The sequence below is a fragment of the Carassius gibelio genome, chromosome A7 (genome assembly GCF_023724105.1).
Source record: "Carassius gibelio isolate Cgi1373 ecotype wild population from Czech Republic chromosome A7, carGib1.2-hapl.c, whole genome shotgun sequence".
Taxonomy (NCBI): Eukaryota; Metazoa; Chordata; class Actinopteri; order Cypriniformes; family Cyprinidae; genus Carassius; species Carassius gibelio.
In genome coordinates, this window is record NC_068377.1 from 1,386,938 (window position 1) to 1,447,885 (window position 60,948).

Below are 60,948 nucleotides of genomic sequence, written 5' to 3' on the forward strand. Positions count from 1 at the left end.
TCTGTGCCAAGTGAGAGACTTTTCAGTACTGCTGGGGACATTCGTTCCCACACTCGCAACCGGCTGACACCTGTTAATGCAGAGCGTCTTGTTTTTTTTTTTTTTTAAAGGAAATTTCATGTGAAAGGTTAGAGGTTTTACAATAATTTAATTATGATGCAGGACATGTGTGTGATCTTCCGTAATATTTTTCATAATATTTGGCTACTGTTCTAATCGAAGCCTAGCCTACTGTTATAAACGAAAAACTGCCTACTATCCATGTTTATTGAGTAAATGTTCAATAACACCATATTGTCACCAAACATATTCTGGTTTAAAAAAGAAAAGAATAACACTCTTCTTTGCATTGTTGCACATTTATTGAAAGGTTTTGGCTTGTACCTGGGTAAGCCTAGGTTTATGGTAATTGTCAAAATAATTTTTCCCACTTTTCTCATCCTGGTATAATGTTTGCTAATCATTTTTTTTTTTTTTTTTTTTTTTTTTTTTAAATAAAATGAAAAATACACTTCGGTGGACGTTGTTTACTTCATTAATGTGATTTACTGTGTTAATGGAATGAGGATGTGAGTAGGATTCGGTTTCGGATTCGGCTGAATCTTAAACAGTGGATACGGTATTCGGCCGAACCCAAAAAATCTGGATTCGGTGCATCCCAAATTTAAATTATTTATGACACTCTGGACGAGAAATTCCACAGTCACCTGAGCAGCCTCAAAGGAGAAACGAAACACATTCCACAACACACACACACACACAACACACACACACAAACAAACTTTTCTTTACGCTCTTTATGTAAGTCCTTAATAATATGTATTTTGAATAGGTTTGTGTGTTGCATGAAATGGTTAATCCTTGTTATGCAGGACTATAAGTTGCTGACTTGTAAATTGGAAATGTTTCTCCTAATTGTAATGTTCTCAAATTGAATCATGAGTTGTAACCCTACCCCCTGACCAGGTCGTAAAACTTTATGACCTAACAAACAGGACAGGAAAGCTAACTCTTAGAAAAGAGAATAGTACCCTTTTATTTTCTCAATGTGTTCTAAATGTATTGAGGATTGCCTTTTTGTGCAGTAGATGTTTCCCCATATAAATGGGAGTATCTGCAGTTTTATCATGTGTTAATCAGACTTTAAATGTGTGTAATTCTGCATATGAATGTAATGTCATGTTTCTATATATATATATATATATATGCCATTTATGGTATCTTTATAATCGTAAAAATTTGACTGTGTTAACGACAAATAAAAGATGCATCGTTTCAGAAATACAATCTTTCTTAAAAAAAATGTTCAACGCACGCTGGTCTGTCCAGTCACAAAGAGACAACATGCAATTATCATTCTCTATGGAGATTTAAATGCTGCTTAAAGTTTGTCTATTACCTTTTTTAGGTGATTTGATTCTTTCAAGGGTTACTCTCTGCGAGTTTATGACCTAACAAAACTGAGCACAACTGAGCTTATTCTGTGATCGCGCCTAATTCTCTCACCTCTCTCTCTCATCCTCTCTCACTCATTCTCTCTCTCTCTCTCTCTCTCTCTCTCTCTCTCTCTCTCTCTCTCTCCCTCCCTCATTTGGATTCCATTATGTCTTGTACATCCTATTTCATGATAGGATAATGTTTTCATGGCCAGATAATATTTTTCCTTGAATTATAAGAAGTGATAACGGTTTGAGACTAGTTCACTCAAAACTACATCAAACTGTTCTGGAGCTCCTCACTGAAGGAGACAAAAATGTGGAAGTCGAATGTCTTCAGCGTATCAACGGGAAGGTCAAGAATCACAGAGTATTTGCTGTTCAAGATGGAAAACAGATTAAACTCACTCCTCACAATCCTGCCAGTGTGTGCAAACCAGGCCAGGTGTCTTTCTACCTGGGCTTCACCATCAGAGGACCAGTCGCCTACAACATCAGATATAATAACAACTGTAAGTACAGCAATACTTTATAACTCAGAGTCATAAAACACAAGTTTCATAATTGCCAAGCATTTGTCAGTAGTTAAGTTTGATTGTGTTTAAAATTTAGAAGGTACAAATGTAAAGCTTCAGCTGTAGTTTATTGTCAGTGTAAGATTTCATTCTCTTTTCTCTGCAGAGATCATGGATTACTGAATGGTGTCATTCAGAGTATAAAATAAGCTAAATGACGATCCTCCAGTGACACTGGGAATGCTCAAAACTTTCCTCTTTCTTCTCAGCTAGATGTGTAAGCAAGACTGCACAAGAACAAGACAACCTTTACCAAATCATGTTTATATGATAATATTCAGTTTGGTTATATGTGAATTATACTGCATGATTTCACTCCTCGACTAGGAGACTGTGGGACCAAAACAAGCTATCAACTCAAATATACTGCAAATTAAATTTATTTTAAACAGTTTTAACCTTCTAATCATCTGTAATGCAGTGAAAATGAACAATGTTGGAAACTTTCATTTTTAGTAATGTATTTATTATCTGTAGTAGTGTTATTAGTTTTGTCTGAATACTAAAGAAAGTAATATTACAAAAACACTTTCCCTCTGCAAGCTTTATTACAGCATGCCCAAAATAAGTAATAACACGAGCTGTTCATAATGATTGTTCATAATCAACTTATTAACCTAGTGATAATGAGTATATTGAAACATAATACAATAAAGATGATAATTACCAATGAAACAAACACTGCCTGGTCTTGCCCATTCAGTTGTCCAACTTTCCTAAATTAACTTTGATTGCTGGATTAGCCTCATGTAATGAATCATATGATTTAAGAGTCCTTAAACACTACCATTTTGCTTTAAAGTTTATGTTCCTCTCTATGAAACCAGGCAGATACCAGGAATTATTTTATGATCATTTGGAGTATTTGACTGCCTGGATTTACATCTTAAAGCATGTTTGATCTAAATACATCTACACCTATAAATGAATGGAAGAATGAATGAATGAAGGTCATATCTTGATAGATTTGAACTCATTCAAGAGCTTAAGCTGGCATTTTGACTTTATGACCCATGTAAGACCACATTTTGTCAATGAGAGAAAACTAAAATCAAGAATATTATGAACAATGTATTTTGAGCTCTGAATGTGATGTTCGACTATGTAATATAAGACGGCCTTGCTCTCAGTTGTTGAAGCTCTAAGACTGGCAAGAGCAGAATCCAAATCTTCAGTACTTATCCTGCTTGATCTCTCCGTTGCTTTTGACACGGTTAACCACCAGATCCTCCTGTCAACCCTACTGGCAAAGGGCATCTCAGGAACCACACTTCAATGGTTTGAGTCTTACCTATCAGATAGGTCCTTCAAAGTATCTTGGAGAGGTGATGTGTCCAAGTCTCAACATCTAACTACTGGGGTGCCTCAGGGCTCAGTTCTTGGACCACTTCTCTTCTCTGTCTACATGGCATCATTAGGTTCTGTCATTCAGAAACATGGCTTTTTATATCACTGCTATGCTGATGACACTCAACTCTACCTCTCATTCCATCCTGATGATCTGACGGTAGCTATTCGCATCTCAGCTTGTCTAACAGACATTTCTTCCTGGATGATGGACCATCACCTTCAACTCAACCTTGCCAAGACAGAACTGCTTGTGATTCCAGCAAACCCATCGTTTCATCACAATTTCACCATCAAGTTAGGCACATCAACTATAACTCCTTCAAAAACAGCTAGAAGTCTTGGAGTTATGATTGATGATCAGCTGATTTTCTCAGACCACATTGCTAAAACTGTCCGATCCTGCAGATTTGCTTTATTCAACATCAAGAAGATCAAGCCCTTTCTTTCTGAACATGCTGCACAACTTCTTGTTCAAGCTCTTGTTCTGTCCGGGCTTGACTATTGTAATGCTCTCTCTGCAGGTCTTCCAGCCAGTTCTATCAAACCTTTACAATTAATCCAGAACGCGGCAGCAAAAGTGTGTGTGTGTGTGTGTGTGTGTGTGTGTATGTGTGTGTGTGTGTGAAAAGATCTCTAACACTAGCTTGCTCTATTCTTTTTTTGTATCCTATCTGTTTTCTAAAATTATTTAAAACCCCATGCTACGTGTACTGTGTTAACCTAACTGAGACTTGTTATAGCACTTATTTGCTCTTTTTGTTGTTTTTGATTGCTTCCACTGTCCTCATCTGTAATTCGCTTTGGATAAAAGCGTCTGATAAATGAATAAATGTAAATGTAATGTTAATGTAATATTTAACTTACTATACATATATAATAATGTAAGAATCCCCAATAATGGGGCAAATATATGGTTTTCAGATCAACCCCCGACTGGGCCAATATCTTTAGGAAATGGTGAAGAAGGCAACATAAATGTTGATTTTGGTCATCAGTCAAAGGCTACTAGATAGGCTACAGATATACACACAGTGGGTACGGAAAGTATTCAGACCCCCTTAAATTTTTCACTCTTTGTTATATTGCAGCCATTTGCTAAAATCAAGTTCAATTATTTTCCTCATTAATGTACACACAGCACCCCATGTTGACAGAAAAACACAGAATTGTTTAAATTTTTGCAGATTGATTAAAAAAGAAAAATTGAAATATCACATGGTCCTAAGTATTCAGACCCTTTTGTTGTGACACTCATATATTTAAATCAGGTGCTGTCCATTTCTTCAGATCATCCTTGAGATGGTTCTACACCTTCATTTGAGTCCGGCTGTGTTTGATTATACTGATTGGACTTGATTAGGAAAGCCACACAGCTGTCTATATAAGACCTTACAGCTCACAGTGCATGTCAGAGCAAATGAGAATCATGAGGTCAAAGGAACTGCCTGAAGAGCTCAGAGACAGAATTGTGGCAAGGCACAGATCTGGCCAAGGTTACATAAACATTTCTGCTGCACTTAAGGCTCCTAAGAGCACAGTGGCCTCCATAATCCTTAACGTTTGGGATGACCAGAAACCTTCCTAGAGCTGGTCATCCTGCCTAACTGAGCTATCGGGGGAGAAGAGCCTTGGTGAGAGAGGTGAAGAAGAACCCAAAGATCACTGTGGCTGAGCTCCAGAGATGCAGTCGGGAGGTGGGAGAAAGTTTTTGAGAGTCACCCATCACTGCAGCCCTCCACCAGTCAGGGATTTATGGCAGAGTGGCCCGACGGAAGCCTCTCCTCAGTGCACGACACATAAAAGCCCCCATGGAGTTTGTTAATAAACACCTGAAGGACTCTGGCTTGATGAGACCAAGATATTACTTTTTGGCCTTAATTCTAAGCGGTATGTGTGGAGAAAACCAGGCACTGCTCATCACCTGTCCAATACAGTCCCAACAGTGAAGCATGGTGGTGGCAGCATTATGATGTGCAGGGGCGGAGCCAGACGATGTAAACATTCGGGGTTTAGCCAAAACCTACACTGTTAGAAAAAGAGGTACAATACAGGTCCAAACTTTGCATATGTACCCTTTAAAGTACAAAAATGTATCTTTAAGGTACAATTGTGCACCTTTAAGGACCAATTATGCACCTTTCATTGTACATTGTGAGCTTTTTGAGGTGTAAGGTACATATTTGTCCCTTACATATTTGTACTTTAATGTTTAAATATAAAATGGCAGGAATTAGTGGATAATGAAATTGTCATCTCTCTATAGAAACACAAGTTAACCTATACTATCAATTTCAATAATTGTCAAACTAAATTAACCATAAAGTTTTGAGATATGGGCAAAATAAATCAGAATGTTTTTTTGTTTTTTTTTTTGTTTTGTGAAGTATCCCTTTGAATAATTTATAATCATGTTAATGAGGATTATGCAATCATTTATATTCACAAACAGTATTGAAGAATTTGATTTTCAAACCCTTTACCCTATTTATATTAGAATAAAACAGACAAATAATTGTTAACGCTTTAAGTTGTGTTCTATTGAAAGGATCTAGCTACAGGCTAACCAGAGTTTGACTCGGCGGAAGCATAAATATTGCAGCGCGGAAGGATACATGAGTGAATCGACAGTGATCCAACTGTCAGTCTCTGTCAGTGTCGATCAAAGGTGGGAGGATGGGGCTTCGACATTTGTCCACGGAGGATTTAATCGCGGAGTTATTTAATTTTCGGATAGTGGTCACTGAAGAGGAGAGAAGTAAATTCAAAGGTAAAGTATTTGAATTTTTAATCAGTGTTTGTGGTGTTTCTTCAAAGTTGGAAGTTAACTTTTACTGTTAATGTTAGCGCTAGCCAAGTTCACACTCTGTCAACATTAGCTAGCTAGACTCACATTGACGATTGTCATTATTAACGTTAGTTAAAACATTATTATATAATAATAGTGTAAATAAATATTATTATCATAGCAGTACTATCTTGGCTACAGTTCACCATCGAGCTAACGTTACCTTTTCGGCAGCAAAAACGATTCTCATCCAACTCTGCCGCTTAAAAGTTACCGTTAGGTAAGATTAGGATTTTAGGATTTTGCGTTGAGAGCGTTTGGAAGTTGTTACATTACTGTGAGGAAAAAAACAACCAAAACAAACCTTCAAAATGCAGGGAACAAGCACAAACACTTGCACAACTCCGTTGATGCTCTGTAAAAATAAACTCCATCCACTGGTCCCTTAATGCTGTTTCTCTTTTGGTAATCTGTGCAGGGTTGACTTGCCCTGGCAACCAAAAACACACTTCTTTTGTGACATTTGGCGACGCTCTCGCTCTGATCAGTGAAGTCTGTTGTGCTCTCAGTGCTCTGCTATACGGGAGCGCGCGCTCTTCCGGCAGAAGTGCCTCAGGACCCATATAAGGAAATTCCGCTCCATCTAACGTCACACAGAGCCATACTCGAAAAAAAACTCAGTTAATCTCTGTTTTTATCCCACTGTGCAGAGATTAGCTGTAAAACACACCTTGAGATAATTTAGCATTTGATACAAGCTGTGTGTTTCAATTTTACGAGAAAATGTAACCCCCCAAATTGACTGATATTGCTTTTGAATCTCTCTCCGGCCAGTGAGAACCTGACAGAACTGGAGAGGATCTACAAGGAGGAGTGTGTATAATTCTTCTTCTTCTTCTTCATCTATATCTTTAATTGTAATCAAATCCATTAGTTACAAACATTATATATTGTTTAGAAAAAATAAAAAAATAAAAAAAATAAAAAAAATATATATAGAGAGAGAGAGAGAGAGCAGGTTCTAACAGAAAGTGTTGGTTTTTAGATCTTAATTGAACTGAACTGCATTTTGGTGAGTTTGACTCTTAACCTTAGGGTTTGTGGGTTCGAGTCTTGGGCCAGCAATACCACGACTGAGGTGTCCTTAAATATTGATGGGGTGGCAATAAGGGGGCAGGAATTTTTGAGGGGTGGCAACATATGGCAGACGTATATATACTGAATTTAGTCAGTTAACACAATTTGATGATGAATAGTAGATGTACACACTACAAAAAGGCACAGGCTGCGATATTCAAACTTAATCTCATGCAATCAACGTCTTGCATTTGAAACAGTTCATATAAGGCATGAGTGACCATTACCCCATAAGCACCACCACACTCACTAATGCATACAGTGTGCATCAACATAACTGAGAGCATTATGAAAGAATAAGTGTTAGCAACAAGTCAATTTATTATAAGAAACACAAGACTTTAACAGCCAATGACATTTCCAGCTGGGGAGACTCAACTGATTTTATGTTGTTTAGTGTTAATCACCTTCTAACTCAACCAGTCAAGAGCTACATTTGACTTAGATGTTATATGAATATGGTCCCTGAAGCATAGGTTTTATTAGCCAACAATAAAAATAATAAAACATTAGTTATGTGCCTAAAACACATACAGTGCATTCAATGAATGAGAAGTTTGAGGTGTAAACTGATTGAACTGTATTTGATGTAAAAGTTTATTTTTTTGCTTGTGTTAACTTAAAAATATACGTAAACATTTTACCCTAATGTCGCTTTGAGTAAGAAAACAATTAAATTCGAGCTGTGTGTTATCGCACTATACTTGCAGATTGAAAACACAAAGATCCAGGGACCTTATTAAACCATTCACAGCGTGAGTTTTCCACACAACTCCCAAAAGCTCTTAGACCGAAAAGTTGTGTGGCTCTTAAAAGAGCCTTTGTGTGTGGAGCTGCAGCGGAGCTCTACTTGGAGCTGGTGTACTTGGTGACGGCCTTGGTGCCCTCGGACACGGCGTGTTTGGCCAGCTCCCCGGGCAGCAGCAGACGCACGGCGGTCTGGATCTCTCGGGAAGTGATGGTGGAGCGCTTGTTGTAGTGAGCGAGACGAGACGACTCACCGGCGATGCGCTCGAAGATGTCGTTGACGAAAGAGTTCATGATGCCCATCGCCTTCGAAGAGATCCCGGTGTCAGGATGAACCTGCTTCAGCACTTTGTACACGTAGATGGCGTAGCTCTCCTTCCTGGACTTTCTGCGCTTCTTTCCTCCTTTCGCGGCGCTCTTAGTGACGGCCTTCTTGGAGCCTTTCTTCGGCGCGGACTTCGCTGGTTCAGGCATGATGCTGCTGGAGATCAAAACCTCACGAGACAATGACGAGAGAGAGCGGGACTGAGGCATTTATTGACTGGTCTATGCTAATTACCAGAGAGACGGCCACCTCAAGGGCCAATCAAGGCGGTAGTTTTAGCCCCACCCACCGCTCCATCTTTGACCGACAGCCCCCTTAGTTTCAGTTCCCGCTCTTTTTGTTCGTTTTATTCTATTCAATGAAATGGGTCTAAAATATCACACAGATTCAACATCAAACAGTATAATGTTTAAAACCTATAATAAACCAAAATACTCAAACCAAAGAGAATTTGGAAAAAAAAACATTTACATTTAGTAATTCATCAGATGCTTTTATCCAAAGCGACCTACAAACAACCAAAGAGCAATGATATATAAGTGCTATAACAAGTCTGTTAGCTTAAACACAGTACAGATAACAAGGGCTTTTGAATAATAGAAAAATAAACAGAATAGAAAAAGAATAGAGCAAAGCTGGTGTAAGTTTTTTTTTTTTTTTTTTTGTAATTGTATAATAAAAGAAAATAGAAAACAAACAAATTAGAAAAGTAGTTATGTTTTTATTTTTTTTTTAAGAATAGAAAAGTGAGTGTTAAAGTTAGAGGGTCAAATAAAGATGGAAGAGATGGGTTTTAAACCGATTCTTTAAGATGGTTAAGCACTCAGATGAAATAGAGAAGAGCACACCTCAAGAGCAGCATAAACACCCTCGATACGTGTATTGTGTTTAAGCGAATACTTTTGGGTAACTTGTTTATCATTGTTCTCTAGTTCTACTTACAATTTACCCAAGCCTAGAAATTATAGCTTCTATATTAAACCGTTAACTTAAACACTGCTTTGTCTCTTTAAGTGAGAGTTTGTGTGGCTCTTAAAAGAGCCGTTGGGTTTTTGTGGTTGACGTTTTTTATCCTCCGAAGCCGTACAAAGTGCGTCCCTGTCGTTTGAGCGCGTACACAACGTCCATGGCGGTGACGGTCTTTCTCTTGGCGTGCTCGGTGTAGGTGACGGCGTCGCGGATCACGTTCTCCAGGAACACCTTCAACACACCGCGGGTCTCCTCGTAGATCAGACCGGAGATGCGCTTGACTCCGCCGCGGCGAGCCAGACGACGAATGGCGGGTTTGGTGATTCCCTGGATGTTATCGCGAAGCACTTTACGGTGACGCTTAGCGCCTCCTTTCCCGAGTCCTTTACCGCCTTTGCCTCTTCCAGACATGATGATGAAGTTTCTTGTTTTAGTCGAACGACGAAAACGAATAAGAGACGAGTGCTGCAGGGAGGACTTTTACATCTGCTTACAGGACCTGACTGAAACCAGCGCGCGTCACATGACGCCCCCCTCTTCACTAGTTAGAGCAGGAAACGATGGGGTTTAATCCAAACCCTGGTCTAACGATGTCTGCCCTGTGTTTCATATTAAAATCAGTGTTTTAAAGCATTTTTAAGATAATCTTCACCATGTTAAAATTGCAGACTCATTTGTACTTTGTGTAGGTTTCGTCCTCAGGAGATCTTTGGGCCAAACAGGTCTTGTTGAACAAACCATGGCTACAAACAACATCAGATGAAAATGTTGCTGTGGGGCAAGTCTGAAAACTCAATATCTCCTGATTCACATCTCCAGCCCAGTCGGTGGCGGTAATGCACCGTTAAGTTGGTTTGACAACCGCCATAAAAACAAAAGAAGAAGAAGTCTGAAAGCTGTTGAAGCAGCAGAAATACTTCTACAGAACAATGATCCAACAAAACACAAAAAAGTACTTATATGGCTTTGCGTCACCTGGTTGACAAGGTTACCCTTGGACTTGAAAATCAAACATTTATTTGTATTGTTTTTTAGACCTGTCAAAAGCTTTTGATACATTTAAGCATTACATTTTATTTGAAAGTTGCATGAATATGTATTTTTTTTATGATTTTACATATAAATGGTTGAAGAATTACATTTGTAATAGAGGGCAGTTTGTTTGTTTTAAGTGCAAATCAAGTCTACACTGTGGGGTTCCTCCGGGCTCCATACCTGTACCATTGCTATTTCTTATTTATGTAAATGAATTGTTGCATGTTTCACATATTTTTACTCCAGTGATGTTTGCTGACGACACAAACGTAGTTCTCTCTCACTCATATTTGAATTAATTGATTAAGAATGCAAATGTTGGTCTAACTGTTTATGCTAATTGGTGTAGTTTAAACAAATAAGCTTAATTTTTATTTATTTTTAGTGGTATAAAATTATACCCTAAGGACTTATCAAAATTACTATTGAGTCTACTGGGGTGAGTCAAACCTCAACAACAAAATTCTTGGTTGTTCTTGTTGATGAGACTTTTGAGTTGGCGGGAACAAGTCGATTGCGTAAGCAGACAATAAATAAATCTACAGAATAGGAAGTGTTAGGCATTATGTTACTTTTTACACTTTACTATAGTACAGTTTAATCTATCCGTGTCTTTCATATTGTAATATAGTTTGGACAAGTACTTTTCCTACTCTTGAAAAAAATCTTTATTCTTCAGCAGCGTTTTGTTAGGATTGCTTTGTGATCAAAATATACTTCATCTTGCTCTTTATTTCATAAACTTCAGGTTCTTACCATCTATAATGTTAATCATTTTCAAATATGTGTATTTATGTGTAATATATATTCAAGCTGGGCCTAATGGCCTAATGGTTAGAGTGTCAGACTCCCAATTGAAAGGTTGTGAGTTCGAGTCCCGGGCCGGCAGGAATTGTGGGTGGGGGTGTACAGTTCTCTCTCCACCTTCAATACCACGACTTAGGTGCCCTTGAGCAAGGCATCGACCCCCCAACTGCTCCCCGGGCGCCACAGCACAAATGGCTGCCCACTGCTCCGGGTGTGTGTTCACTGCTCTGTGTGTGCGCACTTCGGATGGGTTAAATGCAGAGCACAAATTCCGGGTATGGGTCACCATACTTGGCTGAATGTCACTTCACTTCAAGTTGGGGGTAACATAACCACTGCGGTTTAGAGTGTATTTTAAAGTAAATTCACAGGATCACGGTTATTATACCCATCTATTTTCAAGTTTTCATCTTCCTAACGATCTCACTTGTAGAGGTCCAGTCATGCTTTGGTTGTCTTGAGCTGCAGGAATGTGTCTTAAAGTCAACGGAGGGTTTCACATGAAAACAAATCGGTACGGCTAAACTCCCCCATATATAACAGAATTATCTTTACCTATACATTACACAATCACAAGCATAAGGTATTTACTTCTTATAATTTGTTTAGAGAACTACCCCTTACACAACAGGGTTAAAAATTGTTAACACAACCTGCCGTTTCGCCTGTGATTATTCTTAAAAGTAACGATGATCTAAAGCTTCAAACACGTAAAGTTTAATGCGAAGCAGAATATTCTTCAGATGTTAAGGTATTGTTATTTTCGATGCTTCATGTAAGGAGTTAAAATGGAAACGGTCTCATTCAGAGTGATGTAGGTGGCTCTTAAAAGAGCCTTTGGGGTGTTTGTCAGCGGCGGGTTTAAGCGCGCTCTCCGCGGATGCGGCGGGCCAGCTGGATGTCTTTGGGCATGATGGTGACTCTCTTGGCGTGGATGGCGCACAGGTTGGTGTCCTCGAACAGGCCGACCAGATAAGCCTCGCTGGACTCCTGCAGGGCCATGACAGCGGAGCTCTGGAAGCGCAGGTCCGTCTTGAAATCCTGAGCGATCTCTCGCACCAGACGCTGGAAAGGCAGTTTGCGGATCAGCAGCTCGGTGGACTTCTGATAGCGGCGGATCTCTCGGAGAGCCACGGTCCCGGGCCTGTAACGGTGGGGCTTCTTGACGCCGCCGGTGGCTGGGGCGCTCTTCCGAGCGGCTTTAGTAGCGAGCTGCTTCCTCGGGGCTTTACCACCGGTGGATTTACGAGCGGTCTGCTTGGTTCTTGCCATCGCTGAGATATACTTCTTTTTCTGAGTAAGTAGAAATGCTGCTCTATGTTACGCGCTTGCTTTTAAAGCCGTGTACAACCACAGCTTCTGGCGTCATAAAGGTGCTGAGGTCTGTGATTGGCTGATGTGTGACATCTGCGCTAGCCAATGAATGTACACCTCCTGTTTTCAAACAACCTTTTGTTTCCCGCTCAAAATGCATAGTTCTGGTTGGCTACTTCAGCATCACAAGCACACTTTACTTAGACTTCGTATTTACGTTGTATTTGCTGAATTTCCTTACTATTTGTACACAATCACAACCAAAAAAAGACACCATCCAAAGAAAAATATATTTTACAAATGCAATGTGCCACAGCTAGCGCCTATTTTTTTTATTTTTATTTCAATGTAGTTATTCATGAACATTTGACATTTAATGATGTGTGTTATTAAACGACGTGACTCTACGGATTAAATAAACTTGAAATGGGTGACTCTTAAAAGAGGCTTTGTGACATCCTCCAAAGAATAACATATTACTCCACAGTTGGCTGTACTTCATGTTTACTTATATTTATTCTATATGAATATTTAATGTGTATATGATAATGTAACCTATTAAGCGAGAACATGACACTACTGGTTAAATAAGAAAAAAGCTCTCTCCATCAGATAAAATGGGTGGCTCTTAAAAGAGCCTTTGTTTCAGAAACAGAGCGGACTCGGTTTACTTGGCTTTGGCGGGTTTCTCGGTCTTCTTGGGCAGCAGCACGGCCTGGATGTTGGGCAGCACGCCGCCCTGAGCGATGGTCACTCGACCCAGGAGTTTGTTGAGCTCCTCGTCATTGCGCACCGCCAGCTGCAGGTGACGGGGAATGATGCGGGTCTTCTTGTTGTCTCTCGCAGCGTTTCCAGCCAACTCCAGGATCTCAGCGGTCAGATACTCGAGCACAGCCGCCAGATAGACGGGAGCTCCGGCACCGACGCGCTCGGCATAGTTGCCTTTACGGAGAAGTCTGTGAACACGACCGACGGGGAACTGCAGCCCTGCTCTGGAGGAGCGAGTCTTGGCCTTCGCTCTCGCCTTACCGCCGGTTTTGCCTCTTCCACTCATTTTCGAAGATGTGATTCTCCACAGTAAAAATGTAGAAATAATGTCTACACGAGCCCCGCTCTGCTGTATTTAAAAGAGAATGCGAGTCGCTCATTGGTTTACAGTCTGTAAGATTTCAATCCAATCACTGAACTTCCCTCCAACACCAAACGCCAAAGCCACGCCTCCACAGCCGGCGCGCGGATTGTGCAGCGTTGTGTTGCCAATTTAGCAATTTCGTTGCTAAATTTAGCAACTTTCCAGACTACCCTAGAAAGTTTTTTTCCCCAAAAGCAGCTATCAACAAATTTAGCAATTTTTAAAACTTATTTTGCAACTTTAAGTAACGTTTTGAGAAGTGATTCAGACAATAAAATATCACATCCACTCATCCAAATTACACAAAAAGAGGAAACCAAAGATGAACGGTGAAATGCTATTATTCCTTGTAACCCGAAAACACAGGGCGTTATTTAAAATGAAGGTAAAATTAATATTTAAATACGGATTTTTTTTTTATATTAACATAGTAGATTGTATTTTGTAACATAGACAGATTTATTTTGAAGTGTAGCACACTATTTATACACTACTTAAAGCATAATTGTTGGGAAGGTGTATAACTACTAGATAACTAGCTATTAAAAAAATACCTTAATTGTAATCTTTCAAAAATGTTTATTGTTCAACAATAAACGAATTTTCAAATATTGTATTTATATTTTAATATTACTTTATGCATATTATTTTGCAAACAGATCTAAATTACCATATATAAAAAGTTATTGAAAATTAGTGGGCAGCTCTGGAAGCAACATGACCGACGACAGTCAGCTGTGTTATAAAATATTTAGAAAAAAATGTCAAGGCAAAAACCTCTAATAAATGCTTTTGTAACATAACTAAGTTAAGATCAATGATTCATTAAAGCTTTTAATATAATAACCATAAAAACTCTGGCTTTTCTAAATGCAGTCGAGGTGTAAAGATTTGTGAGTCAAGGAAACCTCACATACACTTCTCATAATTCACTTTCCACAAAGTGCAGACAGATAGTTTTGCTCTTTCTTTCGAGTTTGTGGGTGGCTCTGAAAAGAGCCGTTGGGGAATAAAACAGCAGGTTTTTACTTCTTCTTGGGAGCTGCCTTTTTAGGCTTGGCAGCTTTAGGCTTCGCTGTCTTGGGTTTGGCGGCCTTGGTCTTTTTGGGGCTCTTGGCTGCTTTCTTGGGCGCCGCGGGCTTCTTCGCCTTCTTGGGGCTCTTCGTGGCCTTCTTGGCGGCGGCAGCGGGTTTCTTGGCCTTCTTGGGGGATTTCTTAGCGGCGGGCTTCTTTGCCGCTGCGCTCTTGGGCTTCTTGGCAGCAGCGGGTTTCTTGGCCGCGGGCTTCTTGGCTTTAGGAGCCGCTTTCTTCGCCGGCTTCTTCTTGGTCTCGGTCTCCTTCTTGCTGATCTTGAAGGATCCAGAGGCGCCGGTTCCTTTGACCTGCAGCAGGATGCCTTTAGTCACCAGGCTCTTGATGGCGAGCTTGATGCGGGAGTTTTTCTTCTCCACGTCGTAGCCGCCGGCGGCGAGAGCTTTCTTCAGAGCAGCGAGAGACACGCCGCTCCTCTCCTTGGATGCGGACACGGTTTTAACGATCAGATCGCCGACAGATGGACCTGCTTTCTTGGCTTTAGCGGCGGACTTCTTCTTGGGCGCTTTGGCCGGCGGGGCGGCTGCAGCTGGGGCGGTTTCTGCCATCTCTAGTAATGGATTTGTAGTCTTCCGAACGCTTGGTTCAGTAATGATAGACTTTCGCGCTCCGCTCGCGCTCTTAAACAGGACATGAGAACCTTATAGACTCAACCTGATCGCTCTGCGACTGTGCGCCTCCAGAAGCGCCTCGCGCTTGTGTTTTCTTCTCTTACATTTTGGTCAAAACTGGATTGGTGAAGTGGTTTAAGGCAGTAAAAATATAGTGAACACCAAGCAGAGGTTCTTGGCTTTCTTTGGACACTAAAAGACTCGACAAGGAAATGTTTATTTTGTCTCCGTCAGAACGAATCAAACGCGAGCAGCAGTCACGTAGGAAAAGTCTCGTGTAAATTCGATGCCATGTTTAGGTGAAAAGGTTGATACAGACTGAAATCTTCATCTGTGTGTCCAGCAAACAGTCTGAAAGTCAGTTTAGGTCGATGCTCATCACTGAGGGACGTGTGCAGTGTTTCCTTCATTCCCTGTTTTGTCCTGATTGAAGCACAGTCTGTCCGCTCCTCCCGGAGTCTGTGTCTGGAGCTTGTCATCATCACATCATCTGTGGATTTGTTACATCATGTAGATAACGTCACTTATTGTGTTTTTGTTATATTTGGATTAACAATGCTCATTGTATTTTGATCAGAAATACTTATAATCCTGTGGTATTACTCATGTGTCACTTCAATCAACGAGGACTTCATCATAACAGACCTGGTCTCACTTCATCCTGATTGTTCTCTGTCCGGTTCAGAGTTCAAACCCCAAGTTTTTATTTTTAAGCCCCTAAACATCTGAACCCCTCTTATCTATCTGAGCTTCTATCTCCACATAACCCTTCACCAGCTCAATTTTCCATTGCTCTTTCAATGATGATTGATTTTTAGTTGATTTATGTTCTTGTACTGTTTTTCTTTCGATATCCTGCCAATAGTTTATTTTTTATTGTATCTGTGATTTTTATTTTATTTTTGCTTGTATTTATATTTGATCCGAAACTGTAAAGTACATTGGCCAGCTGCCGCTGTTTTAATGATGTAAGGTAAATTAAACTTTAAATTAAAACTCGAGTGATTGATCTTTCCAGAGTCACAGACTCACTTCATCAGTGTGTGTCTGCTTTAGATCTGCATTTGTTTTAATGTAACTTCAAAATGAATAAATCAAAAACAAAATTGAACATTTTAACAAAATATTGTTATACTACTACTACTACTACTACTACTACTACTACTAATAATAATAATTATTAAAACAGTTTATGCTGAAAAGATAATTAACTAATGCATTAATATATATATATATATATATATATATATATATATATATATATATATATATATATATATATATATATTGCATATATCGGACTAAATCTAAAATATCTTAAACTGTGTTCTGAAGATGAACGGAGGTCTTACGGGTTTGGACCAAATGAGGGTAAGTTATTAATGACATAATTTTGCTATCTGGTTGAACTAACCCTTTAAAGACCTACTATTATTTACAGTGTGACTTCATGCTCATTTCATCCCAACTTCTCTTACATTTATATATATATATATATATATATATATATATATATATATATATATATATATATATATATATATATATATATATATATATATATATATATATATATATATATAGTCTTTTTAGTCATTCCCACTGTTCTCAATAAATTATTATTACTGTAAACAAAATAAACACAAAAAAATAAATTTTGAATGGGAACTTGCTTGTGTCTGAAGTATGTGTTTAAATCAAGTGTCATTGGTCAGCATCAGTCCATGGTGTCAGTACCGGTGTGACCGTCAGTTTAAAAGCGTGCCTGAAGTACGCCATTAGCCTTGTTTCTTTCTTTGACGTCTTCCGATCCAGCAGACAGCACTCTGGTCTCTGGTCAGGTCTTTCTGTCTGGACATAACAACCCTGTTACCCCGAGTCTGGAGTGGAGAGATTAACCATATTTGGGCCCCATTAATTTGTTTTCTCGCACAAATTATGTGAATGTACAAGGAATATGTGCGCACGGATAAGATCCTGTTTGAATGGCAGGACATATGTAGCAGTTTGTCAGACCAGTGGCGCCTTACACAAGATGGCTCTGTTACAGGTATACAGGCTGATCTGCAAAAAAACTGGATCAGGGTCAGAGTCTGTCCCCTGTGTTTGCGCTGAGCTCCACCACACCACAGATGGCAGTGATGATGGCCATTGAGAGACATTGTGGATGAACCAGGCTGACATTGGGAAGAAAGGGAAAAGCAGGGCCGGGTTCGTCCAGGGCTGAGGACTGGGCCAGGTGCCAGGAGGTGATCGTTGCATCTTGCGCTCTTCCTCCTTTTAGGAGTAAGACACAGAAAAGATGCGAGGAGGAGTTAGGGAGACCAGAGAAGTGATTCAGAGGACGACACTTGAAAAGCAACATTAATTATAAATATGATCATTCAGTGTCATGTGATCACCTGTTTGTCAGAACGAGCCCCTGTAGATACTGCTGGCCTTTGCTTTGAGTGATGTGTGGTCTAACATGTCCTCCTAGGTGGGCAACACACAGACATCTCACGGGGAACATCCATATTTCTATGGCTTAAAATAACAAGCTTCATCTCCAAAGTATCCTAGATGACATCTTGACCACATGTAACTGAGGTTTAGTGTCCCTGCTGGCAGTGGATCTGTGCTGTTTCACAAGGTCACACAAGTGTCTGTAATGAGCCCAGTGATCTATTGCAATTACCTTCCTTCAGTGAGAAACAACCGTAAGCATGAATACTATCTCTGGAGAAGTGGAAGGACACATCTTTAAGAACAGGCAACACATCCTCAGTGAAATGAGGATTCATGAAATTAAATTAAACAGGCTTCACTGTAGTTGAGCAGTTTTCTATACAGCAGCTGCAGTTCATGTATAATACTTATACAATAATGAAACTCTTTTTTTGTATATATTTATATATAGTCACTGTCGGTGTGCTTAAATCTTCAAGTCAAAATAATGAAATAACAAAGGGACAGAAGTTTCAGTTTTAATGACAAAATAAAGGATTCAAAATGGTGTAATTTACCGTACAATCTACAAAGTAGTGGAAACGTGGAAATCAGGATCAGGCATTAAATAATATTTTCAGAATCATTCACATACAAAAAAAAAAAAAATGTTAGAAAGTAGCATTGGATTTCATTCAGCAAATATGTTGTCAGTTGGAGTTATCAATGTGACCTATCCAGTAAAAAAATAAAATATAAATTTTAGATCACTTTGGTAAAAACCACCTCACTGTACTGAAAGAGACAGTTGATGAATGAAAATGAAAGTCTGTCATAATTTCCTCATGTTATTGCAAACCTGTTTAACTGACTATATGTGCAAAAGATTTTTTGAATAATGTTGATCTTAAAGCAATAGTTCACCCAAAAATGATCATTCGGTCATCATTTACTCATCCTCACGTCATTTTAAACCTGTATGTCTTACTTTTTTTCCGTGAAACACAGAAGACGACATTTTGAAGAATGTCGGGAACAAAACAGTTCTGGTTCCCTTTGACTTTCAAAGTGTTTTTTGTCTAGAAAGTGGAAGTCAGTGGGAACCAAAACGGTTGGTATTCTGGACCATTTCTTCTTTTGTGTTCCACAGAAGAAAGCCAGTCATACAGGTCTGGAACGACACGAGGGGGAGTAATGATGGCAAAATGATCATTTTCTTTTAAGATCAGCTTTTATGAGAGAAAGTCTCCCTCTTGTGTATCAACTGCTCTCTCTCTCTCTGTCAAAGTACATTTAAAGGGTTATTTCACAGAAAAATCTAAATTATGTCATTAATAACTCACCCTTGTGTTGTTTCAAACCCGTAAGACGTCCGTTCATCTTCTGAACACAGTTTAAGACTCAGTCCCTCAATTGAAGCTGTGTGTACGGTCTACTGTCCATGTCCAGAAAGGTAAGAAAAACATCATCAAAGTAGTCCATGTGACATCAGAGGGTCCGTAGATTTTTTTTAAGCATCGAAAATACATTTTTGGTCCAAAAATAGCAAAAACTACGACTTTATTTAGCATTGTCTTCTCTTCCGTGTCTGTTGTGAGAGAGTTCAAAACAAAGCAGTTTGTGATATCCGGTTCACAAACGAATCATTCGATGTAACCGGATCTACTTGAACCAGTTCACCAAATCGTTCTTGAGTCAAGAACCGTTTCTGTCAGACGCGTCTGATTCAAGAACCGAGGAGCTGATGATACTGCGCATGTGTGATTCAGTGTGAAGCAGACCGACACACAGAGCGTCTGAACTGAACCGATTCTTTTGGTGATTGATTCTGAACTGATTCTGTGCTAATGTTATGAGCATGTTACGTTGTTCAGCGCGTCAACTCCATTATGTCGAGCACAAAAGAACTGGTGAACATTTTTCTTCAACCAGTTTATTGATTTGAACTTTCCGAAAGAACTACTGGTGATCCGAAAACCGATGCAACCGGTTCTTGACTCGTGAACGAGTCAATCGTTCGTTCGTTATCTGGCTCGGCTCTGTGTTCATCTTCAGTTCTCTCTTCACAGCAGTTCAGTCAGTGTACTGTTTGAGTGCATGCATTACTCGGGGCTATTGGTTTGTTTGAACTCAGAGGGAGTGTCAGCCACATTAAAAAAGTTAACAGCTGAAGTAATTTGTGGATTAATGCGTATTGGAGATGAGAACCGTTTAAAACGATTCAGTTGGTTCAACTGGTTCAAAAAGATCCGGTTACATCGAATGATTCGTTCGTGAACCGGATATCCAGACTGCTTTGTTTTGAACTCTCTCACAACAGACACGGAAGAGAAGACAATGATGAATAAAGTTGTAGTTTTTTGCTATTTTTTTTACCAAAATGTATTTTCGATTTTTTTAAATATTCTAACGGACCCTCTGATGTCATATGGACTACTTTGATGATGTTCTTCTTACCTTTCTGGACATGGACAGTATACCGTACACACAGCTCCAATGGAGGGACTGAGAGCTCTCGGACTAAATCTAAAATATCTTAAACTGTGTTCAGAAGATAAACGAAGATCTTACGGGTTTGGAACGACATGAGAGTGAGTCATTAATGACATAATTTTGATTTTTCGATGAACTAACCCTTTAATGAATCCTTTCCTGATATGTCCTTGAAATCCAAATGATCATGGATAAAAACACTACCATCAGATATTTCACAAAAGGAGAGCACATTAGTTTATCTAGCAAGCCTTTGATCCGTTACATCCCTTACATTCCTTGTAGCCCCTGAACACATCCCAAGGATCGTGGTCATGGACACAGACAGGAGGAGGCACGTCTGGTAAGATCTTCACTCCAGCACTAATACTGACCAGCAGAAAGAGAGGCTTGATGAACTTAGCATGGAAGGTGTGGATGAGCTCAGCCTTGTCACGTGTGGTGTTGTAAAAGGACAGAGTTCCTGCCGGCCAGTCCAGATAGACTCCAACTCTACAGGGTGAGCAGTTAGGAAGACGAATCTCTACTCCTCCATGAAGAGCATTACAGAGAGAAGAGGGGTTACTCACCAAAATGCCCCAGGATTTATTATTAAGTCCAATCTTACAGGCTGTAGAACTTCCCTTCCTGCTTATATCATTATAAGCCATTCCAATAGTGGCCCACCTGCCAAACCACTCCAGCTGGAAGAAATGACGGCTGATCAGACCTTCCCGACTCATGATTTGGTTTCGATTTTTGAAACTTTCTGGATGATGCGAATCAGGTTCTGGGTTTCTGCGACGTTTCACAAGAGCCTCATCTTCCTCTGACACCTGCACACTTGAAGAAGCGGTGTTTCTATCCCAAGTCAGCTTGCACATATCTAAAAATTTAAATAAAGTGTTATGAACGCACCATATGATTTCATAATATCAAATTTCAGAAGAAAACGGCTGACTAACATTGCTGAAGAGTTTCCATGTCATGCTGCTCCTCTAGGCCGTCCACACTGTCGATAAATGTTGAAGAGTCAAATTCGAAGAGAAATTAATTTATAAAATAAATGTGGTAACACTTTATAATAAAGTCTCATTGATTAATGTTAGTTAATGCACCAGCTTATATTAATGAACAATAAATTTGTTACATAATTTTTTACTATTTTTTACTCTTAGTTAATAAAATGCAACTGTTCATGTTAGCTCAGGTCCATTAATATTATGAAAAAAAAAAAAAAAAAAAAAAAAAAACACAAATCTATTATTTTGCTAGACTCACATTAATTTATCTAATCGGGTTGCTGGATCTTCCAAAACGAATCTGAGCTGGTCAAATCCTGGGCCTTTAACAGGATTGATGCTCAAGTCTATTTCCCGCATGTGTGATGGGTTGGAAGAGAGCACCCTCGCCAAACAAGCAGCTCCTGCTTCTGTGATTTTGCAGTGTGTCATCCTTCAGGGAAAAGGAGCTTATAATGATTAAATACTGTTATCGGTTTTAAATATGTTCTATGTATTAGTTATAAGATGTCAATTAGTCAATTTGCCATTAACATTTCAATAATATTGAGAATACTAGCATTCACTGATATCTGTGTATCCACTTTGATAAACGAGTTGTCTCTCCCTTGTGTCGTTCCATGATCTATCTTGTAAATCGTGTATATGTGAAATATTTAAGATAAGTAAAACAGTTTTAATGAAAACAGTTATTATTCTAGTCTATTTTCATCTTTTCATGTTTAGACACACCTGAGTATCTCCAGTTTACAGCCAGGGTTACTCAGTCCAGCAGAGAGCAGCTCAACAGAAGAATCTGTCAGACCACACGTGCTGAGATCCAGAGATCTGAGGCTGCAACATCCAAGAACTGAAGCCAGAGTTTCAAGAGAATCAACCTGTATTCGACTGAGACAAAAAAAAAAAAAAAAATGTGATTACATTACATTGTTAGGTGTCTTTTTCAGCCGTAGACATTCTCAGCTCACTTCCCATCTCATCAGTGTTTATATGATATGTAATGACATGGTGATTCATCGGACACTCACACTAAGGGACAGCCGGCACACTTCCATTATGAACAACACAATCAGGTGTGTGTAATCTACTAACAGCACAGGCGAAAACTATCTCATGATGTTTACTTTAACCACGGAACATTGCTAACTAGCATGTTATTATGAAATTTGATTTGCGAAGATTCATTAAAAAAACTACTGTAGATGAAGCTGGATCACAAATGATTCGCTTGAACAGAGAAATCGGTGAATTCATTTCAAAATGAAAGTAACATAAATCCTCTGCGTCTTCAGTGGATCAGATGTCAAACACCTTAATCGCTTAATCGAAGACATTCTTGCACCATAATCGACACAATGGTGGACGGATGACAGCTCAATCAGGGCAGGTCTAATGTAAGACACCAGTCCAGTCTGTGCTGATACGCAACTGCCAATCAACTATCGTGGGAGGGGCCTGTATAGAACTACGTGATTCTGACAGGAATCTCAGAACAGATTTTTATTATTACAGGATGGATTTGTACACACATTTCCAACATACATTTATGTGCTACGATGTTCTTCCGCAAGACACAAGCAGTTATGTTTATTAACCGCTAGAGCGTCAAAAATTCCCTACCGCAGCTTTAAACAATAATGATTATGTCTTATACATTCTTGGATAGGCTACTCTGCAAAATGGAAGCAGACGAAATTTTGGCGGAGAAGAATTGTTGAATAAATTATGTTATTTTTGTTTTCTTTGAGCACAAAAAGCATTCTCGTAGCTTCGCAAAACTGAAGTTGAGTCGCTGATGTAACATGGAATGTTTTACTGATCTCTTTATTATGTTTCTGGACCTGGTAACATTACAGTTGTGTGGCAGTCTATGGAGGGTAGGAGAGCTCTCTGATTTCATCAAAAATATCTTAATTTGGGCTTCGAAGATTAACTAAGATCTTACGAGTTTGAGACAACATTACGGTGAGAAATGAATTACAGAATTTTCATTTTTGGGTGAACTATCCCTTTAAGGGCAGGGACATCCAAGTTATAAAAACCTGGTGAAACTGCTGGCTGGCCTTCGTGTAGACCAACCACCAGCCGCACAGATATCACTGGCAGAAACTAAGCTAGACAAAGCCCAGGATAAGGCTATTACTCTGGTGGAATGGGCCCTCACTCTGATAGGACTTTATAAGCCCACTGAGGTGTAAGCCAGGGTTATAGTGTCAACTATTCAGAGAGTCTCTGCGTTGTGACTGGCAGTCCTTTAGACTGGTCTCCGAAACAAACAAAGAGCTGCTCTGAATGCCAGAAGTGGTTAGAGCACTTTAAATACACTCTTAAAAGCCTGAACTGGGCATAGTGAATTGGGACCCTGCTCATCCTCTGGGAAGAGCTAGAAGGGTGATAACTTGTGCTTTGAATTAAGCTGAGAACACTTTAGACTCGGGAAATGCATCACTTTCTAACAGTGCTTGTATCTTGTCCACTTGTTTGACCAACATTAAAGCCAAAACGAGGGTGGTCTTAAGTGACAAGGGCTCAAAGGGAGGCCCTCATAGGGCCCATAGTATGAGAACGAGGTGGATTCAATCTTCGAGCTTCCCCTTCAAGAACTTATCAACAAGGTTGTTTTTGGCTAATAATTCTCTGCAAAACTCAAAGGGGATGAGAAGTCCCAAATATGAATGATGCTGCAAGCCACTGAAGTGTCAGAGAGGAGATTGTTACGGTGTAATCCAGGCCAACATCTGGGCCGAAATGATAACTGTCCCCAGGAAGACAAATTTTTGGATGGGAGACAGGGTCCTCTTGGCTAAATTGATTTACAGCCCAGCTCATTCCAGGTGGCTGAACAGCAGTTTCATGTTTTTTAAAGCAGCTTTACAGAAAGTCATACTGTTATATCGATAATGCTTTAGTGCTTTACCGTAGAGCAAGTTTTAGCATGGTGAAATGATATAAATGATGATGAAAGTTATTCTACAGATTTAGGTCTAGTTTTATTGTATTCATAGTGTTGTTGATCACCAGATGGGGTGCCCATGAGGTCCGCTGGAGGACACTTCATCCCTTTCCCTTTCATGCCACTCAACCCCAGACTCCATTTCCCATAACCCTCTGCCTAGGAACATGTTATCAGTCTCCACATGTTTCCAATTAGAAGTACTATAAAGGTTGCACTCTCACACAGATTGCTCAGTATTGCCTACCCCAGGGATGATCAGCCCTGCTCCTGGTGATCATCTGTCCACCAAAGTTTAGCTCCAACCCTAATCACACACACCTGCCTTTCATTTTTAAGTGATCCCAAGACCTTAATTAGTTGATTCAGGTGTGTTTGATTAGGATTGGAACTAAACTTTGCAGGACAGTCAATTGCCAGGAGCAGGGTTGGGTACCCCTGGGCTAGCCTGTAGCGTTCTCAGGGTCCCATCTTTTCCTAGTTCAGGGATCCTCAAATCTGGACCTCGAGATCCACTTTCCTGCAGATTTTAGCTCTGACCCTAAACAAACACACCTGTGCATGCTAATCAATGCCAATCGATGTCTCTGGGATCATTAGAAAATCACAGGCAGGTGACTTTGATCAGGGTTGGAGCTAAACTCTGCAGCACATTGGACTTCCAGGGCAAGATTTGAGAAAGGGCCTCCTAGTTCCTTGTTGCCTTGCCTTGTTTTTGACCCTGGACTGTTTCTGATTTCTGATTGTTGATGCCTGCCATGACCTTAGCCCTTTTATTGGATTACTATTTTGTCTCACCCTGGATTGTACCTGTTTGCTGTTGGGTGACCCTGGCTCTTTGGAATAAAGCCTGCACTTGGATCAACTACTGCATTGTCACCCCTCCCCACATTACAGATGTCTAGCATGTTCATTCTATTGAGGGATTTAAATATTGTCCAGCATTGTTCCACAAATAGATTTAAAAAAATAATAATCTGTTCAATTAAGAGGTTTAAATATTGGTCAGTATTGTTATTGGTGGACTGTGTTTAAAGCAAGAGCAACCAATCCTCAAAAATGAAAATAAGATCGGATGTCACAGACTAAAAATCTGAAAACTGAAAAAGTCAAATTCTAAGACACACACCAGGAGAAAGAAGATAAGGAATTTAGGCTGGTTTGTTGTAAGGTTTTGTTCTGGATTACTTATCATACCGTAGGTGAACTATCCGCAATGTCTCTAGTTTGAAGCAAGGATCCGCCAGCAGAGAGAAAAGTTGCTGAAGTTCAAGAGTCAACCGCAAAAAGCTACTTAGTTCAAGTTTTCTCAGGTGTGAAGGGTTCTCTTGAAAAGCAGAGAATAATGCTGATGCCGTTTCTTGGTTTATAGAACAGACTTCCAACCTGCAAAAAGAGTTAAGAGAGTTCATGTAAACTTTTCTCTGTAGATTAAAAGATTAAAAATGAGCACACAGCACATTACAGGGGTCATGAACTGAGAAATTACATTTTCACTTTTGACATGTAACAGGTCAATGTACTATAAAAACATCCTGTGAGTTTTAGAACACAAAACTTTCTCATTAGTTCAAAAGAATATGTTATTAAAACCAAGCTGAAAAACTGTCTCTGCAGAAGAAAATTAAAGGGGGGGTGAAATGCTATTTCATGCATACTGACTTTTTTACACTGTTAAAGAGTTGGATTCCCATGCTAAACATGGACAAAGTTTCAAAAATTAAGTTGTACGTTTGAAGGAGTATTTTTGTTCCAAAAAAACCTCTTCCGGTTTGTCACAAGTTTCGGAAAGTTTTTTTCGAGTATGGCTCTGTGTGACGTTAGATGGAGCGGAATTTCCTTATATGGGTCCTGAGGCACTTCTGCCGGAAGAGCGCGCTCCCGTATAGCAGAGCACTGAGAGCACAACAGACTTCACTGATCAGAGCCAGAGCGTCGCCAAACGTCACAAAAGAAGTGTGTTTTTGGTTGCCAGGGCAAGACAACCCTGCACAGATTACCAAAAGAGAAACAGATGTACAGGGATCTGGATGATTTCACGTGAACAATCGCTCTTGAAGCAACGTTTTGGTCACGCACTTCACTTCTGATCTGTTCTTCCCATTGCAAGTCATCAAGCCCATGAAGTTCAACCACCCTCTGAATATATTCTGGAGGAATTAGACCTGCATCGTTTAGCCTTGAAGTGACCAGGATCTGGGCAGAGGGAAGAAGTTTCCCTTTGAGAAGATTCACCAGCATGCAAATTACAGAGACCGGTGACACTGGGTCAGTGCATGTCTTGGTGCGCTTAAAGTTAAGAAGAAACCTAAATTCACCAAGTCCATCCCATATAAAGAGGATCTGAGACCGTTCGAGGGTCTCTGGCTTGGGTAACTTTGGAAAGATCAGATGAGTATGAGGAAGAAAAACAGCTCAGGCGGGTGGAAGTTTTTTTTTTTTTTTTTTGTTTTTTCAATTAGAGAAACGAAAGAACGAATGATACACGGATTGCATAAAATCCAGACAGTTTTCGCTCCGAGATTAATTGCGGTGTCCGATTGCGGAAGACACCAAACACGATAAACAAGCCTCGTCTCTTGTAGTGTTTTTCCATTCTGAGCTCGTTTTGATGGTGGACTGTGTGACGCATATCGCGTGCTTCTTCTCTGGTAAATGTTGCATTGCGTTTCATCCGATTGTGAGTTAGAAAGGCCGTTTTCCTCTGACTAAATTAGGCTCTTGTTCACGCGTGAATTAAATCCTGGAGTATTTCGTTCTGGCATGCACATATCTCTCACCACAAGAACCTATAGTTTCATTACTGGTAGAACTGAATATGAATCCCATCAATAAGAAGGGACAGTGAAACCTGTTGCTACATGTATAGAAAACGGAAAATATGTCATCTAATAGATTAGTTAATACAAATTGTGTCATCATTTACTTACTCCCCTTTTTTTTTTTTTTTTTTTTTTTAATTTATTTTATAATAAGATAGCATATAGGTACATATAGTTATTGCAAACTCAAAGTTGGATCCCCTCCTGTTTCAGCAGCAAGAGCTAATAAGTGCCTGTGTGTATTTATTCATTAAATGGAACATGAAAGAGGACTTTTAATGATAGTTTGAAATATACATATTTCATAGATGATGCTTCCTGTTCCTTTATCAAAACAGCCTCATATGAAGAAAGTCTTGCGTCGTGCTCATGAAACATCAAGCAGAAACAGTCTTAATAATGATAATTATAAAGCTCAACTCTTTAAAGATGATTTTAATTGAGACCGCTATAGATGAATATTTTTACTTTTTAAAATATAGCTACATTTTTTTTTTTTTTTAAAGAGTTTTAAAATTAACTGTTAAAAATGCAGAAATATTACTAATATGTATACTTTTTAATCTAAAAAGTTAAAGTTAAATTGATGTTGTAGCTCTTTCACTTCGGCCAGGTGGCGTTTTTTCTTTCCGGTGCTTTTTTCTTCACCCAGCCTGTTCCCGAGCGCTGGTTCCCATGGCACGTGACTTATTTGGTCAGGGTCATCAGGTGTTCCACGTGCTGATGGTTCTGTGTACAGTCTGTCAGATCCACCCTTCATATCTGGACTACTTCAACCAGAGACCTCTACATGAAACTCCATTCTGATGGCGAGGCATTGTTCTTCATCGCGCTCTTCATTTTAACACTCATCACCTCTGCTCTGATAGCCTTGTATATGTCACGAAAGTAAAAAAAGATTACACGGTTAAACTAAGTAAATAATATGAATAGTTTGTCCTGCACTTTAATAGTGGTTGGTCAGCATGCTCTCAATGAGTATTAGAGTTATGGGCTGATGAAAATGTTTATTCAAGTCCACATAAGCTTTAGCTAACGATGTTTCCTGATCAATATTCTTGTTGGTCCTCAAACAACATTCCTATCATCAAACTTAGATTTTACAGTGCTATGTTTGGGGTCTGTGTTTGTGTGTGCTGTTCAAGAACTGAACTTTGAGCAAATGCTTAATGTTCAAACCGATCATCATCTGTGTTGGTATTTTTGAATGTGTTTTTAATGAAAATGCTTTTGGTAAAGTGATGGTACAGTAATTCATATCACACACATCTCGTGTAACTGATGACAAACAGTAGTTTTATTTTTATGGTTGTTTTACATAATTTAGTCTATGTTGTGGCTTAGGGTTAAATGAAAATATATAAACTTAGAAAATGTCCTGGCAAAAACCTACCAGCAACATAATTACAGTTAATACACATTTTAATTAAAGTAAGTTGTAGTATGCTTTATACTACATGCTGAATATTCCTGACACATTTCTATCACTTAATTGTTTTGTAGGTGCTTCCATCCCCGTATCTTGCCAATCTGAGAACATTCTGTGAAAGAAAGTCCATCTTGTTCGGAGATGGTCATATAGTTAGAGTAAACACTCAAAGTGAGTGTGTTTTCTTTTTTTGAGTAGTCAGTTTTTATATTTGGAGACATTTTTGTTAGCACAGAAATGAAAAGGTCAGAAAATAGGCAGATCTGAGCAGAGCTCGGACGTACCGTATGGACTGAGCGACAGGAAACCATTGACATCTTCCTGGAAACTGTTTGATGCATAGAGCAAACTCTCCACTGCCAACACACTGATAAACTTTATTTGAGGGAGGAACAGGGGGAATAAAAAAAGAAAGCATATTCACATAATATCCCATTATGACTGTTCTAAATGAGGTTTTGTTAGGAAAGGAGAATATGCAGTGGTTCAATAGTTTCCATAGTCTGTTGTTTAATTTATGAAATCATGGGAAAATGGGTAGACTATTTCAAATTGGCCCATAAAAAAACTAAAAGAGGAGTTGAAGAGTTCACATCCGATGACATTCATCCCAAAGGATGATGATGTCATGATGGCAGAGTGGTTTTGATTGTGGACTTGTTCATCATTATAAGGAAGGGGCACTATGATAACAGGATGGATGCACTTTTTTAAAGGGATAGTTAACCCAAAAATTAAAATGATGTCATTGTTTATTCACCTTCAAGTTGTTACAAACCTGTGGGTACAAGGTTTTTTGTTTGTGTTTTTGGTGAACTATCCCTTTAAAGTATTTACATAAAACTGTATGTACATTCAAATATAACAGAGTACTGTATACACAATAAGGCCTGTTCCAAATCACTAATGCACTACTCTGTGACATTTTGTGCAAATAGTGTGTTCACTCTGAAAATTCCAAAAATAAAAAAGTGCACTTTAAACACCCAGATGATGCACTTTACCGAAAAAAAAAAAAAAAAAAAAGTGTGGAATGTTGGACATTTTATTATTATTATTATTATTATTATTATTATTATTATTATTATTATTATATCCATTCCACATATTGAACAAAGAAAAAAAAAAAAAAAACTTTTCATCTATTGTTATTGATAGTAACTGTTAAAGGTCATTATTTTTTTTAATTTAATTTTATTTTTTAGATGAATGTTTCCAATCTGTATATTGTAGATAATGTATAGGCCAATGGGGTTTTCAGGGAAGTTGAACAATAATTAAGACTCAAAAGACTCTATGTTTAATATGAATAAGGGATGATTTATGAAATATCTGTACTGTATTTATAGTTAATGATGACACATTCACAAACTGAGTTTGTAGTAAACAGAACATGAACACGAGTAGAGCAGCTGATGATACTGAACTGCAGCACGTTAGAGCGATTATTATCGCAACAGAACTGGTTGCAACGGTTTTCGGATCATTATTACACTGAACCAAAAACCGTTTGTTTCGGACGCGTCCGATTCGAGGAGCTGATGATACTGCGCATTCGTGACTCAGCGTGAACCCTACTGACTCACTGAGCCGAACTGATTCTTTTGGTGATTGATTCTGAACTGATTCTGAGCTAATGTTATGAAGGGTAATCTGGCGAAATGTAAATTAATTTAATAACAAATACATGGCAATGTATTATGTATAGTAAGTGGATCATGGTTTCTGAAGTTGATGTCAGACGCTTCTTTGTGGAGTACCATTCTTTATTTGATATATTCTTGAAAATGCCATCCTATACTCTTACCTCTATGGTTCTGTTATTCAAAGAATCTTGAATCCGGGTGAACATCCTGCTCCTGCCAAGTATACCCATCTTATTTAACTTAATTAAAATCCCCTTTCCACAACATGTCAATTTTTTTTTTCAATAGTATAACCAAACCAGCTTCTTTGCTAACTTGAGGTTTCCTGATTTCATTTTCTAGACAAATAATTGGGTCCATTGTTTTGCGCCCATTACAAAATCCGCTTTGGTGAGGGGAGAACATTCCTCTTTTTTCAATTAGGGATTTGCCTTGACAATTAATTTTAAATCTAACTCCTTCACAAGTTCCTGAATGTTTTCTATCGTGTTGTTTCTTGAAGCTGCATAATCTGCGCGCCGGCTGTGGAGGCGTGGCTTTGGAGGGCGGTGTTGGAGGGAAGTTCAGTGATTGGTTTGAAATCTTACAGACTTTAAACCAATGAGCGACTCGCACGCTCTTGTAAATACAGCAGAGCGGGGTTCATGTTATCATTGTCTACATTTCTAACGTAGAAATATCGTTCTCTTAACAATGAGCGGAAGAGGCAAAACCGGCGGAAAAGCGAGAGCCAAGGCCAAGACTCGCTCCTCCAGAGCAGGGCTGCAGTTCCCCGTCGGTCGTGTTCACAGACTTCTCCGTAAAGGAAACTACGCCGAGCGCGTCGGTGCCGGAGCTCCCGTCTATCTGGCGGCTGTGCTCGAGTATCTGACCGCTGAGATCCTGGAGTTGGCTGGAAACGCCGCGAGAGACAACAAGAAGACCCGCATCATTCCCCGTCACCTGCAGCTGGCGGTGCGCAATGACGAGGAGCTCAACAAACTCCTGGGTCGAGTGACCATCGCTCAGGGCGGCGTGCTGCCCAACATCCAGGCCGTGCTGCTGCCCAAGAAGACCGAGAAACCCGCCAAAGCCAAGTAGACCCATTCTACTCGGTTTCTCAAACAAAAAGGCTCTTTTAAGAGCCACCCATTTCATCTCCGAGAGAGCACTTTTCTAGTTGTACAATTTGCTCTTAAATGACAAATGTATGTAACCAAAAAATAAGTCACATTTATTACAACACTATGTGAACTTACAACAGCTTAAAAGTTTAGCTTTTAATAACCGTTAGTCACAAACCGTAAAGCCACTCAATTTGATTTTATAATGGTATTATTTGTCTGAGGGCAAGCAAAAACAATTTTGCGCTTATTACAAATGTACACGCACACACAGAAAGATAGAAAATAATATGTAAACTGAGATCAGCAAGTTTGTGTTGCATATGCAAGTGTAGAAAGCAGTTGTGCCATATATTAAGTTATATATTGCTCTGATATTATGAAATGTTATGTGAGTGTTCGCATGTTAGGCCTGCTGGGTCTGAGTACAAGGAGATGTCACCATCACCTGCTTGTTGAGGAAAATTATTTGAGTAATGAGACAAAGTATTTATCAACCATGAGATATGGTGTTAGAGACATGGGAAACAATGGGCTAAAGAGTACAAAAGTAGAGATGTGTTTTTGTCACATACAAGGCGGAGCTCACTGCTATATTGTCTTACCTTCCTGCAATAATGCTACTGTATTTGACCGTGTTCTTTATTTAAGAAGGACATTTATATTACGATATATTTACTTGTGCCTTTTTCTTTATTTATTCCCTTTCTTTCTACTGTGTACTTATTTGACCAAAGCCTAAAATTTGGTATCCTCTTTAAGAAGAATCGCTTTTGTAAACCTCTTTGAATAAAAGCGTGTATAAAATGACTAACTGTACATGTAGTGTAGAGTATTTGTTTGATCCGTAATAAATTAATAAACTGAACAAAGCATTTTGAGCGGGAAACAAACAGTTTCCCGTTTGAAAACGGGAGATGCGCACTCATTGGCTAGCAGTCCTGTACAGGCGCCACACATCAGCCAATCACAAGCTTCTGGACCATGACGCCATCCTAAAATGCTTTAAAAGCAGCTGTGTTGGATACACGGTTACACTCGTATTCTACAGTGATAAGACTACAGCGATGGCAAGAACCAAGCAGACCGCTCGTAAATCCACCGGTGGTAAAGCCCCGAGGAAGCAGCTCGCTACTAAAGCCGCCCGGAAGAGCGCCCCAGCCACCGGCGGCGTCAAGAAGCCCCACCGTTACAGGCCCGGTACCGTGGCTCTCCGAGAGATCCGCCGCTATCAGAAGTCCACCGAGCTGCTGATCCGCAAACTGCCTTTCCAGCGTCTGGTGCGAGAGATCGCTCAGGATTTCAAGACGGACCTGCGCTTCCAGAGCTCCGCTGTCATGGCCCTGCAGGAGTCCAGCGAGGCTTATCTGGTCGGTCTGTTCGAGGACACCAACCTGTGCGCCATCCACGCCAAGAGAGTCACCATCATGCCCAAAGACATCCAGCTGGCCCGCCGCATCCGCGGAGAGCGCGCTTAAACCCGCCGCTGACAAACACCCCAAAGGCTCTTTTAAGAGCCACCTACAACACTCTCATTGAGACCGTTTCCATTAGAACGATTGATGTAACACATGAGTAAATGTCTTAAAATTTGAAAAGAATAAGACAAATCTTCCTTGATTTAGATGTTATGTGTTTTAAACAGTTCTACAAAAATCACAAGGACGAAATCTAGAAAATGGAATGTGAATTTACTTTAAAATACATTCTGAACTGCTGTGGTTATGTTACCCTTAACTTGAATGTATATATATATATTATACTAAACATAAATACACATATTTGAAAAGTATCATAGATAGTAAGAACCTGAAGTTTATGAAATGGTGAAGCAGATGAAACATACAGGCACTGTTCATATAATTATAATATCATCAAAAAGTTAATTTTTTTCACTAATTCCATTCAAAAAGTGAAACTCGTATATTGTATTCATTCATTGCACACAGACTGATATATTTCAAATATTCATTTATTTTAATATCGATGATTATAACTTACATCTAAGAAAAATCTAAAATTCAGTATCTCAGAACGTTAGACAATTGTGAAAAGGTTCAATATTGAAGACACCTGGTGTCACACTCTAATCAGATAATTAACTCAAAACACCTGCAAAGCCTTTAAATTGTCTCTCAGTCTAGTTCTGTAGGCGACACAATCATGGGGAAGACTGCTGACCTGACAGTTCTCCAAAAGACGACCACTGACACCTTGCACAAGGAGGACAAGACACAAAAGGTCATTGCAGAAGAGGCTGGCTGTTCACAGAGCTCTGTGTCCTAGCACATTAATAGAGAGGAGAAGGGAAGGAAAAGGTGTGGTAGAAAAAAGTGTAGAAGGTAGTGGTGGGCGATACTGCAAAATTTGATCCGATACCAAATACATATAGGGTCAGTATCGCTGATACCAATACCAATACGATACTTTTTATTAAAAAAAAAAAAAAAGCTTTTGTGTAGGGGAGTGCAGCAGGTCTATGTCATTATTTCTGAGGTGAATCAATGATCAATTATTTAGGCAATATTTTTTATTAATGTATTGAAGTCCACAAAATTATTAGTTATTAGGCACTGTAGAATGAATTCTTTACAGCCTTAAAAAATATATATATATATATATAAGAATAAAAAAAAATGAAATAAAGTGCACACAATTATTACTGAAGAACAAACAAAGAACAAATATACCTATGCAATTACATTCCCTGAGCCCCCCTTCTGAATGTGCTTTCAGTTTCACTCCCTCTGTCCGATGCTCCTCGGCGTGTTGTGTCAGTGAGTCTCGTGAAGACACAACAATGACTCACAGCAGAGCAGCAGGAGGGGGAGGAGTAACAAAGTGGGCCAGGATGTGAAAGCAGCGTTTGCTCAGGATTGTAGAGGTAGAAGACACAAGCAAAGTATAATGAACGTAGATGAGAGATATTTGAATTAATATATCAATTCAATTACAATTGTATCGATCCGATACCAATACCAGTGTTACTATCGATATTTAGATCGATCCGCCCACACCTAGTACAAGCAATAGGGATAACCCCACCCTGGAGAGGATTGTGAAACAAAATCCATTCAAAAATGGGGGGGGGGGATTCACAAAGAGTGGACTGCAGCTGGAGTCAGTGCTTCAAGAACCACTACACACAGACGTATGCAAGACAAGGTTTTCAGCTTCGCATTCCTTGTGTCAAGACACTCTTTAACAACAGACAGCGTCAGAAGCATCTAAAGACAAAAAGGACTGTACTGTGGCTGAGAGGTTCAAAGTTATGTTGTCTGATGAAAATAAATTTTGCATTTCCTTTGGAGATCAGGGTCCCAGAAACTGGAGGAAGAGAGGAGACGCACACAATCCACGTTGCTTGAGGTCCAGTGTAAAGTTTCCACAGTCAGTGATGGTTTGGGGTGCCATGTCATCTGCTGGTGTTGGTCCACTGTGTTTTCTGAGGACAAAGGTCAACACAGCCATATACCAGGAAGTTTTAGAGCACTTCATTTCATTTTCCTACAGGACTTGGCACCTACACACAGTGCCAAAGCTACCAGTACCTGGTTTAAGGTCCATGCTATCCCTGTTCTTAATTGGCCAGCAAACCCGCCTGACCTTAACCCCATAGAAAATCTATGGGTTATTGTGAAGAGGAAGATGTGGTATACCAGACCCAAAAATGCAGAAGACCTGAAGGCCACTATCAGAGCAACCTGGGCTCTCATAACACCTGAGCAGTGCCACAGACTGATCGACTCCATGCCACGCCGCATTGCTGCAGTAATTCAGGCAAAAGGAGTCTCTACTACCTATTGAGTTCTTTTATATGCTATACAGTGCTATTTTAAGGCCATTGACCTTCAGGACTTGAGTGTAAATGCCCACTATTATTATGGCCTGTCATCTGTCTAAGATCTTTGTATAATAAATTATGATTATGATCCCTTTGATCATGCTTGTGATACTCTTTAAAAATCTATAGAATTCTTCCAAAAAAGATGTAGTCCGTGCAATTAATGGTGAAGGAGAGAAGGCTCTGAGAGGATTGGAGTTAGAGTTCAGTCTGGCATTATTACTTAGAGATTTACTTATGTTACCGCTTCAGATTTCCTGGCTCTGGAGATTGTTTTACTCTTGGTTATTGGCTCATTTTGGTGCAGGTAGGACTAATTTAGTGACTTCTTTATTAATTGGAGACACTCTTGACTGTTTCACTGAATCAGTTTCATGGAAATCGATGATTGGTGAATCTCTTCGTTTTTCATGAACATCACATCATGATATAATAGAAACAATATGTAATAATTAAACATAAAATAGCAAAAAGTAAGATGTTATGCTTTGAAATGTAATAAGGTAAAAGTTGCACAGTACTATGGAAAGGTACATATACCTGAAAATGGACTGAAGTACAGTAACAAAGTAAAAATACTGGTAACTGTTTATTTTAAGGTGTAGTTGTTACATGTACTTAATATAGTAATAATAGTTAATTATGCATAATTATAAATCTACTCATAAACCAAATGTAAAACTGAAACCATTAAAAAAAAAAAAATGTTTTGCTGTTACCAGAAATGTGTAATGAAGGAATATACAAGTTTCCCTTTTTGAATGTAATTAGTGAAATCAACTTTTTGATGATAATCTAATTATATGACCAGCACCTGTATATTTGATCGGGATGCAATCCTAAAAAAGAAAATGTTTTTTTTTTTTTTTTTTTTTTTGAAGAGTAGCAGCTATATTGCAATTTGAAAGACACTGATAAATTAAACTATAGTAAAGTGTAAGAAGACACTAGTAACAAGATGCCTAACTCTCCCCATTCTGTAGATTTATGTATTTTGCTGCTGACGTAATCGACTTGTTCCCTCCAACTCATCAACAAAACCTCCCAAGAATTAAGTGGTTGAAATCTGAGTCACCTCAGTAGACTCAATAGTAACTTTTGATAAATCCTAGGGGAATAATTGTATACCATTAAAAATAACAAATAAATAAAATTTAACCTAATTTGTTTAATTTACACCAGTTAGCATAAACAATTACACCAACATGTGCATTCTTAATCAAATTAAAAGTGAGAGAGAACGATGTTTGTGTTGTAAGCAAACATTACTGGAGTAAAAATAATTTATAAATTCAACAAGTCATTTACATAAATACGAAATAGCAATGGTCCAAGTATGTAGCCCTGAGCAACCCCACAGCTTAGACTTGCTTTGCTGGAGTAACAACTTGTATTTAAAATGCAATTCTTCAACCTTTTATATGTAGAATTGTGAAAACCTTATTTGTACAACTTTCCAATAAAATGTAATGATTGACTGTATCAAAAGCTTTTTGCAGGTCTAAAAAATGCAAGTAAATTATTGATTCTTGAAGTTCAAGAGTAACCTTGTCAATCAAGTGAAGCAAAGCCATATAAGTACTTGTGTATTTTTGTTTATATGGTTTGGTCGACAAGACCTGTTTGGCCCAAAGGTCTCCTGAAGCCGAAACCTCAAAAAATATATATTTTTTTTTTTACATGATTCAGATAATCTTATAAATGCTTTAAAACATGGATTTTAGTATGAAACACAGGGCAGACATCGTTAGTTCAGGGTTTGGATTAAACCTCATTGTTTCCTGCTCTAACTAGCGAAGAGGGGAGCGTCATGTGACGCGCGCTGGTTTCAGTCAGGTCCTGTAAGCAGATGTAAAAGTCCTCCCTGCAGCACTCGTCTCTTATTCGTTTTCGTCGTTCGACTGAAACAAGAAAATTCATCATCATGTCTGGTAGAGGCAAAGGTGGTAAAGGACTCGGAAAAGGAGGCGCTAAGCGTCACCGTAAAGTGCTTCGCGATAACATCCAGGGAATCACCAAACCCGCCATTCGTCGTCTAGCTCGCCGCGGCGGAGTCAAGCGCATCTCCGGTCTGATCTACGAGGAGACCCGCGGTGTGCTGAAGGTGTTCCTGGAGAACGTGATCCGCGACGCCGTCACCTACACCGAGCACGCCAAGAGAAAGACCGTCACCGCCATGGACGTTGTGTACGCGCTCAAACGACAGGGACGCACCTTGTACGGCTTCGGAGGATAAATAAAAGACGAAACCACAAACCCAACGGCTCTTTTAAGAGCCACCCACACTCTCGGTTAAAGAGATGAAGTTCAAGTAGTGTTTTAGTTTAAGTCTAAAATAATAATAATAATAATTTGAAAAAAAAAAAAAGCATTAATGAACATGACAGTTCTGTTACTAACCCACTTATTTTGGTGTTCTCGTTAAAAGTGCAAAGTAAAAAATACGGTTTTGAGTTGACTAGTTAATAAAATGTAGAGCAAGTTTTATGGCGGTATTCTGAGATGATGGGCATTTAGATTATTTTAAACGCAAACTCTTACTCCTAAAATCAGAGCTCGTATAATTATGTTATTGAAAACGTTTCCGTTTGTTTGGCTTTTTTTTTTTTTTTTTTTTTTGAATAGTTGCTTCCGAGTCGAAAGAAAACATTTAAGTGCAAAGGTAGTCAAACCCAAAAGTGAAATTGGCGGAACAGAGGAACATAAAGTGTCCTATCTTAAATGTTTAATTTTCTCGATGGATTCTATGTTTTATGAATTAAAGTTTGATATGGATCCTGTGTAATATTTGAGACTCATTACACTGTACAGAATAAAATAAAAAAGGGCGAATTGAAACAAAGGAAATTGAGTCGGTGGGGTGTCTGACACATGGGGCGCTGGGCGGAGTTATAATCTAGCCGCATGTGATTGGCTCAGCTTCCAGCCGTTATTCTTCGAGTTGTCCAATTAAACACGAGTTTTTGGGGTTTGAAAATGAAAATACGCCCTCAGAAACGTCCCCGTCTCTCTAGTATTTAGCATAGACCATTCAATAAATTCCTCTGTCCCGCTCTCCCTCATCATTGTCTCGTGAGGTTTTGATCTCCAGCAGCATCATGCCTGAACCAGCGAAGTCCGCACCGAAGAAAGGCTCCAAGAAGGCCGTCACTAAGAGCGCCGCGAAAGGAGGAAAGAAGCGCAGAAAGTCCAGGAAGGAGAGCTACGCCATCTACGTGTACAAAGTGCTGAAGCAGGTTCATCCCGACACCGGGATCTCTTCGAAGGCGATGGGCATCATGAACTCTTTCGTCAACGACATCTTCGAGCGCATCGCCGGTGAGTCGTCTCGTCTCGCTCACTACAACAAGCGCTCCACCATCACTTCCCGAGAGATCCAGACCGCCGTGCGTCTGCTGCTGCCCGGGGAGCTGGCCAAACACGCCGTGTCCGAGGGCACCAAGGCCGTCACCAAGTACACCAGCTCCAAGTAGAGCTCCGCTGCAGCTCCACACACAAAGGCTCTTTTAAGAGCCACCTACTTTTCGGTCTAAGAGCTTTTGGGAGTTGTGTGGAAAACTCACGGTGTGAATGGTTTAATAAGGTCCCTGGATCTTTGGGTTTTCAATCTGCAAGTATCATGTGCGATAACACACAGCTCGAATATAATTGTTTTCTTACTCAAAGCGACATTAGGGTAAAAGGTTTACGTATATTTTTAAGTTAACACAAACAAAACAATAAACTTTTACATCAAATACAGTTCAATCAGTTTACACCTCAAACTTCTCATTCATTGAATGCACTGTATGTGTTTTAGGCACATAACTAATGTTTTATTATTATTATTATTATTGTTGGCTAATAAAACCTATGCTTCAGGGACCATATTCATATAACATCTAAGTCAAATGTAGCTCTTGACTGGTTGAGTTAGAAGGTGATTAACACTAAACAACAGAAAATCAGTTGAGTCTCCCCAGCTGGAAATGTCATTGGCTGTTAAAGTCTTGTGTTTCTTATAATAAATTGACATGTTGCTAACACTTATTCATAATGCTCTCAATTATGTTGATGCACACTGTATGCATTAGTGAGTGTGGTGGTGCTTATGGGGTAATGGTCACTCAGGCCTTATATGAACTGTTTCAAATGCAAGACGTTGATTGCATGAGATTAAGTTTGAATATCGCAGCCTGTGCCTTTTCGTAGTGTGTACATCTACTATTCATCATCAAATTGTGTTAACTGACTAAATTCAGTATATATACGTCTGCCATATGTTGCCACCCCTCAAAAATTCCTGCCCCCTTATCGCCACCCCATCAATATTTAAGGACACCTCAGTCGTGGTATTGCTGGCCCAAGACTCGAACCCACAAACCCTAAGGTTAAGAGTCAAACTCACCAAAATGCAGTTCAGTTCTATTAAGATCTAAAAACCAACACTATCTGTTAGAACCTGCTCTCTCTCTCTCTCTCTATATATATATACATATCTTAGTCCATGTATTTGTCTCCCTCCATTTGTTACCAGTGTTTTTCTGCCAGCACAGTTAGCTGTGATGTCTCCAGATTAGTCTGTGAGGAGAGTTGTTCAGTGCCATGTGAATAACAATCAATCAGGAATCTGCTTTAGATGCCGTCATGATGAAAGTTCAACCCAACGCTGAAGCGTTTTGGAGCACATTCACAGCTTCTTTTGGTCAGTTGTGTGGATATATGCACTTTTGATCCAGGTGCTTTTGTAAAGTAAAGATGACAGATGTCAGTCTTTCATGAGCAAGTGAAATCATTGATTTAGCTCCTGCTGGCTGAAATCACAAAAAAAAAATAAAAAAAAAAATAAAAACTAGTCAAAAATTGCTCATTTTTGACATTTGTGATTATACATTATTGTGGTTATTAATGTATTTTGTTAGGAAATAGGGTTACAATGATGATTGATTGTAATAAAAAATAAGTAATTATATATATATATATGTTGTTTGTTTATTTTTATTGTTTTGTAATAGTGGTTCATGAGTACCTGTTGTCTATTGAGCAGTAAATTGGATTTTACCCAAGATCTAACTGTGATAATGTTGTATAATCAACAATCATGAAAGGCAATAATTTACTTTGTACAAAAACGTCAACACTGTTGAACCAGAGCCTGAACCAGACTGAATGACCAAAATCAACATTTATGTTGCCTTCTTCACCATTTCCTAAAGATATTGGCCCAGTCGGGGGTTGATCTGAAAACCATATATTTGCCCCATTATTGGGGATTCTTACATTATTATATATGTATATTAAGTTAAATATTACATTTACATTACATTTACATTTATTCATTTATCAGACGCTTTATCCAAAGTGAATTACAGATGAGGACAGTGGAAGCAATCAAAAACAACAAAAAGAGCAATGATATATAAGTGCTATAACAAGTCTCAGTTAGGTTAACACAGTACACGTAGCATGGGATTTTAAATAATTTAAGAAAACAGATACAAAAAAGAATAGAGCAAGCTAGTGTTAGAGATCTTTTCACACACACACACACACATACTTTTGCTGCCGCGTTCTGGATTAATTGTAAAGGTTTGATAGAACTGGCTGGAAGACCTGCCAAGAGGGCATTACAATAGTCCAGCCCGGACAGAACTAGAGCTTGAACAAGGAGTTGTGCAGCATGTTCCCAAAGAAAGGGCTTGATCTTCTTGATGTTGAATAAAGCAAATCTGCAGGATCGGACAGTTTTAGCAATGTGTTCTGAGAAAGTCAGCTGATCATCAATCATAACTCCAAGACTTCTAGCTGTTTTTGAAAGAGTTATGGTTGATGTGCCTAACTTGATGGTGAAATTGTGATGGAATCACAAGCAGTTCTGTCTTGGCAAGGTTGAGTTGAAGGTGATGATCCATCAACCAGGAAGAAATGTCTGTTAGACAAGCTGAGATGCGAATAGCTACCGTCGGATCATCAGGATGGAATGAGAGGTAGAGTTGAGTGTCATCAGCATAGCAGTGATATGAAAAGCCATGTTTCTGAATGACAGAACCTATTGATGCCATGTAGACAGAGAAGATTAGTGGACCAAGAACCGAGCCCTGAGGCACCCCAGTAGTTAGATGTTGAGACTTGGACACATCACCTCTCCAAGATTTGGATTCTGGTCTTGCCAGTCTTAGAGCTTCAACAACTGAGAGCAAGGCCGTCTTATATTACATAGTCTAACATCACATTCAGAGCTCAAAATACATTGTTCATAATATTCTTGATTTTAGTTTTCTCTCATTGACAAAATGTGGTCTTACATGGGTCATAAAGTCAAAATGCCAGCTTAAGCTCTTGAATGAGTTCAAATCTATCAAGATATGACCTTCATTCATTCATTCTTCCATTCATTTATAGGTGTAGATGTATTTAGATCAAACATGCTTTAAGATGTAAATTCAGGCAGTCAAATACTCCAAATGATCATAATGTCATGATCCTGGTTCCCTTTCCCCTTTTTCCCCTCCCCTCTCTGACGCTTTTTCTTCTCTTCTCCTACTTTGCACTAATCTTTCTTCTCTCGTTAATCTCCTTCAGCTGCTCCTCATTGCGCTACTCTTTGCGCTTGGCTTCCCGCACCTGTTTCCTCTTCTCCTCTGATTAACACTCCTACTCAGTACCGATCCTGACCTCCCTGGGACCCTAAGCAAAATTCTGCTAAGGAGACCTCTAACTGACCCGTGACGCCGTGAGCTATGTAAACCATTTGCCATTGCCACTCAGTCACACCTGACACTTCAGTGATCCCAATATAATCCTCCCTCCTTTAAACAAAACAGTCGACAATATAGAACAACAATATAGAACAGAATGAGGTTCAAATAAACAATATTTATTGAATAGAGTATTTCCTATAGAATATTAAGATAACAAATGAATATTATTAAGTAAGTGAATATTAACGTAAACATAAATAAGAAGAAAATAATAAATTATAACTATTTTATAATTTTGGGATTAACTTAGGTTCTCTCTACAGCCTGGGCATTTTCGGCATCAGTATGGGCAACACCAGTCTATTTGGACTGTCTAGAAGAAACTGAGAAGAATATCACATAGTTAGTTAAACAGTCATTTACTTTATTATTATTTATTTGATATCAAGAATGAACTTTTGTACAAGTTAACATGTAATTCCTGATATCAAAAATAGACATTGGTAGATAAAAATGTAACTAAGTATTACTATTAGCTATTAGTATTAATATTATTAGTATTAGCTATTATTGACTAACTATTAGTAAAAATAATCAAGAATTCACATTGCAAATAGTAAAAAAATGTAATGCTTGATATCAAAAATGCATAAACTGTGAATGAATAAAAGCTTAAATGGCTTGCCATAGCATGTTAAAGGTTTTTTTTTTTTTTTTTTTTTTTTTTTATATATATATATATATATATATATATATATATATATATATATATATATATATATATATATATATATATATATATGGTGAAGCAATTCTTGATTTATGGTTATTATTAACTGAGGGATGTGCATCCACACATTGACCAGTATGTCCAGCTAATCAACATTTTAAATTCAATATAGCCTATAAATCAAGTCAATCACTGTCAAATTATCAATACATTGCTTTCCATTTTGCATAATTAGTGCAGTGCAGTTGTAGGCCTATAGAGTTTTTTTAACTACACATCGACTGAGACTAGATAATCAGTGTCTTGTTTTAAAAGTATGTAGGCTATGTATAATGTGCACTTTTGATGAGGAGTGCCATCATTCACGCCCATATATTGTACAGTCTGTCTGGTCTCCACATATATTTCTGCTTGAAAAATGCGCATTTCTATTCGTGCATGCGCATATGAACGCATGATAACACACGCGACGCGGTTATATTTTCCGAGCTGCAGTAAACAAACACCGTTGCACTTTGTCGTTTAGCGAAAACAAACGTAATAAATAATTGTATTTTACTCTCACTTTTGTCAGGCACAAAGTGATGCAAGAGATGCACTGCCTGCCTGCCCAGCTAGGTTAGCAAGACCGAAAAAACACAACAGAAATGCACATAAACTTTACTTTGCGGACCTCAAACTTAGAGAGGAGAGAAGACAAGTTTACCTGATTGTTGTTCCCGCAGTTCACTTTTATGGTTTTTTTTTTTTTTTTTTTTTTTTCTCTTTTCGTGACCAGAAGGATAGTTTCGCCTCATTTTGTCATGGATGTTGTAAACATTAGGTGTGTTCGACATCGGCTGCGGCTGGATGCAACCGATCGGCGAGAGTAGCCGCGTGCAGGTGGGGAGGAGCTGCAAACGGAGATATGAAGCCGGACACGTTGTGGCTCCCGTAGTTTGCTGCAATTACGTCAGTCATGGCAGATCACGTGGTGATTGCTTACTTGATCGCGTTTAAATGTGTGTATAAGTGGTGTTTTGGAAAAAGAAAAAAAGAAAAAGAAAAAAAAGTGGTGTTTTGGAAGGGTGCCTTCCAAAACAAGATAACATATTGAATATATACTTTATCAGTATGACATGGGTGTTTCTGCTAATACAAAATGATAAAAAGTAACCTATAAAAAAATTCCCTGGTGGGTATGTGTTTTTTAAGAAGGTTTCAGCAACAAGATTCACAGTGCCCTCCTGCTGAGCTTTTTAACATTTTAAACATAACACCACTGATTTTCATATACAGAAAAGCACAATTCTGTTGGATTTATATTGTGATTTAGACCAACTATTTGAAAGTGAACAGAATGTTGTCAAGTTGTTAAGTTGAAGTTACAGCAAGTTGTTAGCAGTTTGCTAACCACATGCAGGTGAAGTATAAACACAGCTAAATAAACTAGAGAATATGAAGAAACCAAACAAATGGAGGAACATAATGTATTATGTATCATTTGTATAGGAGCATACATTTATGACCACAATAGATTGTAAGCTTTTTAGATTAACATTTTAGTTCTTAAAAATGCTCATTTGAATAGGTTATGCTGCTGAATACTGTAAAAGGTCTGTATAAAAAAGAAAGTCATGCAAAATAAACATACACAAACTTTATATTAACAATAAAGTAAATACAGTAAAACAATATTTAATAAATATGATTTATAAGATGAAGACGACATAAAAACGTATTGAACTGTTTTAAAAGTCCATATGAGAATTTCTGAAACTGAAGCGGACTCGCAATAAACTTGAAACGCACGTCATCGGTGTCATCAGTGAATCCAGCCAATCGTGGATCAGTTGTGTCGTCATCAGAACCTGTGCAGCCGCTCTTCAGAAGCTGCGCTGGCTGAGTTCTCCGGCTACTCTCGAATCGCTCTCGTGGTACTTTGATGGCACACGTCACAGTCACGTGGAGTCAGCGCTGTATCAAGTCGGACAAAATTTCTAACCGGCATGCACTGCTTCAAGTCAGCCGACGATCGGTTTGCGCAAAACTGCATGAAGTCGAACAAGCCTATTAATTGACGGTGACGTGACGCGCTATGACACGAGGAGGAGGCGGGGCCTTGAGTAATTTGCGGGGCCCTACGCAGCTTGCGTAGTGAGCGTATAGGGCTGATCGGCTCTGAGTACAAATACTACTCGGGATCTGTTTTTATACCCAGCGCTGTCCGGAGCTCCCACCAATAATCTATTGCTGCTCCGATCTTGACTCTTGACTTTGCCCGACGCCGGTTGCTCTCTCTTTTTGCCACACTAGATACGTACGAAAGCCTGTCCTAGGAACCAGAGTTTGTCTGAGTAGAGTTTATCTCTACATCTGTATTAGCATCAGATGTATTATTATTCTGCGTCAGACTTGTGTTTACATTAATATCGCACCATTGCACAACTATGTCATGTTTATTTGCATAGATTAGGCTGCTGTTAATGTTAATGATGCAGACTTGAGTGTCTAATCAGTGTTTATTTGCATATGTTTGATTTTCATGTTAGTGTGTAAATGATTATCAGAATATGGTTGTAATTCTATTTCTTTATTATTCTTTTAGACCATTAATACAGATGTCAGTGCCAAAGAATGACTAGTGCAGATGACAACCCAAAGACTGTTAAATAAAAAGCATCTTTGTGAAGAATCTTTTCTCCAACCCTGATTCTCTTACCGGAATCCTGTCCATATTTGGCAGCCTCAGCCAGTGTAATATAGAGTTGTAACGTGCCTCCGATACAAGATACGTGTTTTTTTTTATTACGAGAAGTGTCCGTGGGTGTCTGAATTGTGCTGCCGGAGGCTGGTTGCTTCTTTCCATGCACAGAGTCCATCTGAAAACACTATTGCCGCTGCTTAATATAATGGCTGGCGTGCCATACGGTTGTAAGCCCAAGTAGACGAGAACGCACATGATGTCACATTTTGTGAATTTTCGCGCCAATTCGGGCCCGACTCCTCCACACACAATTGAGCCTACAGGTTGATAGAGGCAACCGTGGTGGACAGTCGAGGTGTTATTATTTTTTTTTTACATTATGGTTGGCTAATACATGTACAAATGAAAACTTTATCTTAAAGATGTTTTTAAGTAAAAACCTCCACATAGCTCATAAGCTTGGATTCACAATGGTCTTTTATCATCGAATAGCTTTTGAGGCCTCATCAAAAAAAAAAATCATTGGACTGTATAACCCTTTTCAATTCCGGACTTTGTGACACATTAAATCCACTTTTCAGCAGGTGGTAAGCTATAAAAGCGTAATAATTATGTCATAGTTCTCCTTAAAAAAACAGAGTAAGAAATGAACATCAACAATTTCTTCTTGAACTGACAACGGTAGGTGATTTTTCTCTCTACATTTCAGAATGAACTTGAAAAGGTTTCCTTTGAAATTATTTAACAGCTCATCGATACATGGAGGATTTTCAGTGACCGTGTGTGTCCTAGGCTGATCAAAACCTTCATCGACTTCCTCAGCATTTCCATCATCATCGTCAGGAAGTAAAACACGTTCTGTGTGTTTTCGATATACATGTCGCAATGTACCTTTGGAGAAACATCAGAGTGTTCTTCAGATGTCTTGGATATGCAAGATTGAACACGAAGTATGTGCAGAAGGCTGAGAGGATTCCTTCGTCGATTCTTGAGTTGCGAAACACCTCGATGTGGTCCACTTCCAGAATGTTTGGAGCTCTTCTTGCAAAGGCCATTTTCCAGTCTCAGTCGGTCAACTGAATAGTTGGGTACGGGCTGTCAAGATCAGTCTATTCAAAGCCAGATTAGAGGCTGTTGTGATGTTGTTCATTGATAGGGTTGTTAAAATAGCAATATTTAGCATTGTGTTATTGGGTAAATACACTAGATTACTAAGCACATGCATGATCTATATTCTTTACACATCATATGCTCAGATATTGGTTTATAATAAGAATGCGACTATATTCTGATGTGGTGTGCGTAAATTAGTAATAAATAGTATATTAGATTGTGTTTTGGGTGTTCATGCTTTAGTCATTGTGCACCAATATTGTGTTTATGTACTCAGACTTACTCCTTTTCCTTTCACACAAGACCAGATATGAATTTCTGTTAAAACTAGTTTGACTGCATTTAAGCAAGAATTGGTGAATCTAGAGTAATTTAACAATGGTGGAAGACAAAAAGCAATAGGAACATCCAATCAAGTCTTCAGCATAGCAACAAGGATGAGGTGATCGGCCTCATTACCACTTTACATACCACTTAAAAGTAATTAAATATTTAAATGTGTGTAAAGTATTCCTTTAAGTGGAGATGTGTGGTGTTAAAAATTAGATTTGTCTATATTGTGTGTGATTGTGTGCAACAGAGACGGTGCTAATACATCAGCGGGTCACGAATAACGTAGACTTGAGACCAAAAGCTAAGCTCCCGTGTCTTTCTAACCAGCTAACTTACTGACCAAAGTTGAGACTGATAACCCTGATGCAAGACTCACCTGAGCTTTCACAGGATGCCATGTGCTCTGTAATATTATTCATATTTTATTGCTGATTCTACATGCAATGTTTGTCCCGATGACCAATGAAAATTCAGTTGTGGCTCTCTCCACGTTCATTTAGATAGTGGCCCGGTTGTTAGTCAGAAAAAAACTCTCTATGGAAAAAAACTAACTGACCCTTCACAGTCCAAAGTTCTGAATAGAACTGCAATTATAATATTAATATTAAAGCATGGCCTGACCAGCCAAGAAAAAAAAAAAAATGTTAACATTCCACGTTTCATCCACTTCATAATCCACAAGCAGAGGACATACAACTTTGAACTGGAGTTAATTTAAACTGAGATTCAAGCAGCCAATCAGGGCTGGCTCTACATATTTGACAAATCTTTCCACCAAAAAAAAGTAGTGAGCTGTCAGTCCCCGTTCCCGTTCCCAGTAAATGGAGGATAATGTACTCAGGCTATGCAAGCACACTTATTTCTGATTAAATACACCATAACAGTGAGAATCAGCCATTTGTGTGTTTATGTGTGTTGTTTTTCATTTACATAATCAAAAGAATATCATAATTTAATCAGCTGGATAATTTTATTATAATTACTTAATATCAGCAAACTTACAAAACTTTCAATTCCTTTATTTCAAGGCCACTCAAATATAGTGGTAAGTTATTTATCTACCATAAATAATTAAGGTATCATTAAAATCTTTAAACAACAACAGAGGCTGTCTCTTTATATTGTGCCTTAACCTTTAAAAGAAACGGTAGATATATTTACCTTTTAATGCTTGGGAACAAACATGTACCTTGAGGTCCAATAATAACCCTATGGGGTACGTTAGTTTAGATTGTACCTAGTTTAGGGGGACAGAAATGGACTCCAACTGTACCCCTATTACTGACAGTGTAGGCAGCGTTTCGATTCACAATTCATAGGTTTTTGATTCATGAACGGTGTTTACACATTTATTACAATTCAGTTTGATTCGATTTGATTATAACGATTGAATTCTGAACTCTATAAATGAATTCACAGGATTATTAAAATGAATCCCCTAAATTATTTAAATGATTACTCAGGGGCAAATTACACAGCGGCCTTTGATCAGAGAACCATAAAAACCTTTTGTCTATTGTTAGATGCTCGTTTAATGATGCTATGACGTGACATGGCATACTAAAACTGTATGTAAGCCAATTTTCGAAAAAAGAGCTTTATAAGTATTATGTATAAGCTAACAGGGGCATAGCCATCATTTCAGTGACATAAATGTCAAATACAATCATTTTATGTAGGTATTACCATAATTATTATTACTATTTTTATTTTTTAACAAGAAATTCTCTTCTGTAGTATTGTTTTTAATTTGCTGTAAGAAACCAAATAAACTGCAGGACAATAATCAATCATTTGTAATCGATATTTTCTTTTTCTCCTAATGGCCAATGTATGATTGTTTTATATATGCTAATTAGCAAATATTTAAATTTTCTGCACAGAATAAGATAGAAAATATAATTTATAGTTTCTGTACTGTAATAAATTATATTTCAATTAGCACTGCATCATTCATAAACATTTTTTTTTTTGCGTTTCATCAGTTCATTCTGCTTGTATTCAGTTTAGCTGCAGATAAAGCCTTGCACGTCTATAAGAGCGAGATCACTTCTCTTTCAGTGTGAACGCTTCTTTATCTCATTTTCACAAAATAAATAAATAAATTAATTAAAATGCTATAGTAGCTATTTATCTTTTCCTCTCCATCAGCGAATGATTCTGAGAGAAAAAGCGCCAGATCGCATCTGATTATCAGATAAACCACACGCTCTTATTTCAAGGTCGTTGTTAATGCTGTGGTCATTTTAAAAGTCCTCTTAATTGTAGTATCGTCACAAAGAATAGTCTACTACATAAATGAGTTGAAGTCAATCTTTACTTCTATCTTCAGAAACTGCACAGCCGCTATCAAGGCTTCGGTTACTCTCACAAACTTCATGATAAGAACACGACACTTATAACACAACAACGACACGTTGTGGTTACTCCACGATACTACATCCATACATTCGGTTCCATCCGCATTGTTTAAACACGTTTATCATTCATTGTAACTGTGCATATTATTTAGACACTTGCATTCCTGTAAGTGTAAGTACACCAATTTAATTATTAGTATTATTAGTTGTTTATTTTATTTTATTTTTTATCTATAAAAGTCATAGACAGTTAAAAAAAAAAAAAAAAAAATCAAGCCGCGTTGTCTCGGCTTCTCTGATTGGACAGGGTATTGTTTGACGTCATTGAGGTGCGACGGCGCTGCTGCAGTGGAATGATGCAGGAGGGAAAGAAAAGAGGTAAAGAAAAGAAACGAGGACACTGTGACCGAGAGCAAAGTGATGGAGAGACGAAGAGGAGGAACACTGGATCCAGCACCGAGGTGAGAGACACGGTGAGACGCGTTTATGACTCCGTGGATTATAATAATAACCAATCAAAACACGCTGATTAACGAAGATGCAGCTCGAGTTGTATTGACTTCTAATATTCACCAGACTTTCAGCAAAATCTCCCACAGCTATAAATGTGTGTGTGTGTGTGTGTGTGTGTGTGTGTGTGTGTGTGTGTGTGTGTGTGTGTGTGTGTGTGTGTGTGTGTGTGTGTCAGGAGCCCAGTGACCTGGAGGAGGGAGGACTGGACCTGAACAAGATCTTCAGACCCATCAGCTCCTACATGCAGGACCGCGAGGAGATGCTGGAGCAGTGTTTTCATGTGCTAGGAGAGAAGAAACTCCTGAAGATGCTCCCGGATCAACTCAAGGTGCCTTTATTTTGATCCTAAGTCACCCACATTGTTCTTGAGAGATGATTTATGTGTGATGTAGGGAGGACTATCATTATCTGTCATTAGTATCCTGTTCATCTCAGTGTCAGCAGCAGTGTTGTCTGAGTAACTAATAAGTAACAGAGTAACAGTACACACAAAGCAGCAGACAAGTAGAAGATTTACAAAATTAAGTTCAACAGACTGTTTCAACAGAAAGTGACAGTGGAGCCGTTTGTTAGGGTTCAGAGTGAGAATGTGCCTCTTGATGTCCAGCAGAGCTCATTATGTGAACACAGAGTCCCGAACCCTTCTTGTTTCCCGCAGGACTCTTCGTTCAGTGAGATCAAGAAGCTGTGCTGGGATCAGCTGCAGCAGCTCTCTGACGTTCATCTGCTGGAGATTCTGGAGGGTAAACCTCTAATTCAGCTCCACTTTCACCTGAACACACAGATCCAAAGCTGCTCGTTCTTCTGGCGGCTGGCTCTGCGTTGTGTTTGATGAATGCTTTATGGTTTTCTTTGTTCAGGTAAAGAGTTATCAGCTGCACCTGAAGAGAAGAACTGCGCTGACAGCCAGTGAGTCAAAACTCTTGGAAATATTAAACATAATATTGAAGTTTCGATGACGTACTGATTGACATTCACAGGCAGGACAGTAACGTGGACTCCACTTCGTCTCTGAGAGAAGATCCTGAAACAGAAGAAAAGCAAGGTAAAGGACTCATTATAGATGTGGACTATTGTTTCTGAGTGTTTGATTGAGTGTGTGTCTCTGTCTGTGCGTGTGTGTTAGGGCTGTGCGATCAATCGAAATCCAAATAAAATCGCGATTTGAGCGATTTTCAAATCACTTTATAGCATGATTTCCCTTGGCCCAGACCTCCCGCAGTATGTTATCTGAACCAATTAGGATGCAGCGCGCCTCAGTGGAGCGACTGGGCATGTGCCTAACTCCAGGTTCACACTCTGTCTGTGATGCGTAGACTTTTTCTTTTCGAGCCCATGTTAACGGATCAGGACGTTCACACTGCACGCGGTAAAAGATGAGAACAGAAAAGGCTATAAATAGAAAGGTGCAAAAAGATTTAATGTGATCTGAGCATGCGCATATGGTTTTGTTAACAGAGCAAAGAAAATCTGCGTGCGAGCGGATAGATTCATGATTTTAATGTGCTTTCGCCTTACAATAATGTGCTTCGTGTGAACCTTGGGCATTAAATATATTGGGCAAAACATAAAACACCTGAGGCACCGCTACAGTAAATAAATAAATCCCTGAACACAGGTTTTATTTTATTTTTTTCTTATGATTTTTTGCCATTTGTCTAGACATTTTATTTGACATCTTTACTTAGTGATTATTTTGACTTATGTCTGTTCTAGAGACATGTTACAACTTTTTGATAAAGCTCTCATTGGTTTTGTTTTGGAAATGTTTCAGGGGCGGCGTTAGGGGTGGGCTAAGGGGGCTTGAGCCCCGAATGTTTTCAGTAAAGCCCTGAATGTTTTTATTACCACCATGCCATCAATGAATAAAAAATAAAGTGTAAAATATAAAGTAATTTATATTAGAATTTAATTAAATAAATAAATATCTCTCGACTCTCACGTCTACAGTGTCTGTCAATTTACGCGTTGTCATTCACACCCGACGAAAACTGCCCACTGAGTGTAGTGCTGCTGACTGACATGGAAACTGGCCAACCATCGATGAGCGTCTGTATTGATCCAGCCAATGAAATGAGGTCTTTTGGAGCCAGGCGGTTTGTTGGCGTGTAGTATTTTACTAGATCAATTTATTTGAAAATTAAAATGGATATTTCAAAATTTTTCTTCAAAAAAAAAAAAAATGAAGTAAAACCACCCAACACTTGAACGCCAAGATACAACAGCTTCAGGTAGTCTATCTGTAAATTTTAATCATAGTATTATATTTCTTTTTCGGTTTTAAATTGTGTCTGATTTAGGACACACACACACACACACACACACACACACACAGAGAGAGCGGTTATAATGTTTGGTTAGCACGGCCTGTGGCAGACTTTTCGTGTCAGGGCAACAATGCAATAAACAAGATAATAAAAAAAGACATATTTCGCAAAGGAAATGGTTTCAAACAAAGCATGTTGTTGTTTTGCTTGAGTAAATGATTCGCTGACCCATTCATAAAAACAGTTGCTTACTTTTTTTCTGAATGAATCATCCGTTTCAAACGATTCCATTGATTAAATGACTGACCGACTCACTCATTAAGGCAGTGGCATGCCGCCATCTAGTGACAAAGTACCATTCTAATTTTTTTAAATGTCATATTTCTGTATTCCAAATTTTATATTTGATGGATTTTTCTGGGTTAAGCCCCGGATCTCAACTCACCCTAGAACCGCCCCTGGTTGAAATCGTGATTAAAATTAGGGCTGGGCGATATATCTAACGATATGATCATGCGCATCTAATCAGTAAAGCTGCTTCCGTGATTACCGCTAAAATCACCTGCTTATAATTGGAGTGGCATTTCATAGACAGAGCCGTAGATCGATGACAAGCTACGCAATATCGCGTTCATTTTCCCAGATGAATCGCCTTCGATAATGAACGCAATCTTGCGTTTGCTTGTCATTGATCTACGGCTCTGTCTATGAAATGCCACTCCAATTATAAGCAGGTGATTTTAGCGGTAATCACGGAAGCAGCTTTACTGATTAGATGCGCATGATCATAGCGTTAGATATATCACCAAGCCCTAATCGAAATCACAAAATTGATAAAAAAATCGTGATAGATTTTTTTTTTTTTTGTCCATATTGCACAGCCCTAGTGTGTGTCTCTGTCTGTCTGTCTGTCTGTCTGTCTGTCTGTGTGTGTGTGTGTGTGTGTGTGTGTGTGTGTGTGTGTGTGCTCTTGCGTTTGTGACATATCAGGACACAACTCTGTATAATGACATGGGTATGACACAGGTATTACAAGGAGAGGGTGACTTATGAGGACATAACCCATGTCCCCATTTTTCAAAATACTTATAAATCATACAGAATGAGTTTTTTTGAGAAAGTAAAAATGCACAAAGTTTCCTGTGAGGGTTAGGGTTAGGTGTAGGGTTGGTGAAGGGACATAGAATATACAGTTTCTACAGTATAAAAACCATTACACCTATGGGATGAACACACTTTACACAAAAACAAACATGTGTATGTGTGTGTGTGTGTGTGTCTGTCTGTCTCTCTGTATATATGTGTGTGTGTGTGTGTGTGTGTGTGTGTGTGCAGGGCAGCCCACACACACATACATACAGAGAGACAGACAGACACAGATGGTTCTATTGAGAAATTCTGACTAGAACCAGAAAATCTGAGCATATCACACCAGTCCTCAGGTCCTTACACTGGCTTCCAGTTACATTTAGGATTGATTTTAAAGTACTTTTACTCGTGTATATAAAGTCACTAAATGAACTAGGACCGAAATATATTGCAGGTATGTTCACTGAATATAAACCTAACAGAGCACTTAGATCACTAGGACCGAGTCAGTTAGAAATACCAAGGGTTCACACAATACAAGGGGAGTCCTCCTTTAGTTATTATGCTGCCCGCAGTTGGAATCAGCTTCCAGAAGAGATCAGATTTGCTAAAACACTAGTCACATTAAAATCTAGACTCAAAACCTTTCTTATATTGTAGAATTAAATATAGAACGCAAAATAATGTGCATGAAAGTAAATAAAGTAAAGTAAAAAAGTAGTTTTAAAATATTAAGATATACAGGAATGTACAAGAGGCAACAGTTAGTGTGACAGTCAATGTGTCAATGAGGGATAGTCAGAATACTTAATGTTAGTTTATCAGTATGTTTTAAAGTATAATTGGTGATTCCATGTCTCTGTCTCTCTGTGTGTGCGGGTGCGTCTCTGTCGCTCTCTGTGTGTGCGGGTGTCTCTGTCTCTCTGTGTGTGTGCGGGTGTCTCTGTCTCTCTGTGTGTGTGCGGGTGTCTCTGTCTCTCTGTGTGTGTGCGGGTGTCTCTGTCTCTCTGTGTGTGTGCGGGTGCGTCTCTGTCGCTCTGTGTGTGTGCGGGTGTCTCTGTCTCTCTGTGCGTGCGGGTGTCTCTGTCGCTCTGTGCGTGCGGGTGTCTCTGTCGCTCTGTGTGTGCGGGTGTGTCTCTGTCTCTCTGTGTGTGCGGGTGTCTCTGTCTCTCTGTGTGTGCGGGTGTCTCTGTCGCTCTGTGCGTGCGGGTGTCTCTGTCGCTCTGTGTGTGCGGGTGTGTCTCTGTCGCTCTGTGTGTGCGGGTGTGTCTCTGTCTCTGTGTGTGCGGGTGTGTCTCTGTCTCTGTCTGTGTGTGCGGGTGTCTCTGTCGCTCTGTGTGTGCTGGTGTCTCTGTCTCTCTGTGTGCACGGGTGTGTCTCTGTCTCTCTGTGTGTGCGGGTGTCTCTGTCGCTCTGTGTGTGCGGGTGTCTCTGTCGCTCTGTGTGTGCGGGTGTCTCTGTCTCTCTGTGTGTGCGGGTGTCTCTGTCTCTCTGTGTGTGCGGGTGTCTCTGTCGCTCTGTGTGTGCGGGTGTCTCTGTCTCTCTGTGTGTGCGGGTGTCTCTGTCTCTGTGTGTGCGGGTGTCTCTGTCTCTCTGTGTGTGCGGGTGTCTCTGTCTCTGTGTGTGCGGGTGTCTCTGTCTCTCTGTGTGTGCGTGTGTCTCTGTCTCACTGTGTGTGCGGGTGTCTCTGTCGCTCTGTGCGTGCGGGTGTCTCTGTCGCTCTGTGCGTGCGGTTGTCTCTGTCTCTCTGTGCGTGCGGGTGTCTCTGTCTCTCTGTGTGTGCGGGTGTCTCTGTCACTGTGTGTCTGTCTGTCTGTGTGTGTGCGGGTGTCTCTGTCTCTCTGTGTGTGCGGGTGTCTCTGTCGCTCTGTGTGTGCGGGTGCGTCTCTGTCGCTCTGTGTGTGCGGGTGTCTCTGTCTCTCTGTGCGTGCTGGTGTCTCTGTCTCTCTGTGCTTGCGGGTGTCTCTGTCTCTCTGTGTGTGCGGGTGTCTCTGTCTCTCTGTGTGTGCGGGTGTCTCTGTCTCTCTGTGTGTGCTGGTGTCTCTGTCTCTCTGTGCGTGCGGGTGTCTCTGTCGCTCTGTGCGTGCTGGTGTCTCTGTCGCTCTGTGCGTGCGGGTGTCTCTGTCGCTCTGTGCGTGCGGGTGTCTCTGTCTCTCTGTGTGTGCGGGTGTCTCTTGTCTCTCTGTGTGTGCTGGTGTCTCTGTCTCTCTGTGCGTGCGGGTGTCTCTGTCGCTCTGTGCGTGCTGGTGTCTCTGTCGCTCTGTGCGTGCGGGTGTCTCTGTCTCTCTGTGTGTGCGGGTGTCTCTGTCTCTCTGTGTGTGCGGGTGCGTCTCTGTCGCTCTGTGTGTGCGGGTGTCTCTGTCTCTCTGTGTGTGCTGGTGTCTCTGTCTCTCTGTGCGTGCGGGTGTCTCTGTCGCTCTGTGCGTGCTGGTGTCTCTGTCGCTCTGTGTGTGCGGGTGTCTCTGTCTCTCTGTGTGTGCGGGTGCGTCTCTGTCGCTCTGTGTGTGCGGGTGTCTCTGTCTCTCTGTGTGTGCTGGTGTCTCTGTCTCTCTGTGCTTGCGGTTGTCTCTGTCGCTCTGTTCGTGCGGGTGTCTCTGTCGCTCTGTGCGTGCAGGTGTGTCTCTGTCTCTCTGTGTGTGCGGGTGTCTCTGTCTCTCTGTGTGTGTGCGGGTGTCTCTGTCTCTCTGTGTGTGTGCGGGTGTCTCTGTCTCTCTGTGCGTGCGGGTGTCTCTGTCTCTTGGTGTCGGTGTCTCTGTCTCTCTGTGTGTGCGGGTGTCTCTCGCTCTGTGTGTGCGGGTGCGTCTCTGTCTCTCTGTGTGTGCGGGTGTCTCTGTCTCTCTGTGCGTGCGGGTGTCTCTGTCTCTCTGTGTGTGTGCGGGTGTCTCTGTCGCTCTGTGTGTGCGGGTGCGTCTCTGTCGCTCTGTGTGTGAGGGTGTCTCTGTCTCTCTGTGTGTGCGGGTGTCTCTGTCTCTCTGTGTGTGCGGGTGTCTCTGTCTCTCTGTGTGTGCGGGTGTCTCTGTCTCTCTGTGTGTGCGGGTGTCTCTGTCTCTCTGTGTGTGCGGGTGTCTCTGTCTCTCTGTGCGTGCTGGTGTCTCTGTCTCTCTGTGCGTGCGGGTGTCTCTGTCGCTCTGTGCGTGCGGGTGTCTCTGTCTCTCTGTGCGTGCGGGTGTCTCTGTCTCTCTGTGTGTGCGGGTGTCTCTGTCACTGTGTGTCTGTCTGTCTGTGTGTGTGCGGGTGTCTCTGTCTCTCTGTGTGTGCGGGTGTCTCTGTCGCTCTGTGTGTGCGGGTGCGTCTCTGTCGATCTGTGTGTGCGGGTGTCTCTGTCTCTCTGTGCGTGCTGGTGTCTCTGTCTCTCTGTGCTTGCGGGTGTCTCTGTCTCTCTGTGTGTGCGGGTGTCTCTGTCTCTCTGTGTGTGCGGGTGTCTCTGTCTCTCTGTGTGTGCTGGTGTCTCTGTCTCTCTGTGCGTGCGGGTGTCTCTGTCGCTCTGTGCGTGCTGGTGTCTCTGTCGCTCTGTGCGTGCGGGTGTCTCTGTCGCTCTGTGCGTGCGGGTGTCTCTGTCTCTCTGTGTGTGCGGGTGTCTCTGTCTCTCTGTGTGTGCTGGTGTCTCTGTCTCTCTGTGCGTGCGGGTGTCTCTGTCGCTCTGTGCGTGCTGGTGTCTCTGTCGCTCTGTGCGTGCGGGTGTCTCTGTCTCTCTGTGTGTGCGGGTGTCTCTGTCTCTCTGTGTGTGCGGGTGCGTCTCTGTCGCTCTGTGTGTGCGGGTGTCTCTGTCTCTCTGTGTGTGCTGGTGTCTCTGTCTCTCTGTGCGTGCGGGTGTCTCTGTCGCTCTGTGCGTGCTGGTGTCTCTGTCGCTCTGTGCGTGCGGGTGTCTCTGTCTCTCTGTGTGTGCGGGTGTCTCTGTCTCTCTGTGTGTGCGGGTGCGTCTCTGTCGCTCTGTGTGTGCGGGTGTCTCTGTCTCTCTGTGTGTGCTGGTGTCTTTGTCTCTCTGTGCTTGCGGTTGTCTCTGTCGCTCTGTTCGTGCGGGTGTCTCTGTCGCTCTGTGCGTGCGGGTGTGTCTCTGTCTCTCTGTGTGTGCGGGTGTCTCTGTCTCTCTGTGTGTGTGCGGGTGTCTCTGTCTCTCTGTGTGTGTGCGGGTGTCTCTGTCGCTCTGTGTGTGCGGGTGTCTCTGTCTCTCTGTGCGTGCGGGTGTCTCTGTCTCTTGGTGTCGGTGTCTCTGTCTCTCTGTGTGTGCGGGTGTCTCTCGCTCTGTGTGTGCGGGTGCGTCTCTGTCTCTCTGTGTGTGCGGGTGTCTCTGTCTCTCTGTGCGTGCGGGTGTCTCTGTCTCTCTGTGTGTGTGCGGGTGTCTCTGTCGCTCTGTGTGTGCGGGTGCGTCTCTGTCGCTCTGTGTGTGAGGGTGTCTCTGTCTCTCTGTGTGTGCGGGTGTCTCTGTCTCTCTGTGTGTGCGGGTGTCTCTGTCTCTCTGTGCGTGCGGGTGTCTCTGTCTCTCTGTGCGTGCTGGTGTCTCTGTCTCTCTGTGCGTGCTGGTGTCTCTGTCTCTCTGTGCGTGCGGGTGTCTCTGTCGCTCTGTGCGTGCTGGTGTCTCTGTCACTCTGTGCGTGCGGGTGTCTCTGTCGCTCTGTGCGTGCGGGTGTCTCTGTCTTTCTGTGTGTGCTGGTGTCTCTGTCTCTCTGTGTGTGCGGGTGTCTCTGTCGCTCTGTGCGTGCTGGTGTCTCTGTCGCTCTGTGCGTGCGGGTGTCTCTGTCGCTCTGTGTGTGCGGGTGTCTCTGTCTCTCTGTGTTTGCGGGTGTCTCTGTCTCTCTGTGTGTGCGGGTGCGTCTCTGTCGCTCTGTGTGTGCGGGTGTCTCTGTCTCTGTGTGTGTGCGCGGGTGTCTCTGTCGCTCTGTGTGTGCGGGTGTCTCTGTCTCTGTGCGTGTGGGTGTCTCTGTCGCTCTGTGCGTGCGGGTGTCTCTGTCGCTCTGTGCGTGCGGGTGTCTCTGTCGCTCTGTGCGTGCGGGTGTGTCTCTGTCTCTCTGTGTGTGCGGGTGTCTCTGTCTCTCTGTGTGTGTGCGGGTGTCTCTGTCGCTCTGTGTGTGCGGGTGTGTCTCTGTCTCTCTGTGTGTGCGGGTGTCTCTGTCTATGTGTGTGTGCGCGGGTGTCTCTGTCGCTCTGTGTGTGCGGGTGTCTCTGTCTCTCTGTGTGTGCGGGTGTCTCTGTCTCTGTGTGTGCGGGTGTCTCTGTCTCTTTGTGTGTGCGGGTGTCTCTGTCTCTTTGTGTGTGCGGGTGTCTCTGTCTCTGTGTGTGCGGGTGTCTCTGTCTCTGTGTGTGCTGGTGTCTCTGTCTCTCTGTGTGTGCGGGTGTCTCTGTCTCTCTGTGTGTGCGGGTGTCTCTGTCTCTCTGTGTGTGCGGGTGTCTCTGTCTCTGTGTGTGCGGGTGTCTCTGTCTCTGTGTGTGCGGGTGTCTCTGTCGCTCTGTGTGTGCGGGTGTCTCTGTCTCTCTGTGTGTGCGGGTGTCTCTGTCTCTCTGTGTGTGCGGGTGCGTCTCTGTCTCTCTGTGTGTGCGGGTGCGTCTATGTCTCTCTGTGTGTGCGGGTGCGTCTCTGTCTCTCTGTGTGTGCGGGTGCGTCTCTGTCTCTCTGTGCGTGCGGGTGTCTCTGTCTCTCTGTGCGTGCGGGTGCGTCTCTGTCGCTCTGTGTGTGCGGGTGCGTCTCTGTCTCTCTGTGTGTGCGGGTGTCTCTGTCTCTCTGTGTGTGCTGGTGTCTCTGTCTCTCTGTGTGTGCGGGTGTCTCTGTCTTTCTGTGTGTGCGGGTGTCTCTGTCTCTCTGTGCGTGCGGGTGTCTCTGTCTCTCTGTGCGTGCGGGTGTCTCTGTCTCTCTGTGCGTGCGGGTGTCTCTGTCTCTCTCTTTGCGTGCGGGTGTCTCTGTCTCTCTGTGTGTGCTGGTGTCTCTGTCTCTCTGTGTGTGCGGGTGTATCTGTCTTTCTGTGTGTGCGGGTGTCTCTGTCTCTCTGTGTGTGCGGGTGTCTCTGTCTCTCTGTGCGTGCGGGTGTCTCTGTCTCTCTGTGCGTGCGGGTGTCTCTGTCTCTCTCTTTGCGTGCGGGTGTCTCTGTCTCTCTGTCTGTGTGCGGGTGTCTCTGTCTCTCTGTGTGTGTGCGGGTGTCTCTGTCTCTCTGTGTGTGTGCGGGTGTCTCTGTCTCTCTGTGTGTGCGGGTGTGTCCGTCTCTCTGTGTGAGGTCCCCATGGGTAAACAAGCTAATAAATTACACAGAATGAAGTTTCTTGAAAATCTAAAAATATAGAACGTTTCCTGTGAGGGTTAGGTTTAGGGGTAGGGTTGGTGTAGGGTGATAGAAAATACGGTCTGTACAGTATAAAAACCATTACGCCTATGGAGAGTCCCCACAAGGATAGCTGACCAGACGTGTGTGTGTGTGTGTCTTTCTCTCTCTCTGTGTGTGTGTGTTAGTCTGTGTTGGAGTGTGTCTTACTCTCTTTCTCTGTGTGTGTGTTTGTCAGGCGCAGGTTCTGGAGAAGACAGTGACGTTCTCAGCATCAATGCAGAGATTGACGACAGTGACATTGAGGGTCATAAAGTAGTGAAAGCTGAAGAATCGGCGAGAGATGAAGCTCTAGCTCCCAGCGCTGAGCCCAAAGTGGAGCTTCAGCAAGACATCGACAGAAGTGTGAGTGAAATTCTGGCTCCGATGTCTGGCTCTGAGCCTGAAGATCTGAGGGAAGCATCACCTGAAAAACCATTGGTTGAAGACAGGGCTCCAGCAGCTGCAGTGAAGCAGCCGTCAACTCAGCAGCTGGAGTTACTAGAGCTGGAGATGAGAGCCAGAGCCATTAAAGCACTCATGAAAGCCAGCGAGACCCACAAACACACTCACAGCTGACACACAAACACACTCACAGCTGACACACAAACACACTCACCGCTGACACTCAGCCTCAAATTGTGATAACTACTTTTAAACTGTTTGATCTCACTAAATAACAGCACAGATTATTATTTGCAGATGCAAGTAGGTTTGACTGCAGACTTTACCTTACATATTTTCAGGTTTGATTAGAAAACACATCAAAAAAGTCATCCAACCACCTTGAAGACACTTTCTGTAACTTTGTGAGCAAATTCATTAAAAAAAGGTTAACTCTCATGTGCTGAGGCCACTGTTGTCTGATTTCTAATCAAATCGTATTTCTTTTAATGTTCAAGCTGAATATTATATTGCAGTGTTTATATTACACACATTAATTTGTATTGTATGTGCAGTGTGTATTTAATTTTTTTATTATTTTTATTATAGTGTTATTGATTTTATTATTATTATTATTCATTTGTTCTTCTGGATGTTTGGGTACAGCTTTAATTTCCAGAGGAATGAAAATAAACCTGTCTTTGAGTCTAAGGCACTGCGTGATTCATCTAAACGACAATCTGAATATTTCAGCTGCTTGAGATTCTTTGAGAGTTTGCTGGCGTTATTGATCAGAAGATTTAACTTTCATTTTACAGAAAAGAAAAGTAAGCAGGTTGTCCTTTGCTTTGAACAGTCGTGTTTAAAATGGCTGTTCATTTGACTACAGTTTACAATGCAAAGTGTAAAATATAATCAGATAGTCCCAGCAACACCTGCAATAGTTTGGGGCAGTTTGACTGGAAATGGAAATAAATTGTGTTGAACTGAAAACAAATGGAAACATATAATAACTCCCTTAGGGATGGATGCTGATGTCTGTTATCTAATCCAATCATCATAACTATAATCCATGAGAATATTGTACATTAATCTGCTGCATTCAGAGCAGGAACTATTGTGTCCTAACTTTCATTTTCAGAGATTTTGTGAATGTGGTTTCCTGGAAAGCCCTTGACTGCTCTCTGGTAAATAGATTACTCTGCTTATATTGTTTTTCATCGAGCTTGGTGCTTTTTGAGCACAGTTTTGTGTAAGCTTGCTGATAACTGTTAAATGTTGGGATATTACAGATAAATGACAAATTATATAAAGATCGAACATAAATTTAACTTTCTGTTTGTGAGTCATTTTATTACACACACACAAAAAAAATATATATATATCAGGTGTAACAGGTTTATGACACAAAGCGGGTGAGGCTTCACAATAATGTATCTGCATTTAAAGCGATTGCGATCCTTTATGCTGTTG

General features: G+C 40.6%; 11 protein-coding genes across 12 annotated transcripts; 5 read left to right on the forward strand and 6 right to left on the reverse strand.

The window, feature by feature from the left end:
• Positions 1 to 8,081: 8,081 nt before the first annotated feature.
• Positions 8,082 to 8,550, reverse strand: LOC128017611 (histone H2B-like). Its single transcript, XM_052603057.1, has one exon. The coding sequence runs from the start codon at positions 8,502 to 8,504 to the stop codon at positions 8,130 to 8,132; it is 375 nt and encodes a 124-aa protein (XP_052459017.1). The 5' UTR covers positions 8,505 to 8,550; the 3' UTR covers positions 8,082 to 8,129.
• A 506-nt stretch (positions 8,551 to 9,056) lies between these two features.
• Positions 9,057 to 9,791, reverse strand: LOC128017658 (histone H4). The gene has a single exon (XM_052603103.1). The coding sequence runs from the start codon at positions 9,733 to 9,735 to the stop codon at positions 9,424 to 9,426; it is 312 nt and encodes a 103-aa protein (XP_052459063.1). The 5' UTR covers positions 9,736 to 9,791; the 3' UTR covers positions 9,057 to 9,423.
• Positions 9,792 to 11,035: 1,244 nt separating this feature from the next.
• LOC128017624 (histone H3-like) lies at positions 11,036 to 12,556 on the reverse strand. Its single transcript, XM_052603070.1, has one exon. The coding sequence runs from the start codon at positions 12,436 to 12,438 to the stop codon at positions 12,028 to 12,030; it is 411 nt and encodes a 136-aa protein (XP_052459030.1). The 5' UTR covers positions 12,439 to 12,556; the 3' UTR covers positions 11,036 to 12,027.
• Positions 12,557 to 12,770: 214 nt separating this feature from the next.
• On the reverse strand, positions 12,771 to 13,583 carry LOC128017640 (histone H2A-like). Its single transcript, XM_052603085.1, has one exon. The coding sequence runs from the start codon at positions 13,532 to 13,534 to the stop codon at positions 13,148 to 13,150; it is 387 nt and encodes a 128-aa protein (XP_052459045.1). The 5' UTR covers positions 13,535 to 13,583; the 3' UTR covers positions 12,771 to 13,147.
• An 846-nt stretch (positions 13,584 to 14,429) lies between these two features.
• Positions 14,430 to 15,278, reverse strand: LOC128017605 (histone H1-like). Its single transcript, XM_052603050.1, has one exon. The coding sequence runs from the start codon at positions 15,250 to 15,252 to the stop codon at positions 14,638 to 14,640; it is 615 nt and encodes a 204-aa protein (XP_052459010.1). The 5' UTR covers positions 15,253 to 15,278; the 3' UTR covers positions 14,430 to 14,637.
• Positions 15,279 to 20,352: 5,074 nt separating this feature from the next.
• Positions 20,353 to 25,656, reverse strand: LOC128017588 (probable E3 ubiquitin-protein ligase TRIML1). The gene is made up of 5 exons (XM_052603031.1): positions 25,387 to 25,656; positions 21,969 to 22,124; positions 21,496 to 21,669; positions 21,180 to 21,226; positions 20,353 to 21,100 (listed from the first exon to the last, which is right to left on the reverse strand). The coding sequence occupies exons 1-5, from the start codon at positions 25,599 to 25,601 to the stop codon at positions 20,478 to 20,480; spliced, it is 1,215 nt and encodes a 404-aa protein (XP_052458991.1). The 5' UTR covers positions 25,602 to 25,656; the 3' UTR covers positions 20,353 to 20,477.
• A 5,108-nt stretch (positions 25,657 to 30,764) lies between these two features.
• On the forward strand, positions 30,765 to 31,215 carry LOC128017634 (histone H2A-like). The gene has a single exon (XM_052603080.1). It carries the CDS (start codon positions 30,780 to 30,782, stop codon positions 31,164 to 31,166), a length of 387 nt encoding a protein of 128 aa, XP_052459040.1. The 5' UTR covers positions 30,765 to 30,779; the 3' UTR covers positions 31,167 to 31,215.
• Positions 31,216 to 32,232: 1,017 nt separating this feature from the next.
• LOC128017621 (histone H3-like) lies at positions 32,233 to 32,708 on the forward strand. Its single transcript, XM_052603067.1, has one exon. The coding sequence runs from the start codon at positions 32,257 to 32,259 to the stop codon at positions 32,665 to 32,667; it is 411 nt and encodes a 136-aa protein (XP_052459027.1). The 5' UTR covers positions 32,233 to 32,256; the 3' UTR covers positions 32,668 to 32,708.
• A 4,203-nt stretch (positions 32,709 to 36,911) lies between these two features.
• On the forward strand, positions 36,912 to 37,293 carry LOC128017659 (histone H4). The gene has a single exon (XM_052603104.1). It carries the CDS (start codon positions 36,958 to 36,960, stop codon positions 37,267 to 37,269), a length of 312 nt encoding a protein of 103 aa, XP_052459064.1. The 5' UTR covers positions 36,912 to 36,957; the 3' UTR covers positions 37,270 to 37,293.
• A 602-nt stretch (positions 37,294 to 37,895) lies between these two features.
• Positions 37,896 to 39,062, forward strand: LOC128017648 (histone H2B-like). The gene has a single exon (XM_052603094.1). The coding sequence runs from the start codon at positions 38,132 to 38,134 to the stop codon at positions 38,504 to 38,506; it is 375 nt and encodes a 124-aa protein (XP_052459054.1). The 5' UTR covers positions 37,896 to 38,131; the 3' UTR covers positions 38,507 to 39,062.
• A 10,167-nt stretch (positions 39,063 to 49,229) lies between these two features.
• On the forward strand, positions 49,230 to 59,934 carry LOC128017593 (caspase activity and apoptosis inhibitor 1). 2 transcript variants are annotated; one of them, XM_052603038.1, is made up of 6 exons: positions 49,230 to 49,396; positions 49,624 to 49,776; positions 50,107 to 50,191; positions 50,309 to 50,357; positions 50,429 to 50,493; positions 59,291 to 59,934. In XM_052603038.1, the coding sequence occupies exons 1-6, from the start codon at positions 49,289 to 49,291 to the stop codon at positions 59,668 to 59,670; spliced, it is 840 nt and encodes a 279-aa protein (XP_052458998.1). In that variant the 5' UTR covers positions 49,230 to 49,288; the 3' UTR covers positions 59,671 to 59,934. The 2 variants fall into 2 exon arrangements, with proteins under 2 accessions (XP_052458998.1, XP_052458997.1); XM_052603037.1 differs by having other exon boundaries at positions 49,245 to 49,408.
• Positions 59,935 to 60,948: the final 1,014 nt, after the last annotated feature.

Excerpts from the sequence above, each read along its gene's own strand:
- LOC128017605 (XM_052603050.1), bottom strand. The coding sequence starts at position 15,252 with ATGGCAGAAACCGCCCCAGCTGCAGCCGCCCCGCCGGCCAAAGCGCCC.
- LOC128017588 (XM_052603031.1), bottom strand. The coding sequence starts at position 25,601 with ATGAACTCTCTTAACTCTTTTTGCAGGTTGGAAGTCTGTTCTATAAAC. Across the intron at positions 22,125-25,386 it reads TTGCGGATAGTTCACCTACG|TCGAATACAGGTTGATTCTC; the intron begins GTATGATAAGTA and ends TTTTTGTCTCAG. Across the intron at positions 21,227-21,495 it reads ACCCGATTAGATAAATTAAT|TGTGGACGGCCTAGAGGAGC; the intron begins GTGAGTCTAGCA and ends ATTTATCGACAG.
- LOC128017648 (XM_052603094.1), top strand. The coding sequence starts at position 38,132 with ATGCCTGAACCAGCGAAGTCCGCACCGAAGAAAGGCTCCAAGAAGGCC.
- LOC128017621 (XM_052603067.1), top strand. The coding sequence starts at position 32,257 with ATGGCAAGAACCAAGCAGACCGCTCGTAAATCCACCGGTGGTAAAGCC.
- LOC128017658 (XM_052603103.1), bottom strand. The coding sequence starts at position 9,735 with ATGTCTGGAAGAGGCAAAGGCGGTAAAGGACTCGGGAAAGGAGGCGCT.
- LOC128017659 (XM_052603104.1), top strand. The coding sequence starts at position 36,958 with ATGTCTGGTAGAGGCAAAGGTGGTAAAGGACTCGGAAAAGGAGGCGCT.
- LOC128017624 (XM_052603070.1), bottom strand. The coding sequence starts at position 12,438 with ATGGCAAGAACCAAGCAGACCGCTCGTAAATCCACCGGTGGTAAAGCC.
- LOC128017634 (XM_052603080.1), top strand. The coding sequence starts at position 30,780 with ATGAGCGGAAGAGGCAAAACCGGCGGAAAAGCGAGAGCCAAGGCCAAG.
- LOC128017611 (XM_052603057.1), bottom strand. The coding sequence starts at position 8,504 with ATGCCTGAACCAGCGAAGTCCGCGCCGAAGAAAGGCTCCAAGAAGGCC.
- LOC128017640 (XM_052603085.1), bottom strand. The coding sequence starts at position 13,534 with ATGAGTGGAAGAGGCAAAACCGGCGGTAAGGCGAGAGCGAAGGCCAAG.
- LOC128017593 (XM_052603037.1), top strand. The coding sequence starts at position 49,289 with ATGATGCAGGAGGGAAAGAAAAGAGGTAAAGAAAAGAAACGAGGACAC. Across the intron at positions 50,358-50,428 it reads AAGAACTGCGCTGACAGCCA|GCAGGACAGTAACGTGGACT; the intron begins GTGAGTCAAAAC and ends TGACATTCACAG. Across the intron at positions 50,494-59,290 it reads TGAAACAGAAGAAAAGCAAG|GCGCAGGTTCTGGAGAAGAC; the intron begins GTAAAGGACTCA and ends TGTGTTTGTCAG.